This window comes from Callithrix jacchus, chromosome 5 (assembly GCF_049354715.1).
Source record: "Callithrix jacchus isolate 240 chromosome 5, calJac240_pri, whole genome shotgun sequence".
Lineage (NCBI taxonomy): Eukaryota > Metazoa > Chordata > Mammalia > Primates > Cebidae > Callithrix > Callithrix jacchus.
This window is the reverse complement of record NC_133506.1, coordinates 91,996,682-92,068,770: the sequence shown is the minus strand read 5'-3', so window position 1 is coordinate 92,068,770 and position 72,089 is coordinate 91,996,682. Positions and strand designations below refer to the sequence as shown.

General features: G+C 40.7%; 2 protein-coding genes and 1 pseudogene across 2 annotated transcripts; all 3 read left to right on the top strand.

The window, feature by feature from the left end:
• Positions 1 to 1,660: 1,660 nt before the first annotated feature.
• Positions 1,661 to 11,940, top strand: LOC118153505 (uncharacterized; annotated as a pseudogene).
• Positions 11,941 to 39,325: 27,385 nt separating this feature from the next.
• On the top strand, positions 39,326 to 40,341 carry LOC103787297 (uncharacterized). Its single transcript, XM_008990355.4, has one exon. The coding sequence runs from the start codon at positions 39,379 to 39,381 to the stop codon at positions 39,874 to 39,876; it is 498 nt and encodes a 165-aa protein (XP_008988603.1). The 5' UTR covers positions 39,326 to 39,378; the 3' UTR covers positions 39,877 to 40,341.
• An 11,235-nt stretch (positions 40,342 to 51,576) lies between these two features.
• On the top strand, positions 51,577 to 52,876 carry LOC118153766 (uncharacterized). Its single transcript, XM_035300560.3, has one exon. It carries the CDS (start codon positions 51,630 to 51,632, stop codon positions 52,152 to 52,154), a length of 525 nt encoding a protein of 174 aa, XP_035156451.2. The 5' UTR covers positions 51,577 to 51,629; the 3' UTR covers positions 52,155 to 52,876.
• Positions 52,877 to 72,089: the final 19,213 nt, after the last annotated feature.

Here is a 72,089-nt window from a genome sequence, read left to right as displayed (position 1 = left end):
CAAGTTAGAGCAAACATTTTAGTGCTGAGAAAATGACTTGCCATACAACTGCCAATTAACAGAAGGTCCAATGACCAGGTCCTTTGATCTTTTACTTTTTTAAACTTTTTTTTACATATGTATACGACAGTGATGATTGAGTGCAGGGAAGACATTCTAAGTCACTTCTCAAGCAAGCACGTTTCTATCTATGAAGCAAATACTCTCCCCCCTCTACTACCATTAGAGACACCTTTAAGAACTCTAGGAATGCTTTTACAGTGTTGGTGGGAGTGTGAATTAGTTCAACCACTGTTGAAGACTGTGTGGCTATTCCTCAAAGATCTAGAACTAGAAATACCATTTGACCCAGCAGTCCCTTTACTGGGTATATACCAGAAGGATTATAAACCACTCTACTATAAAGACATGCGTGTTGCAGCACTATTTACAATAGCAAAGACTTGGAACCAACTAAAATGTCCATCAATGATAGATTGGACAGGGAAAATGTGGCACATACACAGGAATACTGTAATTACTGTAAATGTGGCACATATACGTGGAATACTATGCAGCCATAAAAAAGAATGTGATCATGTTCTTTGCAGGAACATGGATGAAGCTGGAAGTCATCATTCTCAGCAAACTAACACAGGAACAGAAAACCAAACATGGCATCTTCTCATTCATAAGTGGGAGTTGAACAGTGAGAACACATGGACACAGGAAGGGGAACATCACACACCAGGGCCTGTCGGGGGTTGGGGACAAGGAGAGGTAGACCATTAGGACTAATAGGAAATGCATGCGGGGCTTAAAACCTAGATGATGGGTTGATAGGTACAGCAAACCACCATGGCACATGTATACCTGTGTAACAAACCTGCACATTCTGCACATGTATCCCAGAACTTCAAGTAAAATAAAAAATAAAAATAAAAAAAATTTTTTTAAAGAGTTCTAGTCCATGAAAAGAGCTTTACATCTCTGGATTCTGATCCACCACTGAAGAATCTGTCACCAACAACTAGTGTGAGCACCACGGGTGTTCCTGGCCCTACCCTCACCAAGAGGAACCCCCTCTTTGCTGTCATGGTTGAGCATGTGGGTATCATTTCATTCCTCTTAACAGAAATTAGGATTAAGAATTACCTTTGTAAAGCACTCAAGATTGGACCATGCTTCCTGGATTCCCAAACTTTGGGCCAATTTTGTTTCCTAACATGAACTTTGTTAAGGGAAGATGAATTTGTACAGAATCCTAAGAATTAAGGTTACCATGCAATGGACTTATGTCCTTTGATCTAATCATAATCTCTGGGCCATAAAAGGAAACAAAATAACTTCCTGTGTTGTGTGAGATAAAGAAGATAAAGACAATTATGCGAAAGGAAGACAAAATAAGAGTTTTCAGAAAAAAGGGAGAAATGGTAGAAAGAAGAAAATGAGAAGAAATTATGCACTATTTAAAGTCAAGAGGGGCATTAGGCTGGTTCCCAAATGGAGGAACCTGGGAATTCTGATGAGAAGCTGAGTAAGAAAGAGAATAGCCAGGGGATGCAGCAGTACAAGGGCGAATTCAGCTTTGGGATGACACTTAAAGGTTTTGACTGTGGCCACCTTCTTTAGAGGACATAAAAGTGCTTTCGGTGAGTTAACCACTAGATGTGACAGACGTATGACCTTCCTAGAGGATGTATCTGGAATTCTCTGCCAGGTTATTAAACTTTCCAATGGGGGAATGAATGGGTGAGTTGCTGACACTTACTGGGACCCTGCTATACACTAAGTATTGAGGTAGTTGCTTCATCCACACTCTCTCTCATTCCCATGCAATCCCAAAAGGTAGGTGTTAGTGGCTCCACATTCAAGCTAAGGAAATCAGTGTTGAGGGAGTTAAAGCAATGTGCATGTGTTGCACAAATAATACAACATTTTTCTGCTTTCCAAAACAAAGCTGTTTGGGGGAAGTACTGGTGAAAGGAGAGATATAGATCAAAGGAGACAAGACTTTTACACATATATTATCACATACTTTTCTTTCCTTTTAAAAACACATACTGAAGTAAAATCATGCTAACATCTGAAGTCCTCTCAGAATGGAGTACAGATATTATGAATCCAGATTCATCAGGAAGTCAGGATTTTTTTTTATTTAAGAAGTTTATGGTGGGAATGTAAACTAATACGAGCACTGTGGAAAACAGTGTGGAGATTCCTTAAAGAACTAAAAGTAGATCTACCACTTGATCTAGCAATCCTAATACTGGTTATCTACCTAGAGGAAAAGAACTCATTATACGAAGAAGATACTTGCACATGCATGTTTATAGTTGCACAATTCACAATTGCAAAAATATGGAACCAGTCCAGATGCCATCAAAGGGTGGATAAAGAAACAGTTGTATGTACGATGAAATATTACTCAGCCATTAAAATGAATGAATTCATGGCACTCACAGCAATCTGGATGAAATGGGAGACTATTATTCTAAGTGAAGTAACTCAGGAATGGAAAAACAAACCTAAAATCTTGTAAGTGGGAACTAAGCTATGAGGATGCAAAGGCATAAGAATGATACAATGGTCTTTGGGGACTCAGGGGAAAAGATGGGAGGGGGTGAGGGATAAAAGACTATAAATTGGGTTCAGTATATACTACTTGGGTGATGGGTGCACCAAAATCTCACAGATCACCACTAAAGAATGTACTCATGTAACCAAATACCATCTGTTCCCCCAAAAACTTATGGAAATACATTTTTAAAAAAAAGAAGCTGCTCAGCTCTATCTGACGCATGATCTCATGGTAACAGTGGAAGTGGTCAGATGTTTGACCAATCTCCAAAACCCATGTTCTTCTAACTTTTAAAGGTAAAATGCTTCTTAAAACTATTTCAGCTGGGTGCGGTGGCTCATGCCTATAATCCCAGCACTTTGGGAGGTCAAGGTGGATGGATCACCTGAGATCAGGAATTCAAGACCAGTTTGGCCAACATGGTGAACACTCCCACCCCATCTCTACTAAAAACACAAAAGAATTAGCCAGGAGTGGTGGCATGCACCTGCAATCCCAGGTACTCGGGAGGCTGAGGTAGGGGAATCACTTGAACCAGGGAGGTGGAGGTTGCAGTGAGCTGAGATTGTGCCACTGCACTCCAGTCTGGGCGACAGAGCAAGATTCATCTCAAAAAAAAAAAAAAAAACATTTCTTATTTTCTTAAATTGAATTTATAATTAAAACTTTTATTTTAAAAGAATAGAGATTTGCATGCAGTTGTAAGATGTGATACAAGAAATCCATGTACGCTTTGCCCAGTTTTCCCCAATAGTAATATCCTCCAAAACTGTAGAAAAACATTGTCTCCAGATATGATACTGATATTGACATAGCCAATGTACAACACATTGTCACCACGACAATCTCTTTCAATTGTTCTTTTATAGCCACATTCACCTCCCTCCCACACCCACTCCCTTCTTAACACCTGGCAACCAAGGATGTTATGTAAAAGGAATCATACAGTACTTAACATTTTGAGACGGGTTTTATCAACACAGCATAAGTCCCTGAAAATTTAAACAGATTATTGAACAGTTTTTCCTTTTTGTTGCTGAGAAGTATTCTCTGAGATGTATCTACCACAGTTTGACCACGTGTTGAAGGACTTCTGGGTCGCTTCCTGTTTCAAACCATCACAAACAACCATAAACATTCATGTACAAAGTTTGTGTGAACAAGTACAGTTACTGAGTTGTATGGTAATTGCACGTTTAATTATTTTTTTTTACAGAGTCTCACTCTGTCACCTAGGCTGGAGTGCAGTGGCATGATCTGGGCTCACTGCAACCTCCACCTCCCGGGTTCCAAAGATTCTCCCACTTCAGCCTCCCAAGTAGCTGGGATTGTGGGCATGGTGGTGCATCCCTGGCCTCAAGTGATCTGCCTGCCTGATTTCCAAAGTGCTGGGATTACAGGCGTGAGCCACTGTGCCTGGCCAGCATGTTGAATTTTTAAGCAACAGCATCAACTGTTTTCCAGAGTGTTTACACCATTTTGCATGTATAAGTGTTTTTGTTTCTTTGCACACTCACCAGCATTTTATTTCAGCCGTTCTGATAGATGTGCTAGCTCATTGTGGTTTTAGTTTGCATTTCCCTAAGGGCTAATGACGTGGAACATCTTTTCACATGCTTATTCGTCATCTGTATATCTTCTTCCATGAAATCTTTCTTCATGTCTTTTGTTCATGCTGTAATTTCGCTGTTTGTTTTCTAGCTGTTCAGTTTTTGAAGTTATATATTCTAGATACCAGTCCTTTGTCAAATATGTGATTTGCAAATATGTATCATGTATAGTTTGCAGCTTGTCTTTTGCAGAACAGAGGATGTCTTTCACCGAGGCTGGAGTGCAGTGGCACAATCTCTGCTCACTGCAACCTCCGCCTGCCAATTTCAAGTGATTCTCCTGCCTCAGCCTCCCTAGTAGCTGGGATTACAGGCACCCCACACACACACGCACACACACCATGCCTGGCTAATATTTTTTAATTTTACTTTTAGTAGAGATGGGGTTTCGCCATGTTGGCCTCAAACTCCTGACCTCGTGATCTGCCCACCTTGGCTTCCCAAAGTGCTAGGATTACAGGCATGAGCCACAACATTTAGCCAGAACATAATTTTTAAAAATCAATTTATTAATTTTTCTTTAATGGATTATGTTTTTGGTGCTACCTAAGAACTCTTTGATCTTACATGCTAAAGATTTTCTCCTATTTTTTTCTAAAAGTTTTATCATTTTACATTTTATATTTAAGTTTGTAATTCATTTTGAGTTAATTTTTATGGTTTTTCCCCCTCTAGATGTCTAATTGCTCTAGAATAATTTGTTTAAAGAGATAACTTTCCTCCATTGAATTGATGTACATTTATCAAAAATTGGTTAGGGATACAGTCAACCCTTAAACAATGCCAGGGTTAGGAGCAGCAAATCTCCACACAGCTAGAAATATGCATATAACTTTTGTCTCCCCTAAAACTTAACTACTTATACCCTACTGTTGACTGCAAGATTTACCAATAAAATGTCAATTAACACATATTTTGTATGTTATATGTATTATATATCATATTTTTATAATAAAGTAAGCTGAAGAAAAGAAAATGCTATTAAGAAAATTATAAGAAGGAGAAAATATATTTACTGTTTATTAAGTGGAAGTGGATCACCATGAAAGTGTTCATTCTGGTTGTCTTCATGTCAGGTAGGCTGAGGAGGAGGAGGAACAGGAGGGGTTGGCCTTGCTGTCTCATCAGTGGCAGAAGCAGAAAATCCACATATAAGTGGAACTGTGCAGTTCGAACCCATCAACTGTATTTGTTTAGGTCTATTTCTAGGTTCTTTTTTTTAATCCATTCATTCAGCTGTCCATTCCTCCCCCAGTACCATACAGCCTTGATTACTGTAGCTACATCATAAATCTCGAAATTAAATAGACGTTTTATTTTAATTTCTGTGTCTGTGCGTTCATTGCCAATATATAGAATACAACTGATTGTGTATGTTTATCTTGTAGCTTCCAATCTTTCTAAACTCATTCATTAGTTCTCAGAGTTTGTTTGCTTATTTGTTTATTTGTATTCATAGATTCCTTGAGATTTTCTATGTAGACAACCATGCTATCTACAAACAGAGACAGTTTTATTTCTTCCTTTCCTTTATTTTTTTTTCTTGCCTTATTGTGCTGGTTAAAACTTTGAGCACTGTGTAGAGTAAGCAGTGAGATTTAATATTCCCAATTCAGGGGAAAGTATTCAATCTTTGACTGTTATTTATACTTTCAAAGAACCATTTATACTTTGTTTCACTATTTCACTTTGCTTTCTTTGTTATTATTCTGTTTTTAATTTCATCGATTTCTGCTTTTATATTTATTATTTCCTTCCTTTGCTTGCTTTTAGTTTATTTTGCTCTTCTTTTTCTAGATTCTTAAGGTGGGAGCTTAGATAATTATTTAAGACTTTTTCTCTTTTCTAATGTATGCATTTAATGCTGTGACCTTCCCTCTCATCACAGCTTTAATTGTGTCTTACAAGTTTTGATGTGTTGTATTTTCATTTGCAATCATTTCAATTTTTTTTTAATTTCCCCTAAGTCTTCCTTTTTGACCTAGGAATTATTCAAAAGTATGCTGTTTAGTTTCCAAGTGTTTGAAGATTCCCCAGTTATCTTCCTGTCATTAATTTCTAGTTTAAGTTTATCATAGTTGGAGAACATACTCTATGATTTCAACTCTTATAAATTTGTTGAGATTGTTTTTGGGCCCAAGATACAGTCTATCTTGAAATATATTCCATGGGCACTTGAAATGAATGTGCATTTTACTATTGTTGGATGGACTGTTCTATAAACATTAATCAGATCCTCTTGGTTAACGGTGTTTTTGAGTTCTGTATCTTTGTGGATTTTCTACCCATTTGCTCTATCAGTTGTTGAGAGAAGGGAATTAAAGTTTCCAAATTTAATTGTGGGTTTGCCTATTTCCCTTTTAATTCCTTAGGTTTGCTTTACATGCTTTGCAGCTCTATTGTTGAGACACAAACATTTAGGATTGCTATGTCTTTTTAGTGGGTTAATCTATTTTATCATTTAATAGTATCTCTCTCTAACTCTGAAAATTTTCTTTGCCCTGATATCAGTTTCATCTGATATTACTACAGCCACTCTGCTTTCCTTTGATTAATATTTGCATAATATATCTTTTTCCATCTTTTTAATTTCAACCTGCCTATATCATTATGTTTAAAATGAGTTTCTTTTAGACAGCATATAGTTGGGACATATTTTTTAACATACTCTGCCAATCTTTCTTTAACTTGGTTTATTTAAACCATTGACATTTAATGTAATTATTCATATTAGAGCACGTCTGCCATTTGTATCTTTGTTTTATGTTTGCTCTCTGTTTTTTGTTACTCTATTTTTATTGACTTCTGTATGCTTACTGAACATTTTTAGAACTCTATTTTGATTTATCTATAGTGTTTTTTAGGGTATCTCTTTGCTTAGCTTTTTAATTTGTTTCTGTACATGCTATTTTATATGTATATACAACCTGTCATTATTTACTAGTGTCATTTTTTTTTTACCAGTTCTAGTGAGGTATAGAAAGTTTAACTTCATTTATGTCCCTTTACTTTACTCTGTTTATGTCTTAAATATTTCTTCTATATTTATTTAGACCACTCAGTGTTATAATTTTCACTTTAGCTGTCAAAGTGAAAATAATTTAGAAAACACAAGAGGAGAAGGAAAGCTTACTATATTTACAAATATTTTTACTCGCTGTGATTTTTATTCCTTTCTGATGTTCCAAGGTCCCTTATTTTATCATTTCCTTTCTGTTTATAGAATTTCCTTTAGCTATACTTTAGAACAACTCTGCTGGCAACAAATTCTCTTTGTTTTCTTTTTCCTGAGAATGTTTCATTCCTGAAGTATATTTTCACTGGGTAAAAGATTCTGTGCTTATATTTCTTTTCTTTTAGCACTTAAAAAATCATGAGAAATCCACTGCAATTTTAATTGTTTCCCCCTAAAGGTATGGTGTTTCTTTCTCTGAGTGCATTTACAACTTTATCTTTACTTTTCATAAGTTAACTACTATGTGTGTTTGCACAAAATTCTTTGAGCTTATCCTATTTGGGATTTTCTTACCTTGTTGAATTTGTAGGTTTATGTCTCTTGGGGAGACATAAATTGGGGAGATTTCCAACTGTGTTGCTTTTGAATACTTTTTCAGACCTGCCCTTTTCCATCTTTCCTTCTAGGATTCTGGGGAGATGAATATTACATCTTTTGTTTTAGTCCCACAGGTCCCTTAAGCTCTGTTAAATTTTTAATTTTTCTTTGGTATATTTTCTCTGTTGTTTGGGTTGGACATTTTCTAATGTTCTATTTTCTAGTTCACTGATACTCTTCTTTTTATCCCCATTCTGCTGTTGCGCCATCAACTGAGATTTTTATTTTGGTTATTGCATTTTTTTAGTTCCAAAATTTACATATAGATATTCAATATAGTTATTTATTATATCTTTTATTTCTTTTTGATACTTTCTACTCTTTCATTTGTTTAAAGTATATTTTAAACATACACTTTATGGTTTGTTCATTGACCTTTTGTTTTTTTTTAGACAAAGTCTTTCTCTGTCACCAGCCTGGAGTGCAGTAGCGTGATCTCGGCTCACTGCAACCTCCACCTCCCGGGTTCAAGTGATTCTCTTGCCTCAGCCTCCAGAGTTGCTGGGATTACAGGCATGTGCCACCAAGCTAATTTTTGTATTTTTAGTAGAGATTGGGTTTCACCATGTTGGCCAGGATAGTCTTTATCTCTTGACCTCATGATCCACCCATCTCAGCCTCCCAAAGTGCTGGGATTACAGGTGTGAGCCACCATGTCTGGCCTCATTGATGTATTTTTATCATGATTGCTTTAAAATCTTTGTCAGATAATTGTAACATATCTGGCATCTCAACACTGGCATTTATTGATTGTCTTTTTCATCAAGTTACATATCTCCTGGTTTTTATATGTTAAGTGATTTTTTATTAATACCTGGCCTTGTTTGTATTATGTTATGAAACTCTGGATTTTATGCAATCCTTCATTTTTTCTGGCTACATTGTTCTAGCAAGAGAATGGGGAATAGGGGCTGCATCATTACTGTCACATGAAAGTAGATCAGTTCCCCTATTCACCCTGTGCTGGCAACCAAGGTGGGGAAGCACCTCATTACTGCTGAGCAGAGATGAGAGCTCTGGCCCTCCACATGTTCTCCACTGACGCTCTATGTCTATGTCTGTTGGGGTTGGGGTTTAATTACTGGCTGGCAGAGATTAAAGTTTCACAGCCCTACTTGGCCTTCTCTTTCACTATCCCAGTGGGAGTGTTAGGGAAACTCATTACAGCTTCTCAGGGACGGAAGTCTAGACCCCACCTGGCTTTTACTGGGGTGATTGGCAGTGAAGCCATAGTTGCTTCTGGAGCAGAGCAATTAGCATCTAAATTTTTTCTTCTTGCTAAGCCACCTCTTTTCTGACCCTTTAGGTAGAAAGAGGTGTTTATTGGAACTGTGTGTGTGTGTGTGTGTGTGTGTGCATCCATTAGAGTTTCAGAGTTGCAGGTTTCTCAGGCTCCAAGTCCAGAGTACTTGCAGCAAAAAGAAAACCCAGACTTATTGTTCCTTAAGTCTTGAGCCTTCTAGCCTGGCTGCTTTCTTCACTCCACCTTTCGGAGTTCTCTTGTGTATGCTTTATATATAATATCCAGAATTTGTAGTTGTGCTTTGGAGGAAGAATGTGGAAAAGTATGTCTACTCCAACTTCTCAGTCAGCAAATCTTCAACTGGGTTTTAACGGATCATAATAAATACATTTTGAGGAAGCTGTTGCCAATATAGACAAATACAGAGGAAAAAACACAACATGAGTAAGAACCAATCAGAGACAATATCCTGCACCGGTGTTAAGATTTTGGTTTTAATCATTGGGCTGTGACCAAAGAAGCACACACTGAAGTACATAGGGATAAAGTGGAAATGAGTGATAAAAGGAAATTCTAACTGCAACTTACTCTTAAAAACCAACAGTAGTAACACATATATGCATAGAAACCATGTTAAAGAAGCATGGTAAAATGTTAACATTTGAGGAATCCAGTGAAGGCATATGGGAATCCTTTGTATTATGTTTACAACTTTCTAAGAGTATGAAATTATTTCAAAAATGAAAAATTAATAAAAATAAACATGTATAATGGGGAAGGAGACACAACCAAGCATAGTATTAGATACGAAAGTAATAACAGAGCATATAGTCATTGAAGTACACAATACATGAGATAAACTACAGAAGATATACTGACGTGGAAGACAAAATGGAAGAGTCTACAATGTAAAGGAAAAAAAGTGTCACTGCATTATAATGAAAATATTACATATCAAGACTTGTGGGGTGCTATAAAAATGGTCTGTGATAAAATGTATACACTTTAAGTAGCCTTTAATATTTAAATATTAAACAAGAATAAAACCTAACAATAAATGAACTAAGTGTACATCTTAGTGAATAAGAAAAAGAAAAACAGCCAAAAAGCATAAGATGGAAATTGATGAGCTAGTTAACAAAGATATCACAGGGAATATGAACAAAGCCAAAATTTGTTTCTTTTTCTAAAAAAAAATACTAATAAGTGGTAAGCCACTGACAAGATTGATCAGGATATATAAAGAAGACACAAATAAATAATATTCTGGATGAAAATGAGAACATATCCAGCAATAAAGCTGAGAATGTTCCATAGTCAAAGCTGGTAAAAAGTATCTACATGGAGAAGATGAACGTGGATTCTGATCACTTATCATGTGTGAAAAAAATCAATTCCACGTGTATTAATAGCTTGAAGCAAAAAAAAATCTTAAAACCCTAACTAGATAATGTATACGAATATTTTTTATTTTTAGGTAGATAAATACCTCCTGCCTGAGACAAAAATAGTATTATTTTAAAAGAAATAATTGATAATTTTACCTGGATTAAGCTTTAGAAAATTTAACCATCCAAAATCACATTTCAGAGTGAGAGAAGCAATTGTGATAAACTCTTCAATGCCTTTCTCTCTCTTCTTGCTCCCTATATGGACTCTATTTCTTCTGGCATTGCAATTTTGAAAATATACAAACCCATGTGTTTCTTTTCTTTACCCCATGTATCTTCCTTCAAGAACCATAACCCAAAGCTGATTGTTATCCAATATCTGCAAACAGTTGTTTCATATATTTACAAAGCTTTTATTATTGTTTATAGCAGGAAAATAAATCTTATGCTAGCTTCTACATTGCAGGTGGCATCAGAAGCCTCCCTAAACTTGGTTTTTAAGTCATCACCATGATTCAACATCACTCCTATTTCAGAGGTGCTTCCCAAGGTAAACAGCAATAAGGAAAAATAGATGGTGACTAACACTGGTCCTGACATCTCACCAAGCTACATAGAATCTGTTAGATGACTAAATACTGTACTCAGCTTTAAAAATGAGGATCGGTGCTTAATTGAGGGAGAGTGATTCATTTCTCAGTTCAGGAAAATAGTTCTGGTGGTTATTTTTCAATTAAAAAAGCAAACAAATAAATTACTCAAAGAAAATACACAGTGCTGAAGAGACAACTTCCTCTCTGGTACATTTCCCAATGGACTAGAGAAATTCACATAAATTATATCAAAGAAAAATTCTGCTCATTGGTCCAAACTTTGGGGTACCATGTCTAAAAGGTTCCAATTGAATAGAATTATCAAGCTCTAGGAAACTCACCTCTGAACAGGAACCCACTCTCCACCCCTGACACTGTGACCCACTGCTGCTCCCCTTGCTGCCAGCCTAAGACTTGCTGCAGGACCACCTGCTGCCAACCCACCTGCTGCATGTCCAGCTGCTGCCAGTCTTGCTGCCATCCCAGTTGCTGCAACACATCCTGCTGTCAACCTAGCTGCTGTACACCTGTCTACTGCTGGATAACCTGCTACCACCCCACCTGTGTCTGCCCGCCTGGTTGCCTAAACCAGTGCTGTGGATCCAGCTGCTGCCAGCCCTCCTGCTGCCACCCAGCCTGCTGTGTGACCACCTGTGGCAGGACCACCTGCTGTCAACCAGCCTGTGTGATCAGCTGCTGCAGCACACCCTGCTGCCAGCTCACCTACTGCAGCTCCAGCTGTTATGGCCAAACTGGCAGTGGGTCCAGCTGCTGCCAACCCAGCTCCTGAGCACCCATGTACTGCAGGAGAACCTGCTACCACCCCATGCGTGTCTTCCTGCCTGGTTGCCTAAACCAGAGCTGTGAATCCATCCTTGCTGCCGCCCAGCCTGCTGTGTGTCTAGGGACTGCCAGCCCTATAGTTATTGATCAACTTACCACCACAGATCACTACCTGCATAATACAAACTTCCATCATCAGAATAGGCAGATATCCATTTCTTTCTTTCTTTTTTCTTTTCTTTTCTCTTTTTTTTTTTTTTTTTTTTTTTTGAGATGGAGTTTCACTCTTGTTGCCCAGGCTGGAGTGCAATGGCATGATCTCGGCTCACCGCAACCTCCACCTCCTGGGTAGAAGTGATTCTCCTGCCTCAGCATCCTGAGTAACTGGGATTATAGGCATGTGCCACCATGCCCGGCTAATTTTGTATTTTTAGTAGAGACAGGGTTTCTCCATATTTGTCAGGCTGGTCTCAAACTCCCAACCTCAGGTGATCCACCCACCTTGGCCTCCCAAAGTGCTAGGATTACAGGCGTAAGCCACCATGCAGGGCCCAGATATCCATTTCTATGGCAAACCCACTCCACTTCCTCTGCTGATAACATATATGCTGTCACTAAACTGTCAGTCATCTTCTTGTTAACAGATTTATGAGGTTGCTTAATGAATGCAATCTTTTTCACTCCAATATTCTCTTCACTGAGCCAGCTGCTAGTCAGTTTCATCTGTTCTTGACCTGGATTTATGGTCTGAGCCTTGACAAAATGATCTTTGTTTTTTAACCCTAAGAAAATTTCTAAAAAGAAAAAGAAAACTCTCATAGCTGTCTTATTAGATCTTTTTTTTTTCTTTTTGAAACAGAGTTTCACTCTTATTGCCCAGGGTGGAGTGCAATGGCACAATCTTGGCTCACTGCAACCTCCGCCTCCCAGGTTCAAGTGATTCTCCTGCCTCAGCCTCCTGAGTAGCTGGGATTACAGGTGCCTGCCGCCACACCTGGCTAATTTTTTGTATTTTTAGTAGAGATGGGGTTTTACCATGTTGGCCAGGCAGGTCTCAAACTCTCGATCGCAGGTGATCTGCCCACCTTGGCCTCCCAAAGTGCTGGGATTATAGGCATAAGCCACCACACCCAGCCCTTATTAGATCTTTACAATGATAAATATCATTTTATTTCAATATAATATGAATTTTTGTGACTCTTCCATGACAACCGTATTCTCCTAGCTGAAAGGAGCATTGCTTATGTCCTAGTAAAGTCTTTACTACAGTGCCCCCTGTACTATGTTTTGTGTTGTTTCTATGATTGTTTTGCAACTCACATACACTATCTCATCTAAGTCACATGACAGCCTCAAACTTGGACAGAGTCAAGATGAGTAAAATGACCTGCATCATGTCACGTAGCTAAGGACAGACAGAATCGGGTCTAGGCCCAGGATTTCTGATTTCAGCTGTGGCGCTGTCAAATTCACAAATTACTATAAAGAAGAATTTATGCTAAGGACTTAGCACCAGGAATAGGTGTGGTTTACGTTGTTCTCTGACAATAGACACACCAATTCCATGCATTTGCAGATCGTTTTCTACTAACAAAGCTCTTCCCAAATTCATTCTGGTTTGAGAGGCTCATCTAGAAATATCTGTTTGTTGAAGTCATGGAATTGGCATTCTGTATGTCCTCATTCTTCTGGTCACCTAAATAAATGGTAATAGGAGATTAAGTCATGCCCCATAAAACTTAGGCCACACTTCATTTGCACCCAAACATTGAGAGATAATTTGTTTCCAGGTGAAAGGGATGAAGCTTCCAGAGGAAAGAGCAGGCAGCAATCTTTGCTGTTCTGCAGCCTCCACTGGTGATACCCAGGAAAACAAGGGTCTGGAGTGGACCTCCAGCAAACTCCAGCAGACCTGCAGCAGAGGGGCCTGACTGTTAGAAGGAAAACTAACAAACAGAAAGCAACAGCATCAACATCCACCAAAAGGATGCTCACACAAAAACCCCATCCGAAGATCATCAGCATCAAAGACCAAAGGTAGATAAATCCACAAAGATAAGGAAAAGCCAGCGCAAAAAGACTGAAAATTCCAAAAATCAGAATTTCTCTTCTCTTCCAAAGTATCACAACTCCTTGCCAGCAAGGGAACAAATCTGGATAGATAATGAGTTTGATGAATTGACAGAAGTAGGCTTCAGAAGATGGGTAATTCCAAACTCCTCCAAGCTAAGGAGCATTTTCTAACCTAATTCAACGAAGCTAAAAATCTTGGTAAAAGGTTACAGGAAATGCTGGCCGGAATAACCAGTTTGGAGAAAAACATAAATGACCTGATGGAGCTGAAAAACACAGCACGAGAACTTTGTGAAGCATACACAACCATCAATAGTCAAATCGATCAAGCAAAAGAAAGGATATCAGAGATTCAAGATAAACTTAATAAAATAAAGTGTGAAGACAAGATTAGAGAAAAAAGAATGAAAAGAAATAAACAAAGCCTCCAGGAAATATGGGACTATGTGAAAAGACCAAACCTATGTTTGATTGGTGTACCTGAAAGTGATGGGGAGAATGGAACTAAGTTGGAAAACACACTTCAGGATATTATCCAGAACTTCTCCAACTTACCAAGATAGGCCAACGTTTAAATTCAGGAAGTACAGAGAACACCACAAAGATACACCGCAAGAAGAGCAACCACAAGACACATAATTGTCAGATTCACTGAGGATGAAATGAAGGAAAAAATGCTAAGGGCAGACAGAGTGAAAGGTCAGGTTATCCACAAAGGAAAGCCCATGAGACTAACAGCAGATCTCTCTGCAGATACCCCACAAGCCAGAAGAGAGTGGGAGCCAATATTCAGCATTCTTAAAGAAAAGAATTTTCAACCCGGAATTTCATATACAATCAAACTAAGCTTCATAAGTGAAGGAGAAATAAAATCCTTTACAGACAAGCAAATGCTGAGAGATTTTGTCACCACCAGGTATGCCTTACAAAAGCTCCTGAAGAAGGCACTAAGTGTGGAAAGGAGAAACCAGTACCAGCCACTGCAAAAACACCAAAATGTAAAGACCATCAACACTATAAAGAAACTACATCAACTAATTGGCAAAATAACCAGCTAACATCATAATGGTAGGATCAAATTCACACATAACAATATTGACCTTAAATGTAAGTGGGCTACATGCCTCAATCAAAAGACACAGACTGGCAAATTGCATAAAGAGTCAAGACCCATGGGTGTGCTGTAGTCAGAAAGACCCATCTCACATGAAAAGACACACATATGCTGAAAATAAAGGGAGGGAGGGATATTTACCAAGCAAATGGAAAGAAAAAAAAACAGGAAAAAAAAGTCTAGTCTCTGATAAAACAGACTTTAAACCAACAAAGATCAAAAAAGACAAAGAAGGGCATTACATAATGGTAAAGGGATCAATGCAACAAGAAGAGCTAGCTATCCTAAATATATATTCACCCAATACAGGAGCACCCAGATTCATAAAGCAATTTCTTAGAGACCAGCAAAAAGACTTAGACTCCCATACAATAATAGTGAGAGAGTGGTCGGGCATGGTGGCATATGCCTGTAATCCAAGCGCTTTACGAAGCTGAGGCAGGTGGATCACAAGGTCAGGAGTTTGAGACCAGCCTGGCCAATATGTTGAAACCCTTTCTCTACTAAAAGATACAAAAATTAGCCAGGTGTCGTGGTGTGTGCCTATAGTCCCAGCTACTGGAGAGTCAGAGGGAGGAGAATCACTTGAACCCTGGAAGTGGAGGTTGCAGTGAGCTGAGATTATGCCACTGCACTCCAGCCTGGGCAACAAAGTAAGACTCCATCTCAAAAAAATGAAAAAGAAAAGAGAGAGAGAGAGGGAGAGAGAGAAATGGTGAGGGACTTGAACACCCAACTGTCAATATCAGACAGATCAATGAGACTGAAAAAAAATTTTTTTTTGATTTTTTATTGCATTTTAGGTTTCGGGATACATAAGCAGAGCATGCAAGACAGTTGCGTAGGTACACACATGGCAGTGTGTTTTGCTTCCTTTCTCCCCTTCACCCACATTTGGCATTTCTCCCCAGGTTATCCCTCCCCACCTTCCCCTCCCACTGGCCCTCCCCTTTTCCCCCCAGTAGACCCCAGTGTTTAGTACTCCCCTCCCTGTGTCCATGTGTTCTCATTTTTCATCACCCGCCTATGAGTGAGAATATGCGTTGTTTCATTTTCTGTTCTTGTGTCAGTTTGCTGAGGATGATGTTCTGCAGATTCATCAGTTTTGGGATCTCTCAAAGAACTTACAATTATTATTTGACCCAGCAATCCAATTATTGGGTATATATTTTTCTACCATAATACCATATATTATGGTATTATGATACCACATATATACCAAAGGAGTATAAATTGTTCTACCATAAAGACATATGCCTGCGTATGTCCATTGCAGCACTACTCACAATAGCAAAGACATAGAATCAACTAAAATGTGCATTAAAAGTAGACTGGATAAAGAAAATGTGATACATATACAGCATAGAATACTATACAGACATTAAAAAAGAACAAGATCATGTCCTTTGCAGCAACACAGATGGAGCTGGAGGCGATTATCCCAAGGGAACTAACACAGGAATGTAAAACCAAAAACCACATGTTCTCACTTAAGAGTGGGAGCCAAACATTGAATAATATGAACACAAAGAGGGGAAAACAGACACTAGGACTTATTTGTGGGTGGAGGGTGGGAGGAGACTGAGAATCAACTGGCTCTTGGGTATTTTTAATTATTTATTTATATATATATGTTTTTATTGCATTTTAGGTTTTGGGGTACATGTGAAGAACATGCAAGATAGTTGCATAGGTACACACGTGGCAGTGTGATTGGCTGCCTTCCTCCCCTTCACCTAGGCTCTTGGGTATTATGCTTATTATCTAGGTGACAAAATAATCTGTACACCAAACCCTGCAACACACAATTTAACTATAAAATAAACCTGCACACATACCCCTGAACCTTAAAAAGAGTTAAAAATTTCTTTAATGCAGGTGAATTGAATGATTGGCTGGTATAGGCTGAGACAAAATAAAATCCCTGCATTCAGGGCAGCTGCTAAATGCAGCCCCTACTGCTGTACCATGTAGCTGTTCCTCATTGACCTGTGGGAAACTGATTTGGGAAGACCTTTGTGAACTGAAATGTTGTCTCTTGCCAAATATTAGAGGTTGTTTTTTTCCCTTGTGAGGTAAACTCAAGTGGCTAACTTGCTACTGCAAGTCCTTTCTACTTTATTGAGAGTTAAATGTAAGTGCTTTGGACAGAAAGAAAAGACGCAACCTTGGTTCCAAGTCTGTCCACTATTAGCTACGTAACATCACACATTAAATTTTTCGCAGTTGGAAAATGGAGGCAATACAACATGACTGTCTATTTTGAGAATCAAATTGGGTAATACATATAGTGTGTGATGTGTGTGTAAATCCCATATCAGGAATGCTTTGAAAGAATCCAAGACACCATATGAGATGAAGAATGGTTCTGAATTCATTTATTGAGGAGTATATAGGTAAGAATCCCTGTTTTTAGGGAGATAACCCAAAGTGATCACTAAAAGAAGAAAGGAGGATACACGAATCATGAGTACATTGAAAAGAAAACATAATCGTGAAGATTCTTGATCAGTTGCAGAAACTTAAGTTTTTTAGGGGAAGAGAATGAAGCTCTTGACTTTAGAGTCAAAGCTGAGACCATGATTCTAAATTGGGAACACATAAAGCTGGCACATGATCCACAAGGTGTAAGGAAAAAGAGAATCAAGATGAAGTACTCTGACCTCCCACAAGCTGATTGACAAGATTTTAAACATGTAGAGAATTCATAAAAATGTGGACGAGAGCATGGTTTCTGGCAGCAAAGTAAATTGGTCCCCCAAAAGATAAGTTGGTTGAGCAGAAAGCTGTTGTGTGAGGATAGTGGTTCTCTTGGGAGTTAATCAGCAGCAAGAAGGCTGGCAGCAGCTGGATCCACAGCTCTGGTTTAGGCAACCAGGAAGGCAGACACACGTGGGGTAGTAGCAGGTTCTCGTGCAGTACACAGGTGCACAGGAGCTGGTCTGGCCACAGCTGGAGCCACAGCTGGTTTGGCCACAGCAGCTGGACCCACAGCAGGTGGGCTGGCAGCAGCTGGTCACACAGGTGGGCTGGCAGCAGGTGGTCCTGCAGCAGGTGTTTTGACAGCAAGTTGGGCGGCAGCAAGGCTGGCAGCAGCTGGACACACAGCAGGAGGGCTGGCAGCAGGGTGTGCTGCAGCAGCTGGTCACACAGGTGGGCTTCCAGCAGGTGGTCCTGCAGCAGGTGGTCCGGCAGCACGTAGGCTGGCAGCAAGGGGAGCAGCAGTGGGTCATGATGTCAGGGATGGAGGGTGGGCTCCTGTTCAGAGGTGAGTTTCCCAGAATCTGGTGACTCCTTCCAATCTGGACCTTTTATACATGTGGCCTCCAAAGTTTCCACCAATCAGCAGGACTTTTCCTTGTTGCTGTTTACATTGTTTTCCACAGTCTGTTTGGGATTGTCAAAGGGGAAGTTGTTTCTGAACTCTTATGAATCTTTTGAAACTAAAGATTTAATCTGTTTCTTAATTGTGAATTATTCATGGAGATGTTGTTTCAGATAAAAGGAATGAGGTCTCATCATCAGCATCATTCTTGCTCTGACCATCTTCTGGTCATGTGATCATTCCTAGTGACCAGGGAGGCTCATGAAGTTCTCTTGCCCAGCCTCACGTTTGGCTGTGTGTAGGCTGGGCAGTGTCTTTGGGGAGAAGCATGATCCCGATATATTTACAGTGACAAAATGAGTCCATGCCTGGGCCCAAGACTATTCACCAACAAAATTCTAATTCAAGACTAACATGCATCTCTCTGCAACCTATACCACCTGTGTCTTTTGATTCTGTGAACGTCACTTGGGAAGAGGGTGCCTGGCACAGTGTGTTCCATGCACGTGGCAGAGCTGATCAAGCGTAGGTGGATGCAAAGAGAAATCCACTGGGATTTTGGCAGTATTAAGCCATCTATGCCCTGGGGTGACCATTCATTCTGACTTGTCTGGGAGTGTGGGGATTACCAGAATGAGAATGTAGCACTTTCTATGACATAACCGCTTTAGTTTCAGGCCAACCAGCATGAGCTGTGGTTCTGGCCCTAACCCTGGTTACTAGCACAGGTAGTGTCATTTCTTCTCTCTCTCTATTTCCTTTGAATGGAGGAATTAGATGAGTTGAGATGATACCTGATTCATCTTGGAGTTCTGACATGTTTAAAACATTTTTTAGATATACCATTCACTTCAGAAGAATGCAAATTATTAATTTCTAACTTGACATAACATTATGTTGTAAACACACCTATGTCCCCATTACGAGGTTAGGAAATAGAAATTAATCCCCTTCTCTCCCAATTATATTCTCTTACTCATTCCCAAAAACAGCTAATCACTCTATCAAGTTGTAATCCATTAGGTAAATTTTAGCTTTTTAAAATTTTCATGTGAATAAAAATGATGGGATTTGCTTCTCTATTTCTTTGGCATAATCAAAAGTAATCGTTATTGCTTAGTCATTTTGGACTCTTCGTGTCAGCAGACCAGCAGACAGAGAAAGGAGTTACTATTTGGTGAGGAGTAAGTATCCTCCAGCCACCTATTGCAGGAGAATATAGCTCAGGAGATTTACTGAATGTATTAATTTACTAGCACTGCCATAAACAAATTACTGCAAACCAAGTGACTTAAATTTGTTTTGTCACAGTTCCAAAGGCTACTAGTCTAAAATTAAGGTGCTGGCAATGTTGTTTCCTTTCTTTTTTTTAAAAAAATTATACTTTAAGTTGTGGGGTAAAACTGCAGAATGTGCAGGTTTGTTACTTAGATATACACATATCATGGTGGTTTGCTGCACCCATTAACTCATTATCTACATTAGGTATTTCTCCTAATGCTATCTCTTTCCTACCCCTCCTACCCCCTGACAGGCCCTGGTGTGTGATGTTCCCCTCCCTGTGTCCATCTGTTCTCATTGTTCAACTCCCACTAATGAGTGAGAACTGGCAGTATTTGGTTTTCTGTTCTTGTGTTATTTTGCTAAGAATGATGGTTTCCAGCTTTATTCATGTCCCTGCAAAATACATGAAGTCATCTTTTTTATGGCTACATAATATTCCATGATGTGTGTGTGTCAGGGAATGCTGTTTTCATCTGAGGTCCATGAGGAAAATTCCAGCTCTCTCTCCTTGACTTGTAGTTGTCTATCATTTCCATGTGTGATTGACGTAATTTTTCTACTATCTGCAGACTGTCTCTGAATTTCCCCCTTTTATATAGACATCAGTCATATTTAATCACAGGCCCAATTGTTTCCAACATGACCTTGTCTTATTATATAATATTTAAAATGATTCCATTTGAATATGAATTTTGGGGGACACAAATTAACCCATAACACTGGAGAATCTCATAGTGTGTCCATACCCAGTAACAACCACAAATGAGTAAAAACGGGAATCACAGTGGACAATGGTATAGTAACTAGAGGCTCAGACGCTTCAGGAAGGAAGTTCTGAGGTATTCCATCAGGCAGTTATCTAGACCAACAGGAGTGCTGGCCAGGGGTGAAGAGAGAATAGAACTGGTGGTAATTAATGGAGTTCATGAATCTCAGGTGCAAATAGCAGCAGTAAGTGTAGCTTATTTCATTGACCTTCATTTTATATCTTCCTCTCCTTTCTTTTCCTTTTCTTCTTCCTTCCTTTTTTCCTTCTGATATATTTACTTTTTCTTTCCTTCCTCCCTCCCTTCCTTCCTCCTTCCTTTCTTCTTCCTCGCTTTTCCTCTCTCTCTTTCTTGCTTGCTTTCTCTCTCTTTCTTTCTTCCTTTTTTCTCTCTCTTTCTTTTTTCTTTTCTCTTTCCTTCTCCTCTCATCTTCTGTCCCTTCTCTTTCTCCTCTTCCTCTCCTCCTCATTTTCCTTCCTCTAGAGCTTGTGGCTGTCCATGACATTTAAGTAGCAAAGATTTGACTTGAGTGGAGCTAATTGTAGACTGTAGAAAAGTTTTCATGACTGCGCCCATATAACTTGGATCTTAGTGTGCTTGGACTAATTTCCAGAATCTGCATCTCTGTGCCTAAGGACTCTTGTATTGCAGCTATAGAAAGTCATGTCACCTGTGCATGACACACAGAGGAAAACACTCAACCAATGATTCTGGAGTGCTGATTTATGAAGACTCCAGCTTCCTCATTCCTGAAGTAGGATAATTCTAGCTGTGTCGTTTTCATCATTTCTGACAGTTTTCCCTTTAGTTTAAGCTTCAGTTGGTCACTCTGATATTGGCTTAATAGTGTACCATTTTCTGTATCACTTCCCCAATCCCCACCAGTGTAATCTGCACTTCCCAACTGCTTTCACTAGGATCCTTTCCTCAGTGTCTCTTCTGAGAGAAACTAAACTATGACATTGTATTAACTCTCTTAGTCTCAGTTGTCTCATCTCTACGATGAGAACATTAATACCTATTTTGAAAGTTTGCTAAAGAGTTAATGTTCACAAAGCATTTAGCCAATACCCACCATAGAGTAGGCAACCCAGAACATGCTGGTGTTTTTTGTTCAGAAAGTTCCTAATTTTAACCTTGAAGATAAGAATGTTTTTATAATAATTAATGGATCAACTAGATACTTTTTTCCTAGCTGTACTGAGGAATAATTGACAAATAAAAATTATTCATATTTCAGGTATACAAGGTGATCTCTGATATATATATATATATATATTCATTGTGAATAACATCTTTATCAGCTCGTGTAGTCACCATTTCTTTTTTATTTTTATGGTGTGAACATTTAAGATCTACCTTCTCAGCAAATTTCAAGTATATGATAAAGTATTTTTAGCTGTAGTCACATTACCGTACAGTAGACATGCTGAGCTTATTCATCTTGCATAGCTAATGTTAGTCAAAGAGAATGTCCTAGTTCTCATCTCCTTTACTTCATCACTGAACGATGATCACCGTAAGCGGTCCTTGTCTCTTAGCCAAGTCTTCAGAGCATTCTAGATTCACAGTCTCAGAAGTCGGCATCTGCCATGGAAATCTACATTGATGGCTCATCAGAGGTATTTCTACCGCTCCCATGCTGGTAGGAGGTCCCAAGAAGGTGACCCAGGTCTCCAATTTTTCTATTTCTCTCAGGGCCACGATTAATCAATCCTTCCATAAGTGAATGCTTCGCCTCCATCAGCTCAGGACCAAAAGCACTAACCTCTGTCTATTATGGCTTCTACGTATGCACAAGTTCTACTTTTCTCCTTTCTTACATTCTTCTGATTTCCCTGGAAACACAAGATTTTAGTTTCTTTAGATGCTTCATGTTGGCCTCATGAAATGGAGAAGTTTGTTTTATTCCCTTCCTTGGCTCAGAGATTATGGATTGTGCCAAGTCTTACATGCCCATTGCATAGTTTCTCAATTCCCAGCTTTGTTCTTGATTTTCCTCATAACATTTCAATTAGGAGACAGATAGTCTTCATGTGGCATAATGTGTGGTCTGTATTTTACAAGGAATAACTTAGTTTTCTTTACTTTGTCAATAGATATTCAGGAGATGAGGGCCATATAAGAATTCTATTTACATGATACCAAGAATAAGTCCCTTCAATTGAGACTCTCTCTCATGAGGACACAATCAATTCTCAAGCATTTTTTGATGCAGATGAATTGAATGAATGGCTCGTCAGAGGCTGAGATAAAAAGAGATCCTGCATTCAGGGCAGCTATTAAATGCAGTCCCCGCTGCCATATCATGCAGCAGTTGCTCACTGAAGTGTGGGAAATGAATTTGGGAATATTTTTGTGAACAAAAATGTTATCTGCAAATATGAAGGATTATTCCTCTTATTGTTAAACAAACTCAAGCGCATGTCTTGCTAGTGCTGACTTTCAAGGTCATTTCTACCTTATTGAGAGTTAAATGTAATTGTCCTTGGGCAGAAGGAAAGGACCTCATTTTGGATCAGACTCTGTCCTTCTGGTTTTTTTTTTTTTTTTCTTTTTGAGATGGAGTCTTGCCTCCCAGGCTGGAATGAAGTGGCACAATCTTGGCTCCCTGCAACCTCTCCCTCCTGAGTTCAAGCAATACTCTGCGTAAGCCTCCTGAGTAGCTGGGATTCCAGGCACCCACCGCCATGCCTAGCTGATTTTTTTTTGTTTTTAGTAGAGATGGAGTTTCACCATCTTGGCCAGGCTGGTCTTGAATTCCTGACCTCTTGATCCACCCTCCTTGGTCTCCTAAAGTGCTGAGATTACAGTGGTGAGCCACCATGCCAAGCTGAGTCTGTCCATTATTGCCACATAACATCACACATTAAATTGTTCTCAGCTGAAAAATGAAGGTAATAATCCATGACCATCTGTTCTGAGGATCAAATTAAATAATACATATGGTATGTTATATGTGTGTAAATCCCATATCAAGAATGCTTTAAAATAAAACAAAACACCATGTGAGATGAGGATGGTTCAGAGTTTATTCAGAAACATGTAGGCAAGAATGTCTGCTACCAGGAACATGACCCAAAGTCATCATGAAAAGAAGAAAGACACAAGAACAATGAGGAGGATATTGAAGACAAAATTATGACTACAAAGATTATGGATTAGTTGCAGAAACCTAAATTTCTGAGAAGCAGAGAATGAAGCTCTTGACTTTAGAGTCAAAGCTGAGACCATGACTCCAAACTGAAGACACAGGAACCTGGCACATGTTCCACACGGTGTAAGGAAAGAATCAGGATGAAGTACTCTGCCCTCCCTCAAGCTGATTCACAAGATTTTAAACATGGAGAGAATTCATAAAAACGTGGGTGAGAGTATGGTGGTGGTCAGCAGCAAAGTAAATTACTTCCCCAAAAGATAAGTCAGTTGAGCAGAAGGCTGTTGTGTGAGGATGGTGGTCCTCTTGGGAGTTGATCAGCAGCAAGAAGGCTGGCAGCAGCTGGACACACAGGTGGGCTGGCAGCAGGTGGTCCTGCAGCAGGTGGTCTCACAGCAGGCTGGGCGGCAGCAGGGCTGGCAGCAGCTGGATCCACAGCTCTGGTTTAGGCAACCAGGCAGGCAGACACACATGGGGTGGTAGCAGGTTCTCGTACAGTACACAGGTGCACAGGAGCTGGTCTGGCCACAGCAGCTGGACCCGCAGCAGGTGGGCTGGCAGCAGGGTGTGCTGCAGCAGGAAGGCTGGCAGCAGCTGGTCACACAGGTGGGCTGGCAGCAGGTGGTCCCGCAGCAGGTGTTTTGACAGCAAGTTGGGCGGCAGCAAGGCTGGCAGCAGCTGGACACACAGCAGGAGGGCTGGCAGCAGGGTGTGCTGCAGCAGCTGGTCACACAGGTGGGCTTCCAGCAGGTGGTCCTGCAGCAGGTGGTCCGGCAGCACGTAGGCTGGCAGCAAGGGGAGCAGCAGTGAGTCATGGTGTCAGAAGTGGACGGTGGGCTCCTGTTCAGAGGTGAGTTTCCCAGAATCTGGTGACTCCTTCCAATCTGGACCTTTTATACATGTGGCCTCCAAAGTTTCCACCAATCAGCAGGACTTTTCCTTGTTGCTGTTTACATTGTTTTCTACAGTCAGTTTGGGATTGTCAAAGGGGAAGTTGCTTCTGAAACCTGATGAATTTTTTAAAAGTAAGGGTTTAATCTGTTTCTTAATTGAGAATTAGTCATAGAGACTTTGTTTCAGATAAAAAAAAGGAAGGCAGTCTTATCATCAGCTTAATTCCGGCTCTGACCTTCATCTGGTCATGTGAGTGAGTTCCTGTGGCTGGGAGGCTCAGGAAGTTCTCTCTGCCCAGCCTCATGTTTGACTGCATGCAGACTGGGAGGTGTCTGTGGGCAGGGGCATGATGCTGATATGTTCACAATGATGAATCGAATCCATGCCTGGCCCCAAGCCTATTCACCCACAAAAGTCTGATTCAAGAGTAACAGGCATCTCTCTCTTTCTCTTCAACCTATGTCTTCCACCTGTGTCTTCCAGTTCTATCAAACTCACTTGGGAAAAGGGTGTTTGGCACAATGTGTTCCAAGATGCAGAGCCAGACCAAAGCAGGTGGGTAGACAAAGGAGTCCACTGAGATTCAGAAAGCATCAAATGGTCTCTGTGTTGGAGTGACCATTTATCCTGGTTTGCCTGGGACTGACAGGTTACCAGCATGAGAATGTGGAACTCTCTGTGGCATAAGTGCTCTAGATCTGGGCAAATCAAGCTGGTCCTAGCCTAAACCTGGTTACCAGTACAATTAGTGGCATTTCTTTTCTCTTTTTGTTTTCAGTGAGGGAATTAGATGCATTGAGAATCATTTTATTTATCTTTGAGGGCTAACATGCTAAATACCTATTTTAGGGATATCATCATTCTTTTTTTTTTAAATTTTTTATTGGATTTTAGGTTTTGGGGTACATGAGCAGAGCATGTAAGACAGTTGCGTAGGAACACACATGGCAGCGTGCTTTTCTTTCCTTCTCCCCTTCACCCACATTTGGCATTTCTCCCCAGGCTATCCCTCCCCACCTCCCCCTCCCACTGGCCCTCCCCTTTTCCCCCCAATAGACCCCAGTGTTTAGTACTCCCCTTTCTGTGTCCATGTGTTCTCATTTTTCATCACCCACCTATGAGTGAGAATATGCGGTGTTTCATTTTCTGTTCTTGTGTCAGTTCGCTGAGGAGGATGTTCTCCAGATTCATCCATGTCCCTACAAACGACACGAACTCATCATTTCTGATTGCTGCATAATATTCCATGGTGTATATGTGCCACATTTTTCCAATCCAGTCTATTATCAATGGGCATTTTGGTTGATTCCAGGTCTTTGCTATTGTAAACAGTGCTGCAATGAACATTCGTGTACATGTGTCCTTATAGTAGAACGATTTATAGTCTTTTGGATATATACCCAGTAATGGGATTGCTGGGTCAAATGGAATTTCTATTTCTAAGGCCTTGAGGAATCGCCACACTGTCTTCCACAATGGTTGAACTAATTTACACTCCCACCAACAGTGTAAAAGTGTTCCTTTTTCTCCACATCCTCTCCAGCATCTGTTGTCTCCAGATTTTTTAATGAGAGCCATTCTAACTGGCGTGAGATGGTATCTCAATGTGGTTTTGATTTGCATCTCTCTGATGACCAGTGACGATGAGCATTTTTTCATATGATTGTTGGCCTCATATATGTCTTCTTTCGTAAAGTGTCTGTTCATATCCTTTGCCCACTTTTGAATGGGCTTGTTTGTTTCTTTTTCTGTAAATCCGTTTGAGTTGTTTGCAAATTCTGGATATCAGCCCTTTGTCGGATGGGTAAACTGCAAAAATTTTTTCCCATTCTGTTGGTTGCCGATCCACTCTAGTGACTGTTTCTTTTGCCGTGCAGAAGCTGTGGAGTTTCATTAGGTCCCATTTGTCTATTTTGGCTTTTGTTGCCAATGCTTTTGGTGTTTTGTTCATGAAGTCCTTGCCTACTCCTATGTCCTGGATAGTTTTGCCTAGGTTTCCTTCTAGGGTTTTTATGGTGCCAGGTCTTATGTTTAAGTCTTTAATGCATCTGGAGTTAATTTTAGTGTAAGGTGTCAGGAAGGGGTCCAGTTTCTGCTTTCTGCACATGGCTAGCCAGTTTTCCCAACACCATTTGTTAAACAGGGAATCCTTTCCCCCTTGCTTGTTTTTGTCAGGTTTATCAAAGATTGTATAGTTGTAGATACGTTGTGTTGCCTCCGGTGCCTCTGTTTTGTTCCATTGGTCTATATCTCTGTTTTGGTACCAGTACCATGCTGTTTTGATTACTGTAGCCTTGTAGTATAGTTTGAAATCCGGTAGTGTGATGCCCCTCGCTGTGTTCTTTTTGCTTAGAATTGACTTGGCTATGCGGGCTCTCTTTTGGTTCCATATGAAATTCATGGTGGTTTTTTCCAGTTCTGTGAAGAAAGTCAATGGTAGCTTGATGGGGATGGCGTTGATTCTGTAAATTACTTTGGGCAGTATAGCCATCTTCACGATATTAATTCTTCCTAACCATGAACATGGAATGTTTCTCCATCTGTTTGTGTCCTCTCTGATTTCGTTGAGCAGTGGTTTGTAGTTCTCCTTGAAGAGGTCCGTTACGTTCCTTGTGAGTTGTATTCCAAGGTATTTTATTCTTTTTGTAGCAATTGTGAATGGCAGTTCGTTCTTGATTTGGCTTTCTTTAAGTCTGTTATTGGTGTAGACGAATGCTTGTGATTTTTGCACATTGATTTTATATCCTGAGACTTTGCTGAAGTTGCTTATCAGTTTCAGCAGTTTTTGGGCTGAGGCGATGGGGTCTTCTAGGTATACTATCATGTCGTCTGCAAATAGAGACAATTTGGCTTCCACCTTTCCTATTTGAATACCCTTTATTTCTTTTTCTTGCCTGATTGCTCTGGCTAGAACTTCCAGAACTATATTGAATAGGAGTGGTGAAAGAGGGCATCCTTGTCTGGTGCCAGATTTCAAAGGGAATGCTTCCAGTTTTTGCCCGTTCAGTATGATATTGGCTGTTGGTTTGTCATAAATAGCTTTTATTACTTTGAGATACGTTCCATGGATACCGAGTTTATTGAGGGTTTTTAGCATAAAGGGCTGTTGAATTTTGTCAAATGCCTTCTCTGCGTCAATTGAGATAATCATGTGGTTTTTGTTTTTGGTTCTGTTTATGTGGTGAATTAGGTTTACAGACTTGCGTATGTTGAACCAGCCTTGCATCCCCGGGATGAATCCTACTTGATCATGGTGAATAAGTTTTTTGATTTGCTGTTGCATTCGGCTTGCCAATATTTTATTGAAGATTTTTGCATCTATGTTCATCATGGATATTGGCCTGAAGTTTTCTTTTCTCGTTGGGTCTCTGCCGGGTTTTGGTATCAGGATGATGTTGGTCTCGTAAAATGATTTGGGAAGTACTCCCTCTTTTTGGACTGTTTGAAATAGTTTTAGAAGGAATGGTACCAGCTCCTCTTTGTGTGTCTGGTAGAATTCGGCTGTGAACCCGTCTGAACCTGGGCTTTTTTTGTGTGGTAGGCTCTTAATTGCTGCCTCGACTTCTGCCCTTGTTATTGGTCTATTCATAGTTTCAGCTTCCTCCTGGTTTAGGCTTGGGAGGACACAGGAGTCCAGGAATTTATCCATTTCTTCCAGGTTTACTAGTTTATGTGCATAGAGTTGTTTGTAATATTCTCTGATGATGGTTTGAATTTCTGTGGAATCTGTGGTGATTTCCCCTTTATCATTTTTTATTGCATCTATTTGGTTGTTCTCTCTTTTATTTTTAATCAATCTGGCTAGTGGTCTGTCTATTTTGTTGATCTTTTCAAAAAACCAGCTCTTGGATTTATTGATTTTTTGAAGGGTTTTTCGTGTCTCAATCTCCTTCAGTTCAGCTCTGATCTTAGTTATTTCTTGTCTTCTGCTGGGTTTTGAGTTTTTTTGATCTTGCTCCTCTAGCTCTTTCAATTTTGATGAGAGGGTGTCAATTTTGGATCTCTCCATTCTCCTCATATGGGCACTTATTGATATATACTTTCCTCTAGAGACTGCTTTAAATGTGTCCCAGAGGTTCTGGCACGTTTTGTCTTCGTTCTCATTGGTTTCGAAGAACTTCTTTATTTCTGACTTCATTTCTTTGTTTACCCAGTCAACATTCAAGAGCCAGTTGTTCAGTTTCCATGAAGCTGTGCGGTTCTGGGTCGGTTTCTGTATTCTGAGTTCTAACTTGATTGCACTATGGTCTGAGAGGCTGTTTGTTATGATTTCAGTTGTTTTGCATGTGTTGAGCAGTGCTTTACTTCCAATTATGTGGTCAATTTTTGAGTAGGTGTGATGTGCTGAGAAGAATGTATATTCTGTGGATTTGGGGTGGAGAGTTCTGTAAATGTCTATCAGGTTTGCTTGCTCCAGGTCTGAGTTCAAGCCCTGGATATCCTTGTTGATTTTCTGTCCGGTTGATCTGTCTAATATTGACAGTGGAGTGTTAAAGTCTCCCACTATTATTGTGTGGGAGTCTACGTCTCTTTGTAAGTCATTAAGAACTTGCCTTATGTATCTGGGTGCTCCTGCATTGGGTCCATATATGTTTAGGATCGTTAGCTCTTCTTGTTTTATCGATCCTTTTACCATTATGTAATGGCCTTCTTTGTCTCTTTTGATCTTTGTTGCTTTAAAGTCTATTTTATCAGAGATGAGAATTGCAACTCCTGCTTTTTTTTGCTCTCCATTTGCTTGGTAAATCTTCCTCCATCCCTGTATTTTGAGCCTTTGTGTATCCTTGCATGTGAGATGGGTTTCCTGGATACAGCACACTGATGGGTTTTGGATTTTTATTTAATTTGCCAGTCTGTGTCTTTTGATTGGTGCATTTAGTCCATTTACATTTAGGGTTAATATTGTTATGTGTGAATTGGATACTGCCAATTTGATGCTAAGTGGCTGTTTTGCCTGTAAGTTGTTGTAGATTCTTCATTATGTTGATGCTCTTTAACTTTTAGTGTGATTTTGGAATGGCTGGTACTGGTTGTTCCTTTCTATGTGTAGTGCCTCTTTCAGAAGCTCTTGTAAAGCAGGCCTGGTGGTGACAAAATCTCTGAGTACTTGCTTGTTCACAAAGGATTTTATTTTTCCTTCACTTCTGAAGCTCAGTTTGGCTGGATATGAAATTCTGGGTTGAAAGTTCTTTTCTTTAAGAATGTTGAATATTGGCCCCCACTCTCTTCTGGGTTGTAGTGTTTCTGCCGAGAGATCTGCTGTGAGTCTGATGGGCTTCCCTTTGTGGGTAACTCAATCTTTCTCTCTGGCTGTTCTTAGTATTTTCTCCTTTATTTCAACCTTGTTGAATCTGACGATTATGTGCCTTGGGGTTGCTCTTCTTGCAGGATATCTTTGTGGTGTTCTCTGTATTTCCTGCATTTGAGTGTTGGCCTGTCTTGCTAGGTGGGGGAAGTTTTCCTGGATGATGTCCTGAAGAGTATTTTCCAGCTTGGATTCATTCTCTTCGTCCCCTTCTGGTACACCTATCAAACGTAGGTTAGGTCTTTTCACATAGTCCCACATTTCTTGGAGACTTTGTTCATTCCTTTTTGTGCTTTTTTTTCTAATCTTTGTTTCTTGCTTAATTTCATTGAGTTGGTCTTTGACTTCAGATGTTCTTTCTTCTGCTTGGTCAATTCGGCTATTGAAACTTGTGCATGCTTCGCGAAGTTCTCGTATTGTGTTTTTCAGCTCCTCTAATTCATTCATATTCCTCTCTAAGTTATCCATTCTTGTTATCATTTCCTCATATCTTTTTTAAAGTTCTTTAGTTTCTTTGCATTGATTTAATATATGTTCTTATAGCTCACAAAAGTTTCTCATTATCCACCTTCTGTAGTCTAATTCCGTCATTTCGTCACAGTCATTCTCTGTCCAGCTTTGCTCCCTTGCTGGTGAGGAGTTTTGGTCCTTTCTAGGAGGCGAGGTGTTCTGGTTTCGGGTGTTTTCCTCCTTTTTTCACTGGTTTCTTCCCATCTTTGTGGGTTCATCCACTTGTCATCTGCGTAGTTGCTGACTTTTCGATTGGGTCTCTGAGTGGACACCCAGATTGTTGATGATGAAGTATTTCTGTTACTTGGTTTTCCTTCTACCAGCCTAGCCCCTTTGCTGTACGACTGCTGAGGTCCACTCCAGGCCCTGCTTGTCTGGGATGCACCTCTAGCAGCTGTGGCACAGTGAGGGATGCTACCCGTTTCTTTTTCTGCTATCTTTGTCCCAGGATGATGCCTGCCAAATGTCAGTCTTTTGGATATAGAGGGGTCAGGGAGCTGCTTGAGGAGACAGTCTGTACTTTTTTGGAGCTCAATTGCTGAGCTGTGAGCTCTGTTGTTCATTCAGGGCTGTTAGGCTGCTATGTTTGATTCTGCTGCAACAGAGCTCATTAAAAAAAACCCTTTTTTTCTCAAATGCTCTGTGTTGGGGGGTTCGGGCTTTATTTTTCGATGTCCGATGAGGTGTCCTGCCCAGCTAGAAGGCAGACTAGCCACTGTTTGGCTGTCGAGGCTCCGTCCTGCTGTTGTGTGATTTGCCCTGTTCCTGCAGGCTCTGCTGTGGTCTCCGCCACACCCTGTGGCGGAGTCTCTTCATTGTAGCGTGTTGCCTCAGCAACGGCAGGCTGCATCAGCAGTGGGCGTGTATCTCAGTTGGGGCGGGTTGCCTCGGTAGTGGTGGACGCCCCTCCCCCACAGAGCGTCTCGGACCATCTGCTCGGGATAGTTTGAAATCGCGGTTTTGTTCGTCCCACTGGGTATCCCAAATGATCTGTCCCTGCAATCCCCTGGGCTGGCCTAGTGTCCAAGTCTCGTTCAGTCTCAAGTCCAACCCTCTCAAGTCTCAGGTTGCCGGTTCATCAGGGCTCCCGGACAAGCGCGCCCTGTGGGGATTGCTGGGTAGGGCCGGCCGCCGCTGCCCCGGCTGCCGGCTTCGCCAGGCAGACCTACTGCCTGGCGTCCCGTGTCTTTTTTATACTTGGGAGTTTCCCCGTTCTGTGGGCAACAAAGATCAATCTGAAAATGCAGCTCTGACTCGCCATTTGCGGATTCAACGAGAGCTCCAATCCTGGGTTGTTCTCACAATGCCATCTTGAGTCCTCCCCAATCATCATTCTTTTATAAAGAATGGAGATTATTACTACTCAAGTTGGTATAATATCACAAAATGAATACATCCACGTCAATTTAACCAGGTTAGGAAATAAAAATTAAGCACACTCCTTTCAAATGATTTCTTCTGACTAATCCTCAAAGGCAGCTAATCACTCCAAAGACTTGTAACCTGTAGGTCAGGTATTTTTTTTTAACTTTAATGTAAATGAAGAAAGTGTAGAATTAGGTTCTCTATCTTTGTGTAAATATTGTGATACTCATCAAAATAATTATTTGTAGTTGATTCCTTCTCATGGTTGTATCATCTTCCACTGAATATAACACAATTTGTTTGTTGATTGCCTCCTAGATAAATAGGTAACTTGTTTGCAGATTGGGACTCATACAAATAATGCTTCTCTGGAGGATTTTGTACAACATCTTTGGGAAACATATACAAACCTTTCTGTTGGGTACACAAGCAGAAATAGTGTTTATAGAAATGCTTGGTGAAATTTTTATTCTGTGCTCCATTATGCCTTTTCCATCTTTTAGTACATTTATACATTTTAGTTCTTATAGTTTTATGTATAGTATAATTTAAATTTAAATTTTTGCTGTTTCTGAAATATAGAAAGACGCTTATTTTTATGTTGATCTTTATTAAAACTGTCTTGTTAATTCTACTAGTTTTTTAGTGTGACAGGATATTTTACATGTGCAGTCGTGACTCATAAAAAATAGTAAATTTTCTTTATTTCATAAGAGTTGTTTTAATCTTGCTTCTTTTTTTTTTTTTTTTTTTTTTTGCTCTTGTCCAGGAGTAAACCCTCCAGGACAAGGTCCTGCATCCTAGGGATGAAGCTGACTTGATTGTGGTGGATAAGCTTTTAAAATGTGCTGCTGGATTCGGTTGCCAGTATTTTATTGAGGATTTTCATATCAATGTTCTTTAGGGATATTGGCCTGAAATTATCTCTTTTTTTTTGTTGTGCCTCTGCCAGGTTTTGATATCAGGATGATGTTGGCCTCATAAAATGAGTTAGGGAGGAGTCCCTCTTTTTGTATTGTTTGGAATAGTTTTAGAATTCGGCTGTGAATTCCACTGGTCCTGGGCTTTTTTTGGTTGATAGGCTATTAATTATTACCTCAATTTCAGAACTTGTTATTGGTCTATTCAGAGATTCAACTTCTTCCTGTTTAGTCTTGGGAGGGTATATATGTCCGGGAATTTATCCATTTCTTCTAGATTTTCTAGCTTATTTGCTAGAGGTGTTTAGAGTATTCTCTGATGGCAGTTTGTATTTCTGTGGGATCAGGGCTGATATCCCCTTTTTCATTTTTATTGTATCTATTTGATTTTTCACTCTTTTCTTCTTTATTAGTCTTGCTAGCAATCTATCTATTTTGTAAATCTTTTTTAAAAACCAGCTCCTGAATTCATTGATTTTTTAAAGTATTTTTGTATCTCTATTTCTTTCAGTTCTGCTTTGATCTTAGTTATTTCCTGTCTTCTGCTAGCTTTTGAATTTGTTTGCTCTTGCTTCTCTCATTCTTTTAATTGTGATGTTCGGGTGTTGATTTTTAGATCTTTCTCGCTTTCTCATGTGGCATTGAGTGCTATAAATTTCCCTCTACACACTGCTTTAGGTGTGTCCCAGAGATTCTGGTATGTTGTGTTTTTGTTTCCATTGGTTTCAAAGAACTTATTTATTTCTGCCGTAATTCCTTATTTACCCAGTTGTCATTCAGAAGGAGGTTGTTCAGTTTTCATGTAGTTATGTGGTTTTGGTGAGTTTTTTTTGTTGTCGTTTTTTTTTTTTTTTTTTTTTTTTTTTTTTGAGAGGGTGTTTTTCTCTTGCTCTGTCGCCCAGGCTGGAGTGCAGTAGGACAATCTTGGCTCACTGCAACCTCCACTTCCTGGGTTCAAGTGATTCTCCTGCCTCAGCCTCCTGAGTAGCTGGCATTACAGACATGTGCCACTATGCTTAGCTAATTTTTTGTTATTTTTAGAAAAGACAGGGTTTCCCCATTTTAGCCAAAATGATCTCAATCTTCTGACTTCATGATCCACCTGCCTCAGCCTCCCAAAGTGCTGGGATTATAGGCATGAACCAATGTGCCCGGCTTCGAGTGAGTTTCTTAATTCTGAGTTCTAATTTGATTGCACTGTGATGTCAGAGACAGTATTTACTTATTTATTTATTTATTTATTTATTTAAATTGCATTTTAGGTTTTGGGGTACATGTGAAAAACATGCAAGATTGTTACACAGGTACATACATGGCAGTGTGATTTGCTGCCTTCCTCCCCTTCACCTATATCTGGCATTTTCCCCCATTTTATCTCTCCCCAATTTCCCTCTGTCCCTCCACTATTTCCCCCGACAGACCCCAGTGTGTGATGCTCCCCTCCCTGTGTTTTTGTGTTCTCATTGTTCAACACCCACCTGTGAGTGAGAACATGCAGTGTTTGATTTTCTGTTCTTGTGTCAGTTTGCTGAGAATGATGGTTTCCAGGTTCGTTCATGTCCCTACAAAGGACACGAATGTGAGAGAATTTTTATTATAATTTCCATTCTTTTGCATTTGCTGAGGAGTGTTTCACTTCTAATTATTTGGTCAATTTTAGAGTAGGTACTATGCGGTGCTAAGAAGAATGTATATTCGTTGATTTGGGGTGGAGAGTCCTGTAGGAGTCTATCAGGTCCACTTGGTCTAGAGCTGAGTTCAAGTCCTGAATATCCTTGTTAATTTTCAAACTAAATGCTAAAGAGCATCAACATAATGAAGAATCTACAACAACTAATGGGAAACAGCCACTTAACATCAAAATGGCAGCATCCAATTCACACATAACAATATTAACCCTAAATGTAAATGGACTAAATGCACCAATCAAAAGACACAGACTGGCAAATTAAATAAAAATCCAAAACCCATCAGTGTGCTGTATCCAGGAAACCCATCTCACATGCAAGGATACACAAAGGCTCAAAATACAGGGATGGAGGAAGATTTACCAAGCAAATGGAGAGCAAAAAAAAGCAGGAGTTGCAATTCTCATCTCTGATAAAATAGACTTTAAAGCAACAAAGATCAAAAGAGACAAAGAAGGCCATTACATAATGGTAAAAGGATCGATAAAACAAGAAGAGCTAATGATCCTAAACATATATGGACCCAATGCAGGAGCACCCAGATACATAAGGCAAGTTCTTAATGACTTACAAAGAGACGTAGACTCCCACACAATAATAGTGGGAGACTTTAACACTCCACTGTCAATATTAGACAGATCAACCGGACAGAAAATCAACAAGGATATCCAGGGCTTGAACTCAGACCTGGAGCAAGCAAACCTGATAGACATTTACAGAACTCTCCACCCCAAATCCACAGAATATACATTCTTCTCAGCACATCACACCTACTCAAAAATTGACCACATAATTGGAAGTAAAGCACTGCTCAACACATGCAAAACAACTGAAATCATAACAAACAGCCTCTCAGACCATAGTGCAATCAAGTTAGAACTCAGAATACAGAAACCGACCCAGAACCGCACAGCTTCATGGAAACTGAACAACTGGCTCTTGAATGTTGACTGGGTAAACAAAGAAATGAAGTCAGAAATAAAGAAGTTCTTCGAAACCAATGAGAACGAAGACAAAACGTGCCAGAACCTCTGGGACACATTTAAAGCAGTCTCTAGAGGAAAGTATATATCAATAAGTGCCCATATGAGGAGAATGGAGAGATCCAAAATTGACACCCTCTCATCAAAATTGAAAGAGCTAGAGGAGCAAGATCAAAAAAACTCAAAACCCAGCAGAAGACAAGAAATAACTAAGATCAGAGCTGAACTGAAGGAGATTGAGACACGAAAAACCCTTCAAAAAATCAATAAATCCAAGAGCTGGTTTTTTGAAAAGATCAACAAAATAGACAGACCACTAGCCAGATTGATTAAAAATAAAAGAGAGAACAACCAAATAGATGCAATAAAAAATGATAAAGGGGAAATCACCACAGATTCCACAGAAATTCAAACCATCATCAGAGAATATTACAAACAACTCTATGCACATAAACTAGTAAACCTGGAAGAAATGGATAAATTCCTGGACTCCTGTGTCCTCCCAAGCCTAAACCAGGAGGAAGCTGAAACTATGAATAGACCAATAACAAGGGCAGAAGTCGAGGCAGCAATTAAGAGCCTACCACACAAAAAAAGCCCAGGTTCAGACGGGTTCACAGCCGAATTCTACCAGACACACAAAGAGGAGCTGGTACCATTCCTTCTAAAACTATTTCAAACAGTCCAAAAAGAGGGAGTACTTCCCAAATCATTTTACGAGACCAACATCATCCTGATACCAAAACCCGGCAGAGACCCAACAAGAAAAGAAAACTTCAGGCCAATATCCATGATGAACATAGATGCAAAAATCTTCAATAAAATATTGGCAAGCCGAATGCAACAGCAAATCAAAAAACTTATTCACCATGATCAAGTAGGATTCATCCCGGGGATGCAAGGCTGGTTCAACATACGCAAGTCTGTAAACCTAATTCACCACATAAACAGAACCAAAAACAAAAACCACATGATTATCTCAATTGACGCAGAGAAGGCATTTGACAAAATTCAACAGCCCTTTATGCTAAAAACCCTCAATAAACTCGGTATCCATGGAACGTATCTCAAAGTAATAAAAGCTATTTATGACAAACCAACAGCCAATATCATACTGAACGGGCAAAAACTGGAAGCATTCCCTTTGAAATCTGGCACCAGACAAGGATGCCCTCTTTCACCACTCCTATTCAATATAGTTCTGGAAGTTCTAGCCAGAGCAATCAGGCAAGAAAAAGAAATAAAGGGTATTCAAATAGGAAAGGTGGAAGCCAAATTGTCTCTATTTGCAGACGACATGATAGTATACCTAGAAGACCCCATCGCCTCAGCCCAAAAACTGCTGAAACTGATAAGCAACTTCAGCAAAGTCTCAGGATATAAAATCAATGTGCAAAAATCACAAGCATTCGTCTACACCAATAACAGACTTAAAGAAAGCCAAATCAAGAACGAACTGCCATTCACAATTGCTACAAAAAGAATAAAATACCTTGGAATACAACTCACAAGGAACGTAACGGACCTCTTCAAGGAGAACTACAAACCACTGCTCAACGAAATCAGAGAGGACACAAACAGATGGAGAAACATTCCATGTTCATGGTTAGGAAGAATTAATATCGTGAAGATGGCTATACTGCCCAAAGTAATTTACAGAATCAACGCCATCCCCATCAAGCTACCATTGACTTTCTTCACAGAACTGGAAAAAACCACCATGAATTTCATATGGAACCAAAAGAGAGCCCGCATAGCCAAGTCAATTCTAAGCAAAAAGAACACAGCGAGGGGCATCACACTACCGGATTTCAAACTATACTACAAGGCTACAGTAATCAAAACAGCATGGTACTGGTACCAAAACAGAGATATAGACCAATGGAACAAAACAGAGGCACCGGAGGCAACACAACGTATCTACAACTATACAATCTTTGATAAACCTGACAAAAACAAGCAAGGGGGAAAGGATTCCCTGTTTAACAAATGGTGTTGGGAAAACTGGCTAGCCATGTGCAGAAAGCAGAAACTGGACCCCTTCCTGACACCTTACACTAAAATTAACTCCAGATGCATTAAAGACTTAAACATAAGACCTGGCACCATAAAAACCCTAGAAGGAAACCTAGGCAAAACTATCCAGGACATAGGAGTAGGCAAGGACTTCATGAACAAAACACCAAAAGCATTGGCAACAAAAGCCAAAATAGACAAATGGGACCTAATGAAACTCCACAGCTTCTGCACGGCAAAAGAAACAGTCACTAGAGTGGATCGGCAACCAACAGAATGGGAAAAAATTTTTGCAGTTTACCCATCCGACAAAGGGCTGATATCCAGAATTTGCAAACAACTCAAACGGATTTACAGAAAAAGAAACAAACAAGCCCATTCAAAAGTGGGCAAAGGATATGAACAGACACTTTACGAAAGAAGACATATATGAGGCCAACAATCATATGAAAAAATGCTCATCGTCACTGGTCATCAGAGAGATGCAAATCAAAACCACATTGAGATACCATCTCACGCCAGTTAGAATGGCTCTCATTAAAAAATCTGGAGACAACAGATGCTGGAGAGGATGTGGAGAAAAAGGAACACTTTTACACTGTTGGTGGGAGTGTAAATTAGTTCAACCATTGTGGAAGACAGTGTGGCGATTCCTCAAGGCCTTAGAAATAGAAATTCCATTTGACCCAGCAATCCCATTACTGGGTATATATCCAAAAGACTATAAATCGTTCTACTATAAGGACACATGTACACGAATGTTCATTGCAGCACTGTTTACAATAGCAAAGACCTGGAATCAACCAAAATGCCCATTGATAATAGACTGGATTGGAAAAATGTGGCACATATACACCATGGAATATTATGCAGCAATCAGAAATGATGAGTTCGTGTCGTTTGTAGGGACATGGATGAATCTGGAGAACATCCTCCTCAGCGAACTGACACAAGAACAGAAAATGAAACACCGCATATTCTCACTCATAGGTGGGTGATGAAAAATGAGAACACATGGACACAGAAAGGGGAGTACTAAACACTGGGGTCTATTGGGGGGAAAAGGGGAGGGCCAGTGGGAGGGGGAGGTGGGGAGGGATAGCCTGGGGAGAAATGCCAAATGTGGGTGAAGGGGAGAAGGAAAGAAAAGCACGCTGCCATGTGTGTTCCTACGCAACTGTCTTACATGCTCTGCTCATGTACCCCAAAACCTAAAATCCAATAAAAAATTTTAAAAAAAAAGAATGATGATATCCCTAAAATAGGTATTTAGCATGTTAGCCCTCAAAGATAAATAAAATGATTCTCAATGCATCTAATTCCCTCACTGAAAACAAAAAGAGAAAAGAAATGCCACTAATTGTACTGGTAACCAGGTTTAGGCTAGGACCAGCTTGATTTGCCCAGATCTAGAGCACTTATGCCACAGAGAGTTCCACATTCTCATGCTGGTAACCTGTCAGTCCCAGGCAAACCAGGATAAATGGTCACTCCAACACAGAGACCATTTGATGCTTTCTGAATCTCAGTGGACTCCTTTGTCTACCCACCTGCTTTGGTCTGGCTCTGCATCTTGGAACACATTGTGCCAAACACCCTTTTCCCAAGTGAGTTTGATAGAACTGGAAGACACAGGTGGAAGACATAGGTTGAAGAGAAAGAGAGAGATGCCTGTTACTCTTGAATCAGACTTTTGTGGGTGAATAGGCTTGGGGCCAGGCATGGATTCGATTCATCATTGTGAACATATCAGCATCATGCCCCTGCCCACAGACACCTCCCAGTCTGCATGCAGTCAAACATGAGGCTGGGCAGAGAGAACTTCCTGAGCCTCCCAGCCACAGGAACTCACTCACATGACCAGATGAAGGTCAGAGCCGGAATTAAGCTGATGATAAGACTGCCTTCCTTTTTTTTATCTGAAACAAAGTCTCTATGACTAATTCTCAATTAAGAAACAGATTAAACCCTTACTTTTAAAAAATTCATCAGGTTTCAGAAGCAACTTCCCCTTTGACAATCCCAAACTGACTGTAGAAAACAATGTAAACAGCAACAAGGAAAAGTCCTGCTGATTGGTGGAAACTTTGGAGGCCACATGTATAAAAGGTCCAGATTGGAAGGAGTCACCAGATTCTGGGAAACTCACCTCTGAACAGGAGCCCACCGTCCACTTCTGACACCATGACTCACTGCTGCTCCCCTTGCTGCCAGCCTACGTGCTGCCGGACCACCTGCTGCAGGACCACCTGCTGGAAGCCCACCTGTGTGACCAGCTGCTGCAGCACACCCTGCTGCCAGCCCTCCTGCTGTGTGTCCAGCTGCTGCCAGCCTTGCTGCCGCCCAACTTGCTGTCAAAACACCTGCTGCGGGACCACCTGCTGCCAGCCCACCTGTGTGACCAGCTGCTGCCAGCCTTCCTGCTGCAGCACACCCTGCTGCCAGCCCACCTGCTGCGGGTCCAGCTGCTGTGGCCAGACCAGCTCCTGTGCACCTGTGTACTGTACGAGAACCTGCTACCACCCCATGTGTGTCTGCCTGCCTGGTTGCCTAAACCAGAGCTGTGGATCCAGCTGCTGCCAGCCCTGCTGCCGCCCAGCCTGCTGTGAGACCACCTGCTGCAGGACCACCTGCTGCCAGCCCACCTGTGTGTCCAGCTGCTGCCAGCCTTCTTGCTGCTGATCAACTCCCAAGAGGACCACCATCCTCACACAACAGCCTTCTGCTCAACTGACTTATCTTTTGGGGAAGTAATTTACTTTGCTGCTGACCACCACCATACTCTCACCCACGTTTTTATGAATTCTCTCCATGTTTAAAATCTTGTGAATCAGCTTGAGGGAGGGCAGAGTACTTCATCCTGATTCTTTCCTTACACCGTGTGGAACATGTGCCAGGTTCCTGTGTCTTCAGTTTGGAGTCATGGTCTCAGCTTTGACTCTAAAGTCAAGAGCTTCATTCTCTGCTTCTCAGAAATTTAGGTTTCTGCAACTAATCCATAATCTTTGTAGTCATAATTTTGTCTTCAATATCCTCCTCATTGTTCTTGTGTCTTTCTTCTTTTCATGATGACTTTGGGTCATGTTCCTGGTAGCAGACATTCTTGCCTACATGTTTCTGAATAAACTCTGAACCATCCTCATCTCACATGGTGTTTTGTTTTATTTTAAAGCATTCTTGATATGGGATTTACACACATATAACATACCATATGTATTATTTAATTTGATCCTCAGAACAGATGGTCATGGATTATTACCTTCATTTTTCAGCTGAGAACAATTTAATGTGTGATGTTATGTGGCAATAATGGACAGACTCAGCTTGGCATGGTGGCTCACCACTGTAATCTCAGCACTTTAGGAGACCAAGGAGGGTGGATCAAGAGGTCAGGAATTCAAGACCAGCCTGGCCAAGATGGTGAAACTCCATCTCTACTAAAAACAAAAAAAAATCAGCTAGGCATGGCGGTGGGTGCCTGGAATCCCAGCTACTCAGGAGGCTTACGCAGAGTATTGCTTGAACTCAGGAGGGAGAGGTTGCAGGGAGCCAAGATTGTGCCACTTCATTCCAGCCTGGGAGGCAAGACTCCATCTCAAAAAGAAAAAAAAAAAAAAAACCAGAAGGACAGAGTCTGATCCAAAATGAGGTCCTTTCCTTCTGCCCAAGGACAATTACATTTAACTCTCAATAAGGTAGAAATGACCTTGAAAGTCAGCACTAGCAAGACATGCGCTTGAGTTTGTTTAACAATAAGAGGAATAATCCTTCATATTTGCAGATAACATTTTTGTTCACAAAAATATTCCCAAATTCATTTCCCACACTTCAGTGAGCAACTGCTGCATGATATGGCAGCGGGGACTGCATTTAATAGCTGCCCTGAATGCAGGATCTCTTTTTATCTCAGCCTCTGACGAGCCATTCATTCAATTCATCTGCATCAAAAAATGCTTGAGAATTGATTGTGTCCTCATGAGAGAGAGTCTCAATTGAAGGGACTTATTCTTGGTATCATGTAAATAGAATTCTTATATGGCCCTCATCTCCTGAATATCTATTGACAAAGTAAAGAAAACTAAGTTATTCCTTGTAAAATACAGACCACACATTATGCCACATGAAGACTATCTGTCTCCTAATTGAAATGTTATGAGGAAAATCAAGAACAAAGCTGGGAATTGAGAAACTATGCAATGGGCATGTAAGACTTGGCACAATCCATAATCTCTGAGCCAAGGAAGGGAATAAAACAAACTTCTCCATTTCATGAGGCCAACATGAAGCATCTAAAGAAACTAAAATCTTGTGTTTCCAGGGAAATCAGAAGAATGTAAGAAAGGAGAAAAGTAGAACTTGTGCATACGTAGAAGCCATGATAGACAGAGGTTAGTGCTTTTGGTCCTGAGCTGATGGAGGCGAAGCATTCACTTATGGAAGGATTGATTAATCGTGGCCCTGAGAGAAATAGAAAAATTGGAGACCTGGGTCACCTTCTTGGGACCTCCTACCAGCATGGGAGCGGTAGAAATACCTCTGATGAGCCATCAATGTAGATTTCCATGGCAGATGCCGACTTCTGAGACTGTGAATCTAGAATGCTCTGAAGACTTGGCTAAGAGACAAGGACCGCTTACGGTGATCATCGTTCAGTGATGAAGTAAAGGAGATGAGAACTAGGACATTCTCTTTGACTAACATTAGCTATGCAAGATGAATAAGCTCAGCATGTCTACTGTACGGTAATGTGACTACAGCTAAAAATACTTTATCATATACTTGAAATTTGCTGAGAAGGTAGATCTTAAATGTTCACACCATAAAAATAAAAAAGAAATGGTGACTACACGAGCTGATAAAGATGTTATTCACAATGAATATATATATATATATATATATCAGAGATCACCTTGTATACCTGAAATATGAATAATTTTTATTTGTCAATTATTCCTCAGTACAGCTAGGAAAAAAGTATCTAGTTGATCCATTAATTATTATAAAAACATTCTTATCTTCAAGGTTAAAATTAGGAACTTTCTGAACAAAAAACACCAGCATGTTCTGGGTTGCCTACTCTATGGTGGGTATTGGCTAAATGCTTTGTGAACATTAACTCTTTAGCAAACTTTCAAAATAGGTATTAATGTTCTCATCGTAGAGATGAGACAACTGAGACTAAGAGAGTTAATACAATGTCATAGTTTAGTTTCTCTCAGAAGAGACACTGAGGAAAGGATCCTAGTGAAAGCAGTTGGGAAGTGCAGATTACACTGGTGGGGATTGGGGAAGTGATACAGAAAATGGTACACTATTAAGCCAATATCAGAGTGACCAACTGAAGCTTAAACTAAAGGGAAAACTGTCAGAAATGATGAAAACGACACAGCTAGAATTATCCTACTTCAGGAATGAGGAAGCTGGAGTCTTCATAAATCAGCACTCCAGAATCATTGGTTGAGTGTTTTCCTCTGTGTGTCATGCACAGGTGACATGACTTTCTATAGCTGCAATACAAGAGTCCTTAGGCACAGAGATGCAGATTCTGGAAATTAGTCCAAGCACACTAAGATCCAAGTTATATGGGCGCAGTCATGAAAACTTTTCTACAGTCTACAATTAGCTCCACTCAAGTCAAATCTTTGCTACTTAAATGTCATGGACAGCCACAAGCTCTAGAGGAAGGAAAATGAGGAGGAGAGGAAGAGGAGAAAGAGAAGGGACAGAAGATGAGAGGAGAAGGAAAGAGAAAAGAAAAAAGAAAGAGAGAGAAAAAAGGAAGAAAGAAAGAGAGAGAAAGCAAGCAAGAAAGAGAGAGAGGAAAAGCGAGGAAGAAGAAAGGAAGGAGGAAGGAAGGGAGGGAGGAAGGAAAGAAAAAGTAAATATATCAGAAGGAAAAAAGGAAGGAAGAAGAAAAGGAAAAGAAAGGAGAGGAAGATATAAAATGAAGGTCAATGAAATAAGCTACACTTACTGCTGCTATTTGCACCTGAGATTCATGAACTCCATTAATTACCACCAGTTCTATTCTCTCTTCACCCCTGGCCAGCACTCCTGTTGGTCTAGATAACTGCCTGATGGAATACCTCAGAACTTCCTTCCTGAAGCGTCTGAGCCTCTAGTTACTATACCATTGTCCACTGTGATTCCCGTTTTTACTCATTTGTGGTTGTTACTGGGTATGGACACACTATGAGATTCTCCAGTGTTATGGGTTAATTTGTGTCCCCCAAAATTCATATTCAAATGGAATCATTTTAAATATTATATAATAAGACAAGGTCATGTTGGAAACAATTGGGCCTGTGATTAAATATGACTGATGTCTATATAAAAGGGGGAAATTCAGAGACAGTCTGCAGATAGTAGAAAAATTACGTCAATCACACATGGAAATGATAGACAACTACAAGTCAAGGAGAGAGAGCTGGAATTTTCCTCATGGACCTCAGATGAAAACAGCATTCCCTGACACACACACATCATGGAATATTATGTAGCCATAAAAAAGATGACTTCATGTATTTTGCAGGGACATGAATAAAGCTGGAAACCATCATTCTTAGCAAAATAACACAAGAACAGAAAACCAAATACTGCCAGTTCTCACTCATTAGTGGGAGTTGAACAATGAGAACAGATGGACACAGGGAGGGGAACATCACACACCAGGGCCTGTCAGGGGGTAGGAGGGGTAGGAAAGAGATAGCATTAGGAGAAATACCTAATGTAGATAATGAGTTAATGGGTGCAGCAAACCACCATGATATGTGTATATCTAAGTAACAAACCTGCACATTCTGCAGTTTTACCCCACAACTTAAAGTATAATTTTTTTAAAAAAAAGAAAGGAAACAACATTGCCAGCACCTTAATTTTAGACTAGTAGCCTTTGGAACTGTGACAAAACAAATTTAAGTCACTTGGTTTGCAGTAATTTGTTTATGGCAGTGCTAGTAAATTAATACATTCAGTAAATCTCCTGAGCTATATTCTCCTGCAATAGGTGGCTGGAGGATACTTACTCCTCACCAAATAGTAACTCCTTTCTCTGTCTGCTGGTCTGCTGACACGAAGAGTCCAAAATGACTAAGCAATAACGATTACTTTTGATTATGCCAAAGAAATAGAGAAGCAAATCCCATCATTTTTATTCACATGAAAATTTTAAAAAGCTAAAATTTACCTAATGGATTACAACTTGATAGAGTGATTAGCTGTTTTTGGGAATGAGTAAGAGAATATAATTGGGAGAGAAGGGGATTAATTTCTATTTCCTAACCTCGTAATGGGGACATAGGTGTGTTTACAACATAATGTTATGTCAAGTTAGAAATTAATAATTTGCATTCTTCTGAAGTGAATGGTATATCTAAAAAATGTTTTAAACATGTCAGAACTCCAAGATGAATCAGGTATCATCTCAACTCATCTAATTCCTCCATTCAAAGGAAATAGAGAGAGAGAAGAAATGACACTACCTGTGCTAGTAACCAGGGTTAGGGCCAGAACCACAGCTCATGCTGGTTGGCCTGAAACTAAAGCGGTTATGTCATAGAAAGTGCTACATTCTCATTCTGGTAATCCCCACACTCCCAGACAAGTCAGAATGAATGGTCACCCCAGGGCATAGATGGCTTAATACTGCCAAAATCCCAGTGGATTTCTCTTTGCATCCACCTACGCTTGATCAGCTCTGCCACGTGCATGGAACACACTGTGCCAGGCACCCTCTTCCCAAGTGACGTTCACAGAATCAAAAGACACAGGTGGTATAGGTTGCAGAGAGATGCATGTTAGTCTTGAATTAGAATTTTGTTGGTGAATAGTCTTGGGCCCAGGCATGGACTCATTTTGTCACTGTAAATATATCGGGATCATGCTTCTCCCCAAAGACACTGCCCAGCCTACACACAGCCAAACGTGAGGCTGGGCAAGAGAACTTCATGAGCCTCCCTGGTCACTAGGAATGATCACATGACCAGAAGATGGTCAGAGCAAGAATGATGCTGATGATGAGACCTCATTCCTTTTATCTGAAACAACATCTCCATGAATAATTCACAATTAAGAAACAGATTAAATCTTTAGTTTCAAAAGATTCATAAGAGTTCAGAAACAACTTCCCCTTTGACAATCCCAAACAGACTGTGGAAAACAATGTAAACAGCAACAAGGAAAAGTCCTGCTGATTGGTGGAAACTTTGGAGGCCACATGTATAAAAGGTCCAGATTGGAAGGAGTCACCAGATTCTGGGAAACTCACCTCTGAACAGGAGCCCACCCTCCATCCCTGACATCATGACCCACTGCTGCTCCCCTTGCTGCCAGCCTACGTGCTGCCGGACCACCTGCTGCAGGACCACCTGCTGGAAGCCCACCTGTGTGACCAGCTGCTGCAGCACACCCTGCTGCCAGCCCTCCTGCTGTGTGTCCAGCTGCTGCCAGCCTTGCTGCCGCCCAACTTGCTGTCAAAACACCTGCTGCAGGACCACCTGCTGCCAGCCCACCTGTGTGACCAGCTGCTGCCAGCCCACCTGCTGCGGGTCCAGCTGCTGTGGCCAAACCAGCTGTGGCTCCAGCTGTGGCCAGACCAGCTCCTGTGCACCTGTGTACTGCACGAGAACCTGCTACTACCCCACGTGTGTCTGCCTTCCTGGTTGCCTAAACCAGAGCTGTGGATCCAGCTGCTGCCAGCCTTCTTGCTGCTGATTAACTCCCAAGAGAACCACTATCCTCACACAACAGCTTTCTGCTCAACCAACTTATCTTTTGGGGGACCAATTTACTTTGCTGCCAGAAACCATGCTCTCGTCCACATTTTTATGAATTCTCTACATGTTTAAAATCTTGTCAATCAGCTTGTGGGAGGTCAGAGTACTTCATCTTGATTCTCTTTTTCCTTACACCTTGTGGATCATGTGCCAGCTTTATGTGTTCCCAATTTAGAATCATGGTCTCAGCTTTGACTCTAAAGTCAAGAGCTTCATTCTCTTCCCCTAAAAAACTTAAGTTTCTGCAACTGATCAAGAATCTTCACGATTATGTTTTCTTTTCAATGTACTCATGATTCGTGTATCCTCCTTTCTTCTTTTAGTGATCACTTTGGGTTATCTCCCTAAAAACAGGGATTCTTACCTATATACTCCTCAATAAATGAATTCAGAACCATTCTTCATCTCATATGGTGTCTTGGATTCTTTCAAAGCATTCCTGATATGGGATTTACACACACATCACACACTATATGTATTACCCAATTTGATTCTCAAAATAGACAGTCATGTTGTATTGCCTCCATTTTCCAACTGCGAAAAATTTAATGTGTGATGTTACGTAGCTAATAGTGGACAGACTTGGAACCAAGGTTGCGTCTTTTCTTTCTGTCCAAAGCACTTACATTTAACTCTCAATAAAGTAGAAAGGACTTGCAGTAGCAAGTTAGCCACTTGAGTTTACCTCACAAGGGAAAAAAACAACCTCTAATATTTGGCAAGAGACAACATTTCAGTTCACAAAGGTCTTCCCAAATCAGTTTCCCACAGGTCAATGAGGAACAGCTACATGGTACAGCAGTAGGGGCTGCATTTAGCAGCTGCCCTGAATGCAGGGATTTTATTTTGTCTCAGCCTATACCAGCCAATCATTCAATTCACCTGCATTAAAGAAATTTTTAACTCTTTTTAAGGTTCAGGGGTATGTGTGCAGGTTTATTTTATAGTTAAATTGTGTGTTGCAGGGTTTGGTGTACAGATTATTTTGTCACCTAGATAATAAGCATAATACCCAAGAGCCTAGGTGAAGGGGAGGAAGGCAGCCAATCACACTGCCACGTGTGTACCTATGCAACTATCTTGCATGTTCTTCACATGTACCCCAAAACCTAAAATGCAATAAAAACATATATATATAAATAAATAATTAAAAATACCCAAGAGCCAGTTGATTCTCAGTCTCCTCCCACCCTCCACCCACAAATAAGTCCTAGCGTCTGTTTTCCCCTCTTTGTGTTCATATTATTCAATGTTTGGCTCCCACTCTTAAGTGAGAACATGTGGTTTTTGGTTTTACATTCCTGTGTTAGTTCCCTTGGGATAATCGCCTCCAGCTCCATCTGTGTTGCTGCAAAGGACATGATCTTGTTCTTTTTTAATGTCTGTATAGTATTCTATGCTGTATATGTATCACATTTTCTTTATCCAGTCTACTTTTAATGCACATTTTAGTTGATTCTATGTCTTTGCTATTGTGAGTAGTGCTGCAATGGACATACGCAGGCATATGTCTTTATGGTAGAACAATTTATACTCCTTTGGTATATATGTGGTATCATAATACCATAATATATGGTATTATGGTAGAAAAATATATACCCAATAATTGGATTGCTGGGTCAAATAATAATTGTAAGTTCTTTGAGAGATCCCAAAACTGTTTTCCACAATGATTAAACTAATGTGCAGTCTCCCCAACAGTGTATAAGTGTTTTTTTTTTTTCTACAAAACATTGGCAGCATCTTTTATTTTTGGACTTTAGTAATAGCCATTCCAACTCGTGTCAGAGGGTATCTCATTGTGGATTTAACATGAATTTCTCTAATGATCAGTGATGTTGATTATTTGTTCATATGCTTTTTGGCCACTTGAATGTCTTCTTTTGAAAAGTGTTCATGTCCTTTGACCACTTTCTAATAAGATTGTAGATAGATTCTGGATATTAGACCTTTGTTGGATGTATGGTTTACAAATATTCTCATCATCACTGATCATTAGAGAAATGTAAGCTAAAACCACAATGAGATACCATCTCATGCCAGTCAGAATGGTGATTATTAAAAAGTCAGGAAATGATAGATGCTGGTGAGGCTGTGGAGAAATATAAATGCTTTTATGCTGTTGGTGGTATTGTAAATTGGTTCAACCACTGTGGAAGACAGTGTGGAAATTCCTCAAGGATCTAAAACCAAAAATACCATTTGACTCAGCAATCCCACTACTAGGTAGATACCCAAAGGAATATAAATGATTCTACTATAAAAACACATGCACATATATGTTTACTGCAGCACTATTTACAATAGCAAAGACTTGGAACCAGCCCAAATGCTCATCAATGATAGACTGGATAAAGAAAATGTGGTACATATACACCATGGAATATTATGCAGCCACAAAGAAAAGAGATCCTGTCCTTTGCAGGGCCATGGATGAAGCTGGAAGCCATCATTCTCAGCAAGCTAACACAAGAACAGAAAAACCAAACACCGCATGTTCTCACTCATAAGTGGGAGCTGATCAATGAGAACACATGGATACAAGGAAGGGAGCATCACACACCAGGGCCTGTCAGAGGGTAGGGGGCAAAAGGAGGGAGAGCATTAGGACAAATATCTAACACATGCGGGGCTTAAGACCTAGAGGATGGGTTGATAGATGCAGCAAACAACCATGGCACTTGTATACCTATGTAACAAACATGTACATTCTGCATATGCATGCCACAACTTAAAAGAAAAAAAGTTAGTTTATCTAGTTATTTATTATAAACATATTCTTATCATCAACATTAAAATTAGTTTAGGAATTTTCTGGACAGAAACGAACTAATATGTTTTCAGTTGCCTATTATTTGATGGATATTGACTAAATCTTTTATGTACATTATCATTAATTCTTGAACAAACTTTCAAAATAGTCATTAGTGTTCCAAACATAGACATGAGGAAATCGAGGCTAAGAGAAGTAATGTAATGTCGTAGTTTTCTCAGAAGACAGTCTGAGAGAAAGGTTCCAAAGCGTGTATCAGGAAGTGCAGATCACACCGGGAGGGATTATGGAACTGATACAGAAAAGGGTAGGCTATGAAGCCACCATGACAGAGATCAACTGAAGCTTAAGCTAAAGGGAAATTTATCAGAAATGATGAAAAACACACAAATTAGAATTGTCCTACTTCAGGAATGAGAAAGCTGGAGTCTTCATAAATCCATTCTCAGAGTCATTAGTTGAATGCTTTTCTCCCTCTAGCATGTACAGGTGACGTGACTTTCTGTATTTGCAATACAATAGCCCTAAGGGACAGAGATGCAGATTCTGACAGATGGAAATTGGTCTGAGCACACTAGGTTTCATGATAAACAGGTGTGGTAATGAAGACCAGTCTGTGATCTATCATTTGCTCCACTCATATCCAATCTTTGCTTCTTAAATGTGGTGGACAATCATGAACCTTAGAAGAAAGAGGAAAAGGAGGAGGAAGAGGAGGAACAGAAGGTGAGAGAGGAGAAGAAAACTAAGAAAGAAATGAGAACAATAAAAAATAGAGAGGAAGAAAAAGAGCAAGAGAGAATAGGAAGGAAGGAAGGAAGGAAGGAAGGAAGGAAGGAAGGAAGGAAGGAAGGAAGGAAGGAAGGAAGGAACGAGAGAAAGAAAGAAAAGCAAAGAAAGGAAAAGAAGAGAAAAGATACTTCTGCTGTAATGGGTTCCTTCTGAGATTCATAATCTCCATCAGTTTCCACCAGTTCTGTATTCCCTTCACCCCTGGCCAGCACTCTGGTTGATCTAGATAATTGCCTGAAGGAGTAGCTCTGAACTTCCTGACTAATGGATCTGACTCTCTAGTTACTATACCATTGTCCAACTGTGGTTGCTTTTGTTACTCATTTGTGTGTATCACTGTGCATGGACACACTATAAGATACTCCAGGGTTATGGGTTCAGTTATGTCCCCAAGAATTTATATTCAAATAGGGTCATTTAAATGCAATATGTTAAGATGAGGTAATATTGGAATAAATTGTGCCTCTGATTCAATATGACTGATGTCTGAATGAAAAGGGGGAATTAAAACAGGATGCATAGAGAGGGAAGATGATGTAAGAGACACATGGAGAAGATAGACATCCACAGGTCAAGGAGAGTGACCTGGAACAGGCACTTCCTTCACAGCCTTCAGAGGAAAACAGCATTGCCAACACCTTAATTTTAGCCTTCAGAACTGTAACATACATTTAAGCCATTTGTCATAGTTTTTCATGGCAGTGTAATAAATTAATATATCCAGTAAATCTCTTGAGTTCCAGATACATTCTCCCTATGCTATATGGCTTTGTGAAAATTATCCTCACGAAATAGTAACTCCTTTATCTATCTGCTGCTGTGCTGACATGAAGGGTCCAAATGACCAGGTTATAATTGCTGCTTTCAATTATGCCAAAAACACAATGAAGCAAATTCTATGATTTTTATTTACATACAAGTCAAAGAAAAAGCCAAAACTGACCTTCAGGATTATAACTTAATAGAGTGACTAGCTACCTTTGAAGACAAATAAGAAGATATATTGGAGGGAACTGAATTGATTTCTATTTTGTAAACTGGTAATGGAGACCTAGCTGTATTTACAATATAATATTATATCAAGATACTAATTAATAATTTGCATTCTTCTGAAACAAATGGTATAACTTAAAAAGTTTTAAACATGGAAGACCTCAAAGAGAAATCAGCTATCACCTGAACTCATCTAATTTCCTCATTGAAAACAGAGAGAGAGAGAGAGAGAGAGAGCGAGAGAGAGAGAGAGATCAAGAGAGAGGTGCCAATAACTATGTCAATAACCTGGGTTAGGACTAGAGCCACAGCTCAGACTGCTTTTCCTAGACCTAGAGCAGTTATGTCACAGTAATTCCCACTCTCACATTCACATGCTGGTAAGCCCCTCAGTCCCAGACAAATCAGGATGAATGCTCACCCCAGCATGTGGATTGCTTGAGGCTTCGTGAATTCCAGTGAACTCCTCCTCTTTCTACCTGTCAGCTTGGGTTCCACTCTGCCACCTGGAGCACATTGTGCTGAACGCCCTCTTTCCAAGAGGCTTCATAGAACTGGAAGAAACAGGTAAAGTAAGCTGTACAGAGAGAGATGCCTGTTAGTATTGAATCAGATTGGTGGGTGAACAGTCTTGGTCCCAAGCATGGATTCAATTCATCACTGTGAGTATATTAGCATCATGCTTCTCCTCACAGGTGCTTTCCAGTCTACATACAGCCAAAAGATGAGGCTGGGCAGAGAGAACTTCCTGAGCCTCCCTGGTCACCAGGAACTATCACATGACAAGATGATGGTCAGAGCAGGAAGCATGCTGATGATGAGACTGCCTTCCTTTTACTTGAAACAACATTTCTATGAGTAACTCACAATTAAGAAACAGATTAAACCCTTACTTTCAAAAGATTCATAAGATTTCAAAAACAACTTCCCCTTAGACAATCCCAATCGGACTGTGGAAAACAATGTAAACAGCAACAAGGAAAAGTCCTGCTGATTGGTGGAAACTTTGGAGGCCACATGTATAAAAGGCCCAGATTGGAAGGAGTTCTCAGATTTTGGGAAACTCACCTCTGAACAGGAGCCCACACTCCCCACCTGACACCATGACCCACTGCTGCTCCCCTTGCTGCCAGCCTACGTGCTGCCGGACCACCTGCTGCAGGACCACCTGCTGGAAGCCCACCTGTGTGACCAGCTGCTGCAGCACACCCTGCTGCCAGCCCTCCTGCTGTGTGTCCAGCTGCTGCCAGCCTTGCTGCCGCCCAACTTGCTGTCAAAACACCTGCTGCGGGACCACCTGCTGCCAGCCCACCTGTGTGACCAGCTGCTGCCAGCCTTCCTGCTGCAGCACACCCTGCTGCCAGCCCACCTGCTGCGGGTCCAGCTGCTGTGGCCAAACCAGCTGTGGGTCCCGCTGTGGCCAGACCAGCTCCTGTGCACCTGTGTACTGCACGAGAACCTGCTACCACCCCACTTGTGTCTCTCTGCCTGGTTGCCTGAACCAGAGCTGTGGATCCAGCTGTTGCCAGCCCTGCTGCCGCCCAGCCTGCTGTGAGACCACCTGCTGCAGGACCACCTGCTGCCAGCCCACCTGTGTGTCCAGCTGCTGCCGGCCTTGCTGCTGCTGATCAGCACTGCCAAGGACCATCATCCTCACACAACCTTCTGGCTATTTTTTCTGAGACAGAGTCTCACTCTGTCACCCAGGCTGGAGTGCAGTAGCATGATTTTGGCTCACTGTAACCTCTGCCTCCCCAGTTCAACAAATTCTCCTGCCTCAGCCTCCCAGCTAGCTGGGATTACAGGCCTGGCTAATTTTTTGTATTTTTAGTAGAGACACAGTTTCACCATGTTGATCAGGCTGGTCTCAAACACTTGACTTCAAATGATTCACCTGCCTCAGCCCCCCAAAATATTGGGATTACAGGCATGAGCCACCTTGCCCAGCCCCCACTGACTTATCTTTCAGGGGACAAATTTACTTTCAAACACAGAATGCTCTCACCAATTTCTTTTATAATGTTTCTGCATGTTAAAATTCTTGTGAATAAGCTTGAGGGAGGACAGAGGACTTCATCTTGATTCTCTTTTTCCTTACGCTTTGTGGATCATGTGCCAGCTTCCTGTGTCCTCAGTTTGGTCTCAGCTTTGACACTAAAGTCAAGAGCTTTATTCTCTGCTTCTCAGAAATTTAGATTTCTGCAACTGATCCATAATATTCACAATCATATTCTCATTTTCAATTTCCTCCTTATGGTTTTTTACCCTTCTTTCTTCTTTTTACCATAACTCTGGGTTATGTCCCTTGTAGCACAGATTCCCACATATATGTTTCTAAATAAATTCTGAACCATCCTCCATCTTGTATGGTGTTTTGTTTTATTCTACAGAATTCGTGATAAGGGAGTTATACACATATTGCAGGCTATATGTATTATCCAATTTGATTCTGAAAGCAGATGCTCATGTGTTATTGCCTCAATTTTTCAGCTGAGAACAATTTATTGTGTGATTTGATGTAGATAATAAAGGACAGACTCGGGTCCAAGGTGAGATCTTCTCTTTATGCCCAAGAACACTCCTATTTAACTCTCAGTACAGTAGAAATGATATTGGGATCCAGTAAGAGCAAGACATGCACTGAGTTTATTGAACATGGGTGGTATAATCTCACATATTTGCAGATAATATTTCTGTTCACAAGGGTCTTCCCAAATTAGTTTTCCACACCTCAGTGAGGAATAACTACATCGTATGAAAACAGGGACTGCATATAATAACTCCGCTGAATGTGGCTCTCTTTTCCTTTCTGCCTCTGACCAACTATTTATTCAATTAATCTGCATCAAACATTTGTGAGAATGCATTGTATCCCCATGAAAGAGTCTCATTTGGGGATTTATATCATATAAATGATTTTCTTACATGGCTTCCTTCTCCTGAATACCTGTTGACAAAGCAAAATGAAATTAAGTTATTTCCTCTAAAATATGAACAATACATTAAGCCGCATTAAGTGAAATTGTCTCTCACATCAAATTGTTATTAGGAAAATTATGTAAAACACATTTGGGGATTGAGGGACTATCCAGTGGGCATGTATGGCTTTGCACAAACCATAATCTCTCTGCCGACTAAAGGTAGAAAACGACCTTCTGTGTTTTGTGAGGCAAATAGGAAGCATCTGAAGAAACCAATTCTTCTGATTTTCAGGGAAATCAGTAGAATTTAAGAAGGAGGGAAAGTGGAAGAACTTCCTCATTCGTGGAAGACATGATAGACGGAAGACTGGTACTTTTGTTCCTGAATTAATGACACAACCGAAGTATTCAGTCATGGAATGATTGATTGATACTGGCCCTGAGAAATTAGAAATGTTAGCGACCTGGGCCATCATCTTGGGACCTCCTCCTGGCATGGGACGGGAAAAAATATCTCTGATGGGCTAACAAGGTAGGTTTCCAAGACAGATGCCAACTTCTGAGGCGGTGTATCTAGAATCCTCTGAAGACTAAACTAACAGATAAAAGTAACTGACTGTGATAGTCATTGTGTGATGGGGTAAAGAAGATGAAGAACTATCACATTCTTTTTTGTTTTTTAATTTTTTATTGCATTTTAGGTTTTGGGGTACATGTGCAGAACATGCAAGACAGTTGCATAGGTACACACATGGCAGTGTGTTTTGCTTTCTTTCTCCCCTTCACCCACATTTGGCATTTCTCCCCAGGCTATCCCCCCCAGCTCCCCCTCCCACTGGCCCTCCCCTTTGCTCCCCAATAGACCCCAGTGTTTAGTATTCCCCTCCCTGTGTCCACGTGTTCTCATTTTTCATCACCTCCCTATGAGTAAGAATATGAAGTATTTCATTTTCTGTTCTTGTGTCAGTTTGCTGAGAATGATGTTCTCCAGATTCATCCATGTCCCTACAAATGACACAAACTCATCATTTCTGATTGCTGCATAATATTCCATGGTGTATATGTGCCACATTTTCCCAGTCCAGTCTATCATCAATGGGCATTTGGGTTGGATCCAGGTCTTTGATATTGTAAACAGTGCTGCAATGAACATTCATGTGCATGTGTCCTTATAGTACAACGATTTATAGTCCTTTGGATATATACCCAGTAATGGGATTGCTGGGTCAAATGGAATTGCTATTTCTAAGGCCTTGAGAAATCGCCACACTGTCTTCCACAATGGTTGAACTAATTTACACTCCCACCAACAGTGTAAACGTGTTCCTTTTTCTCCACATCCTCTCCAGCATCTGTTGTCTCCAGATTTTTTTATTTTTTTTTTTTATTTTTTTTTTTGTTTTATTTTTATTTTATTTTATTTTTTTTTAATTTTTTATTGGATTATAGGTTTTGGGGTACATGAGCAGAGCATGCAAGACAGTTGCGTAGGTACACACATGGCAGTGTGCTTTGCTTTTCTTCTCCCCTTCACCCACATTTGGCATTTCTCCCCAGGCTATCCCTCCCCACCTCCCCCTCCCACTGGCCCTCCCCTTTTCCCCCCAATAGACCCCAGTGTTTAGTACTCCCCTTTCTGTGTCCATGTGTTCTCATTTTTCATCACCCACCTATGAGTGAGAATATGCGGTGTTTCATTTTCTGTTCTTGTGTCAGTTTGCTGAGGATGATGTTTTCCAGATTCATCCATGTCCCTACAAACGACACGAACTCATCATTTCTGATTGCTGCATAATATTCCATGGTGTATATGTGCCACATTTTTCCAATCCAGTCTATTATCAATGGGCATTTGGGTTGATTCCAGGTCTTTGCTATTGTAAACAGTGCTGCAATGAACATTCGTGTACATGTGTCCTTATAGTAGAACGATTTATAGTCTTTTGGATATATACCCAGTAATGGGATTGCTGGGTCAAATGGAATTTCTATTTCTAAGGCCTTGAGGAATCGCCACACTGTCTTCCACAATGGTTGGACTAATTTACACTCCCACCAACAGTGTAAAAGTGTTCCTTTTTCTCCACATCCTCTCCAGCATCTGTTGTCTCCAGATTTTTTAATGATCGCCATTCTAACTGGCGTGAGATGGTATCTCAATGTGGTTTTGATTTGCATCTCTCTGATGACCAGTGACGATGAGCATTTTTTCATATGATTGTTGGCCTCATATATGTCTTCTTTCGTAAAGTATCTGTTCATATCCTTTGCCCACTTTTGAATGGGCTTGTTTGTTTTTTTCCTGTAAATCTGCTTGAGTTGTTTGTAAATTCTGGATATCAGCCCTTTGTCAGATGGGTAAACTGCAAAAATTTTTTCCCATTCTGTTGGTTGCCGATCCACTCTAGTGACTGTTTCTTTTGCCGTGCAGAAGCTGTGGAGTTTCATTAGGTCCCATTTGTCTATTTTGGCTTTTGTTGCCAATGCTCTTGGTGTTTTGTTCATGAAGTCCTTGCCTACTCCTAAGTCCTGGATAGTTTTGCCTAGATTTCCTTCTAGGGTTTTTATGGTGCCAGGTCTTATGTTTAAGTCTTTAATCCATCTGGAGTTAATTTTGGTGTAAGGTGTCAGGAAGGGGTCCAGTTTCTGCTTTCTGCACATGGCTAGCCAGTTTTCCCAACACCATTTGTTAAACAGGGAATCCTTGCCCCATTGCTTGTTTTTGTCAGGTTTATCAAAGATTGTATAGTTGTATGTATGTTGTGTTGCCTCCGGTGCCTCTGTTTTGTTCCATTGGTCTATATCTCTGTTTTGGTACCAGTACCATGCTGTTTTGATTACTGTAGCCTTGTAGTATAGTTTGAAATCCGGTAGTGTGATGCCCCCCGCTGTGTTCTTTTTGCTTAGAATTGACTTGGCTATGCGGGCTCTCTTTTGGTTCCATATGAAGTTCATGGTGGTTTTTTCCAGTTCTGTGAAGAAAGTCGATGGTAGCTTGATGGGGATATCATTGATTCTGTAAATTACTTTGGGCAGTATAGCCATTTTCACGATATTAATTCTTCCTAACCATGAACATGAAATGTTTCTCCATCTGTTTGTGTCCTCTCTGATTTCGTTGAGCAGTGGTTTGTAGTTCTCCTTGAAGAGGTCCGTTACGTTCCTTGTGAGTTGTATTCCAAGGTATTTTATTCTTTTTGTAGCAATTGCGAATGGCAGTTCGCTCTTGATTTGGCTTTCTTTAAGTCTGTTATTGGTGTAGACGAATGCTTGTGATTTTTGCACATTGATTTTATATCCTGAGACTTTGCTGAAGTTGTTTATCAGTTTCAGGAGTTTTTGGGCTGAGGCGATGGGGTCTTCTAGGTATACTATCATGTCGTCTGCAAATAGAGACAATTTGGCTTCCACCTTTCCTATTTGAATACCCTTTATTTCTTTTTCTTGCCTGATTGCTCTGGCTAGAACTTCCAGTACTATATTGAATAGGAGTGGTGAAAGAGGGCATCCTTGTCTAGTACCAGATTTCAAAGGGAATGCTTCCAGTTTTTGCCCATTCAGTATGATATTGGCTGTTGGTTTGTCATAAATAGCTTTTATTACTTTGAGATACGTTCCATCGATACCGAGTTTATTGAGGGTTTTTAGCATAAAGGGCTGTTGAATTTTGTCAAATGCCTTCTCTGCGTCAATTGAGATAATCATGTGGTTTTTGTTTTTGGTTCTGTTTATGTGGTGAATTACGTTGATAGACTTGCGTATGTTGAACCAGCCTTGCATCCCTGGGATGAATCCTACTTGATCATGATGAATAAGTTTTTTGATTTGCTGTTGCAATCGGCTTGCCAATATTTTATTGAAGATTTTTGCATCTATGTTCATCATGGATATTGGCCTGAAGTTTTCTTTTCTCGTTGGGTCTCTGCCGGGTTTTGGTATCAGGATGATGTTGGTCTCATAAAATGATTTGGGAAGGATTCCCTCTTTTTGGATTGTTTGAAATAGTTTTAGAAGGAATGGTACCAGCTCCTCCTTGTGTGTCTGGTAGAATTCGGCTGTGAACCCATCTGGACCTGGGCTTTTTTTGTGAGGTAGGCTCTTAATTGCTGCCTCAACTTCAGACCTTGTTATTGGTCTATTCATAGTTTCAGCTTCCTCCTGGTTTAGGCTTGGGAGGACACAGGAGTCCAGGAATTTATCCATTTCTTCCAGGTTTACTAGTTTATGCGCATAGAGTTGTTTGTAATATTCTCTGATGATGGTTTGAATTTCTGTGGAATCTGTGGTGATTTCCCCTTTATCATTTTTTATTGCATCTATTTGGTTGTTCTCTCTTTTATTTTTAATCAATCTGGCTAGTGGTCTGTCTATTTTGTTGATCTTTTCAAAAAACCAGCTCTTGGATTTATTGATTTTTTGAAGGGTTTTTCGTGTCTCAATCTCCTTCAGTTCAGCTCTGATCTTAGTAATTTCTTGTCTTCTGCTGGGTTTTGAGTTTTTTTGATCTTGCTCCTCTAGCTCTTTCAATTTTGACGATAGGGTGTCAATTTTGGATCTCTCCATTCTCCTCATATGGGCACTTATTGCTATATACTTTCCTCTAGAGACTGCTTTAAATGTGTCCCAGAGGTTCTGGCACGTTGTGTCTTCATTCTCATTGGTTTCGAAGAACTTCTTTATTTCTGCCTTCATTTCGTTGTTTACCCAGTCAACATTCAAGAGCCAGTTGTTCAGTTTCCATGAAGCTGTGTGGTTCTGGGTCTGTTTCTGAATTCTGAGTTCTAACTTGATTGCACTATGGTCTGAGAGGCTGTTTGTTATGATTTCAGTTGTTTTGCATTTGTTGAGCAGTGCTTTACTTCCAATGATGTGGTCAATTTTAGAGTAGGTGTGATGTGGTGCTGAGAAGAATGTGTATTCTGTGGATTTGGGGTGGAGAGTTCTGTAAATGTCCACCAGGTTTGCTTGCTCCAGGTCTGAGTTCAAGCCCTGGGTATCCTTGTTGATTTTCTGTCTGGTTGATCTGTCTAGTATTGACAGTGGAGTGTTAACGTCTCCCACTATTATTGTGTGGGAGTCTAAGTCCTTCTGTAAGTCATTAAGAACTTGCCTTATGTATCTGGGTGCTCCTGTGTTGGGTCCATATATGTTTAGGATCGTTAGCTCTTCTTGTTGTATCGATCCTTTTACCATTATGTAATGGCCTTCTTTGTCTCTTTTGATCTTTGCTGCTTTAAAGTCTATTTTATCAGAGATGAGAATTGCAACTCCTGCTTTTTTTTGCTTTCCATTAGCTTGGTAAATCTTCCTCCATCCCTTTATTTTGAGCCTTTGTGTATCCTTGCATGTGAGATGGGTTTTCTGGATACAGCACACTGATGGGTTTTGGCTTTTTATCCAATTTGCCAGTCTGTGTCTTTTGATTGGTGCATTTAGTCCATTTACATTTAGGGTTAATATTGTTATGTGTGAATTTGATACTGCCATTTTGATTCTAAGTGGCTGTTTTGCCTGTTAGTTGTTGTAGATTCTTCATTATGTTGAAGCTCTTTAGCATTCAGTGTGATTTTGGAATGGCTGGTACTGATTGATCCTTTCTATGTGTAGTGCCTCTTTTAGGAGCTCTTGTAAAGCAGGCCTGGTGGTGACAAAATCTCTGAGTACTTGCTTGTTCGCAAAGGATTTTATTCTTCCTTCACTTCTGAAGCTCAGTTTGGCTGGATATAAAATTCTGGGTTGAAAGTTCTTTTCTTTAAGAATGTTGAATATTGGCCCCCACTCTCTTCTGGCTTGTAGTGTTTCTGCCGAGAGATCTGCTGTGAGTCTGATGGGCTTCCCTTTGTGGGTGACCCGACCTTTCTCTCTGGCTGCCCTTAGTATTCTCTCCTTTATTTCAACCCTGTTGAATCTGACGATTATGTGCCTTGGGGTTGCTCTTCTTGCGGAATATCTTTGTGGTGTTCTCTGTATTTCCTGCAATTGAGTGTTGGCTTGTCTTGCTAGGTGGGGGAAATTTTCCTGGATGATGTCCTGAAGAGTATTTTCCAGCTGGGATTCATTCTCTTCGTCCCCTTCTGGTACACCTATCAAACGTAGGTTAGGTCTTTTCACACAGTCCCACATTTCTTGGAGACTTTGTTCATTCCTTTTTGCGCTTTTTTCTCTGATCTTGGTTTCTCGTTTTATTTCATTGAGTTGGTCTTCGACTTCAGATATTCTTTCTTCTGCTTGGTCAATTCGGCTGTTGAAACTTGCGTTTGCTTCGCGAAGTTCTCGTATTGTGTTTTTCAGCTCCTTTAATTCATTCATATTCCTCTCTAAGGTATCCATTCTTGTTATCATTTCCTTGAATCTTTTTTCAAATCTTTTTTCAAGGTTCTTAGTTTCTTTGCATTGATTTAATACATGATCTTTTAGCTCACAAAAGTTTCTCATTATCCATCTTCTGAAGTCTAATTCCGTCATTTCGTCACAGTCATTCTCCGTCCAGCTTTGTTCCCTTGCTGGTGAGGAGTTTTGGTCCTTTCTAGGAGGCGATGTGTTCTGGTTTCGGGTGTTTTCCTCCTTTTTGCGCTGGTTTCTTCCCATCTTTGTGGATTTGTCCGCTGGTCGTCTGCGTAGTTGCTGACTTTTCGTTTGGGTCTCTGAGTGGACACCCAGAATGTTGATGATGAAGTATTTCTGTTGCTTGGTTTTCCTTCTACCAGTCTAGCCCCTTCGCTGTATGACTGTTGAGGTCCGCTCCAGACCCTGCTTGTCTGGGGTGCACCTCTAGTAGCCGTGGCACAGCGAGGGATGCTACCAGTTTCTTTTTCTGCTCTCTTTGTCCCAGGATGATGCCTGCCTAATGACAGTCTTTTGGATATAGAGGGGTCAGGGAGCTGCTTGAGGAGACAGTTTGTACTTTATAGGGGTTTAATTGCTGAGCTGTGCACTCTGTTGTTCATTCAGGGCTGTTAGGCTGCTATGTTTGATTCTGCTGCAACACAGCTCATTAAACAACCCTTTTTTTTTTCTCAAATGCTCTGTGTTGAGGGGTTTGGGCTTTATTTTTGGATGTCCGATCAGGTGTCCTGCCCAGCTCAAAGGCAGACTAGCCACTGTTTGGCTGCCGAGGCTCCGCCCTGCTGCTGTGTGATTCGCGCTGTTCCTGCAGGCTCTGCTGTGGTCTCCGCCACGCCCTGCGGCGGAGTCTCTTCGTTGTAGCGTGTTGCCTCAGCAACGGCAGGCTGCGTCAGCAGTGGGCATGTATCTCAGTAGGGACGGGTTGCCTCGGCAACGGCTGGCTGCGTCAGCAGTGGGCATGTATCTCAGTTGGGGCGGGTTGCCTCGGCAACGGCTGGCTGCGTCAGCAGTGGGCGTGTATATCAGTTGGGGCAGGTTGCCTCCGTAGTGGTGGACGCCCCTCCCCCACAGAGCGTCTCGGACCGTCTGCCCGGGATAGTTTGAAATCGCGGTTTTGTTCGTCCCACTGGGTATCCCAAGCGATCTGTCCCTGCAATCCCCTGGGCTGGGCTACTGTGCAAGTCTTGTTCAGTCTCAAGTCCAGCCCTCTCAAGTCTCAGGTTGCCGGTTCAACAAGGCACCCGGACAAGCGCGCCCTGTGGGGATTGCTGGGTAGGGCCGGCCGCCGCCGCTCCGGCTGCCGGCTTCGCCAGGCAGACCTACTGCCTGGCGTCCCGTGTCTTTTTATACTTGGGAGTTTCCCCGCTCTGTGGGCAACAAAGATCAGTCTGGAAATGCAGCACTGACTCACCGTTTGCGAATTCAACGCGGGCTCCAATCCTGGGTTGTTCTCACAGCGCCATCTTGAGTCCTCCCCGTCTCCAGATTTTTTAATGATCGCCATTCTAACTGGCGTGAGATGGTATCCCAATGTGGTTTTCATTTGCATCTCTCTGATGACCAGTGATAATGAGCACTTTTTCATATGATTGTTGGCCTCATATATGTCTTCTTTCTTAAAGTATCTGTTCATATCCTTTGCCCAGTTTTGAATGGGCTTGTTTGTTTGTTACCTGTAAATCTGTTTGAGTTCTTTGTAAATTCTGGATATCAGCCCTTTGTTGGATGGGTAAACTGCGAAAATTTTTTCCCATTCTGTTGGTTGCCAGTTCACTCTAGAGACTGTTTCTTTTGCTGTGCAGAAGCTGTGGAGTTTGATTAGGTCCCATTTGTCTATTTTGGCTTTTGTTGCCAATGCTTTTGGTGTTTTGTTCATGAAGTCCTTGCCTACTCCTATGTCCTGGACGGTTTTGCCTAGATTTCCTTCTAGGGTTTTTATCGTGCTAGGTCTTATGTTTAAGTCTTTAATCCATCTGGAGTTAATTTTGGTGTAAGGTGTCAGGAAGGGGTCCAGTTTCTGCTTTCTGCACATGGCTAGCCAGTTTTCCCAGCACCATTTGTTGAACAGGGAATCCTTTCCCCATTGCTTGTTTTTGTCAGGTTTATCAAAGATTGTATAGTTGTAGATATGTTGTGTTGCCTCCGATGCCTCTTTTCTGTTCCATTGGTCTATATGTCTGTTTTTGTACCAGTACCATGATGTTTTGATTACTGTAGCCTTGTAGGATAGTTTGAAATTCGGTAGTGTGATGCCCCCCGCTCTGTTCTTTTTGCTTAGAATTGACTTGGCTCTCTTTTGGTTCCATATGAAGTTTATGGTGGTTTTTTCCAGTTCTGTGAAGAAAGTCAATGGTAGCTTGATAAGGATAGCGTTGATTCTGTAAATTACTTTGGGCAATATAGCCATTTTCACGATATTAATTCTTCCTAACCATGAACTTGGAATGTTTCTCCATCTGTTTGTGTCCTCCCTGATTTTGTTGAGCAGTGGTTTGTAGTTCTCCTTGACGAGGTCCCTTACGTTCCTTGTGAGTTGTATTCCTAGGTACTTTACTTTTTTTGTAGCAATTGTGAATGGCAGTTCTTTCCTGATTTGGCTTTCTTTAAGTCTATTATTGGTGTAGAGGAATGCTTGTGATTTTTCCACATTGATTTTATATCCTGAGACTTTGCTGAAGTTGCTTATCAGTTTCAGGAGTTTTTGGGCTGAGACTCAGAACCACACAGCTTTATGGAAACTGAACAACTGGCTCTTGAATGTTGACTGGATAGACAATGAAATGAAGGCAGAAATAAAGAAGTTCTTTGAAACCAATGAAAATGAGGACAGAACACACCAGAATCTCTGGGACCCATTTAAAGCAGTCTCTAGAGGAAAATATATAGCAGTAAGTGCCCACATGAGAAGAAAGGAGAGATCCAAAATTGACACCCTATCATCAAAATTGAAAGAGCTAGAGGAGCAAGGTCAAAAAAACTCAAAACCTAGCAGAAGACAAGAAATAACTAAGATCAGAGCAGAACTGAAGGAGATAGACACACGAAAAACCCTTCAAAAAATCAATAAATCCAAGAGCTGGTTTTTCAAAAAGATCAATGAAATAGACAGACCACTAGCCAGATTAATAAAAAAGATAAGAGAGAATAACCAAATAGATGCAATAAAAAACAATAAAGAGGAAATTACCACAGATCCCAGAGAAATTTAAACCATCATCAGAGAATATTACAAAAAACTCTATGCACATAAACTAGTAAACCTGGAAGAAACGGATAAATTTCTGGACACTTGTGTCCTCCCAAGCCTAAACAAGGAAGAAGTCAAAACCATGAATAGACCAATAGCAAGATATGAAGTCGAGGCAGCAATTAAGAGCTACCATGCAAAAAAAAAAAAGCCTGGGTCCAGATGGGTTCACAGCCGAGTTCTACCAGACACACAAAGGGGAGCTTGTACCATTCCTTCTGAAACTATTCCAAATGATCCAAAAATAGGAAATCCTTCCCAAATCATTCTATGAGAACAACATCATCCTGATACCAAAACCCAGCAGAGACTCAACAAGAAAAAAAAACTTCAGGCCAATATCCATGATGATGGTAGATGCAAAAATCTTCAATAAAATACTGGCAGACCGGGCGCGGTGCCTCATGCCTGTAATCACAGCACTTTGGGAGGCCGAGGTGGGTGGATCAAGAAGTCAAGAGACCGAGACCATCCTGATCAACATGGTGAAACCCCATCTGTACTAAGATTACAAAAAATTAGCTGGGCATTGTGGCGCATGCCTGTAATCCCAGCTACTTAGGAGGCTGAGGCAGGAGAATTGCCTGAACCCAGGAGGCAGAGGTTGTAGTGAGCTGAGATGTTGCCACTGCACTCCAGCCTGGGTAACAAGAGCGAAACACCATCTCAAAAGAAAAAAAAATACTGGCAAGCCGATTGCAAGAGCACATCTAAAAGCTTATCCACCATGATCAAATAGGATTCATCCTGTGGATGCAAGGCTGGTTCAACATATGCAAGTCTATAAACGCAATTCACCAAATCAACAGAACTAAAAACAAAAACCACATGATTATCTCAATTGATGCAGAGAAGGCCTTTGACAAAGTTCAACAGCCCTTTATGCTAAAACCCTCAATAAACTCGGTATTGTCGGAAAGCATCTCAAAATAATAAAAGGTATTTATGATAAACCAACAGCCAATATCATACTGAATGGGAAAAAACTGGAAGCATGCCCTTTGAAAACTGGAACTAGACAAAGATGCCCTCTCTCACCACTGCTATTCAGTACAGTGCCAGAAGTTCTAGCCAGAGCAACCAGGCAAGAAAAAGAAATAAAAGGCATTCGAATAGGAAAGGAGGAAGCCAAATTGTCTCTATTTGCAGATGACATAATAGTATATCTAGAAGACCCCATCGTCTCAGCCCAAAATCTCCTGAAACTGATAAGCAACTTCAGCAAAATCTCAGGATATAAAATCAATGTGCAAAACTCACAAGTATTCCTATACACCAATAACAGACTTAAAGAGAGCCAAATCAAGAATGAACTGCCATTCACAATTGCTACAAAAAGAATAAAATGCCTAGGAATACAACTAACAAGGAGCGTAAAGGACCTCTTCAAGGAGAACTACAAACCACTGCTCAACGAAATCAGAGAGGACACAAACAGATGGAGAAACATTCCATGTTCATGGTTAGGAAGAATCAGTATCGTGAAAATGGCCATACTGCCCAAAGTAATGTACAGATTCAACGCTATCTCCATCAAGCTAACAATGACTTTCTTCACAGAACTGGAAAAAAACCACCTTGAACTTCATATGGAACCAAAAGAGGACCCGAATAGCCAAGTCAATTCTAGGCAAAAAGAACACAGTGGGAGGCATCACACTACCAAACTTCAAACTATACTACAAGGCTACAGTAATCAAAACAGCATGGTACTGGTACCTAAACAAAGATATAGACCAACGGAACAAAACAGAGGCATCGGAGGCAACACAACATATCTACAACCATACAATCTTTGATAAACCTGACAAAAACAAGCAATGGGGAAAGGATTCCCTGTTTAATAAATGCTGTTGGGAAAACTGGCTAGCCATGTGAAGAAAGCAGAGACTGAACCCCTTCCTGACACCTTACACTAAAATTAACTCCAGATGGATTAAAGACTTAAACACAAGACTTGGCACCATAAAAACCCTAGAAGAAAATCTAGGCAAAACCATTCAGGACATAGGACTAGGCAAGGACTTCATGAACAAAACACCAAAAGCATTGGCAACAAAAGCCAAAATAAACAAGTGGGACCTAATCAAACTCCACAGCTTCTGCCTGGCAAAAGAAACAGTCATTAGAGTGAATCAGCAACCAACAGAATGGAAAAAAATTTTTACAGTTTACCCATCCAACAAAGGGCTGATATCCAGAATTTACAAAGAACTCAAACAGATGTACAAGTAAAAAACAAACAAGCCCATTCAAAAGTGGGCAAAGGATATGAACAGACACTTTACAAAAGAAGACATACATGAGGCCAACAAACATATGAAAAAATGCTCATCATCACTGGTCATTAGAGAAATGCAAATCAAAACTACATTGAGATACCATCTCACACCAGTCAGAATGGCGATCATTAAAAAATCTGGAGACAGCAGATGCTGGAGAGGATGTGGAGAAATAGGAACCCTTTTACACTGTTGGTGGAAGTGTAAATTAGTTCAACCATTGTGGAAGACAGTGTGGCGATTCCTCAAGGACCTAGAAACAGAAATTCCATTTGATCCAGCAATCACATTACTGGGTATATATCCAAAGGACTATAAATCATTCTACTATAAGGACACATGCACACGAATGTTCATTGCAGTACTGCTTACAATAGCAAAGACCTGGAATCAACCCAACTGCCCATTGATGATAGACTGGACTAGGAAAATGTGGCACATATACACCATGGAATATTGTGCAGCAATCAAAAACAATGAGTTTGTGTTTTTGTTCGGGACATGGATGAACCTGGAGAACATCATTCTCAGCAAACTGATACAAGAACAGAAAATGAAATACCACATGTTCTCACTCATAGGTGTATGTTGACCAATGAGAACACATGGGCACAGGGAGGGAAGCACTACACACTGAGGTCTGTTGGGGGAAACAGGGGAGGGACAGCGAGGGGTGGGGAGTTGGGGAGAGACAGCATGGGGAGAAATGCCAGATATAGGTGAAGGGGAGGAAGGCAGCAAATCACACTGCCACGTGTGTAGCTATGCAACTATCTTGCATGTTCTTCACATGTACCCCAAAACCTCAAATGCAATAAAAAAGCAGGTGTCCAAAAAAATTAATTAATTAATTTTAAAAAATAAAAAAATTATAAAAAAGACACATTCCAAATCGGTGTTAATGTTCCCATTGTAGAGATGAGAAAATTGAGGCTGCGAGAGGAAATGTAACATCAGAGTTTGGTTTTTCCATAACAAACTCTGAGAAAAATATTCCAGTGAAAGTAGTTTATTGAAAAGTGCCAATCACAAAAGTAGTTTCTGGAGAATGATACAGAAAAGGGTACACTAATAAACTAATATCGTGGTGGCAACTAAAGCTTCAAACAAACAAAGAAAAATGTCAGAAATGATGAAAAAAACAAATTAGAATGACCCGCTTCAGGAAGGACAAAGTTAGTATTCATAAATCAACTCTCCAGAACCATTGGTTGAATGATTTCTCTGTGTGACATGCACAGGTGACTTGACTTTCTTCAGTTGCAATACAAGAGCCCTTAGGCACAGAGATGCAGATTCTGGTGAATGTATATTGGTCTGAGTATGCTAAGATCCAAGATACAGGGTGGAATAATGAAATCTTAGCTACAATCTACCATTTGCTCCACACAGACCCAATCTTTGTTTCTTAAATATAGTAAGCAGACACAAACTCTAAAAGAAGGCAGATGAGGAGGAGAGGAAGAGGAGAAAGAGGAAGAACAGAAGATGAAAGGAAGAAGAGAGACAGAAAAATGAAAGAGGGAAGGAAGAAGGAAGGAGGGAGGGAGGGAGGGAGGGAAAGAAGGAAGGAAAGAAAGGGGAAAATGAGGAAGGGAAGGAAGGGAGGGAGAGAAGGAGAGAGAGAAGAAAGGAAGAAAAGAAGGAAGGAAGGAAGGGAGGAAGGAGAAACTAAGAAGCTACTAAATAAAAGGAGGAGGAGAGATATATAAAATGAAGGCCAGTGGAACAAGCAACAGTTGCTGCTACTACAGGAAGGTGCACCTGAGACTCATCATCTCCACAAATTACCACAAATTCCATATTTCTTTCTCCACTGTCCAGCACTTCTGTTGCTCTAGATACGTTCCTGAAGGAGTAAACCACAGCTCCCTGTCTGAAAGGTGTCAGCTGCTAGTGACTGTACCATTCTCTGCTGTGATTGCTCTTTTCACTCATTGGTGGTTATCAGTGGGAATGGACAGACCATGAGAGTCTTCAGTGTTATGGGTTGACTTGTGTCTCCACAAATTCATACTCAAATAGAGTCAATGAAAATGTAATTAGTTAAGATCAGGTCATATTGGAATCAGTTAGGCCTCTGATTCAATAAGACTGATGCCTGTGTAGAATGGGGACTATCAGAGGCAGTGTGCTTCTAGAAGGAAGCTAACATGAGACACATTGAGAAGACACACATCTACAAGTCAAGGAGGAGACCTGGAACCAATACTTTCCTTACACTCTCCAAGCAAAAACAACCTTGTCCATACATAAAATTCAGACTGCTAGACTTCAGAACTATGAGAAAATAAATTTAAGTCACTTGGTTTGTAGTAGTGTATCATGGCAGTGCTAGTAAATTCATATGTTCAATAAATCTCTGAGCCACAGATAGATTCTCCTACATTCTCTGACTTCAAGATAGTAGCTCCTCGCCAAATAGGAACTCTGTTCTTTGCCTTCTAATATTCTGACATGAAGAGTGTAAAATGACTAGGCAATAACTATCACTTTTGACTATGCAAAAGAAATAGAGAATGAAATATTATCATTTTAGTTCACACAGAAGTAAAAAAAGAAAAAGCCAGATTGAACTACAGTGTTACAACTTGATAGAGGGATTATCTGTTTTGGGTAATGAGTAAGAGAATATAATCTGGAAGAGGGACTCAAGATGACACGGTGAGAACAACCCAGGATTGAAGCTCTCAGTGAATGCATGGAGGGTGAGTCAGGGCCGCATTTCCAGATGGATCTTTGTTGCCACAGAACGGGAAAATTCCCAGGTATAAAAGAGATGCGGGATGCCAGGCAGAGGTTTTGGCTGGTGCAGCCGGCACCCAGCGGCTGGCGCTGTAGCACAGCGGTGCTCCACAGAGCTCCACATGAAGCACACCGGTTCGGGTGCCCTGTTGAACCGGCAATCTGAGACTTGAGAGGGCTGAACTTGAGACTGAATGGGACTTGGACAGTGAGCGAGGCCAGAAGATTCCAGGGAAACAGCGTTTGGGGTAGCGCAGTGCGACAAACAAAATGGCAATTCCAAATGCTCCTGGTGCGAGCATAGCTGAACCCAGGAAGGTGCAGCTCCATGGGGGAGGGGCTTCTGCCATTACCGAGGCAATCCGCCCCTACTGAAGTACACGCCCATTGCTGACGCAGCCTGCCATTGCCGAGGCAACCCGCCAAAACAGAGAGACTCTGCCACAGGTCGTAGCCCGTGGCAGCAGGGCAGAGACTACAGCAGCACAGCAGAGCCTGCAGACACAGGGCAAACCTCACACCAGCAGGGCAGAGCCTCGGCAGGCAAATAGTGACTAGACTGCCTCCTAGCTGGGCAGGACAGTGCAATGGACACTCACAAATAACGCCCCAACCCCCCGAGACAGAGCATCTGAGAAAAAAAGGGTTTTTTTATGAGTTCTGCTGCAGCAGAATTAAACGTAGCAGCCTAACAGCCCTGAATAAACAACAGAGCTCACAGCTCAGCACTTGAGCTCCTATAAAGTACAGATTGTCTCCTTAAGCAGCTCCCTGACCCCTCTATATCCAAAAGACTGACATTTGGCAGGCATCATTATGGGACAAAGATAGCAGAAAAAGAAACTGGTAGCATCCCTCACTGTTCCGCAGCTGCTAGAGGTGCACCCCAGACAAGCAGAGCCTGGAGTGGATCTCAGCAGTAATACAGTGGAGGGGCTAGACTGGTAGAAGAAAAACCAAGTAACAGAAATATTTCATCATCAACAGTCTGGGCGTCCACTCAGAGACCCAATCGAAAAGTCAGCAACTACTCAGATGACAGGTGGATAAATCAACAAAGATGGGAAGAAACAAGCGCAAAAAGGAGGAAAACACCCGAAACCGGAACACCTCGCCTCCTACAAAGGGCCAAAACGTCTCACCAGCAAGGGAACAAAGCGGGATGGAGAATGACTGTGAGGAAATGACAAAATTAGACTTCAAAAGGTGGATAATGAGAAACTTTTGTGAGCTAAAAGAACATGTTTTAAATCAATGCAAAGAAACTAAGAACCTTGAAAAAAGATTTGAAAAAAGATTCGAGGAAATGATAACAAGAATGGATAACTTAGAGAGGAATATGAATGAATTAAAGGAGCTGAAAAACACAATACGAGAACTTCGCGAAGCATGCACAAGTGTCAAGAGCGGAACTGACCAAGCAGAAGAAAGAATATCAGAAGTCGAGGATCAACTCAATGAAATAAAACAAGAAACCAAGATCAGAGAAAAAAGCGCAGAAAGGAATGAACAAAGTCTCCAAGAAATGTGGGACTATGTGAAAAGACCTAAACTACGTTTGATAGGTGTACCAGAAGGGGACGAAGAGAATGAATCCAAGCTGGAAAATACTCTTCAGGACATTATCCGGGAAAATTTCCCCCACCTAGAAAGACAGGCCAACACTCAAATGCAGGAAACACAGAGAACACCACAAAGATATTCTGCAAGAAGAGCAACCCCAAGGCACATAATCGTCAGATTCAACAAGGTTGAAATAAAGGAGAAAATATTAAGGGCAGCCAGAGAGAAAGTTCGGGTCACCCACAAAGGGAAGCCTATCAGACTCACAGCAGATCTCTTGGCAGAAACTCTACAAGCCAAAAGAGAGTGGGGGCCAATATTCAACGTTCTTAGAGGAAAGAACTTTCAACCCAGAATTTCATATCCAGCCAAACTGAGCTTCATAAGTGAACGAAAAATAAAATCCTTTATGAACAAGCAAGTACTCAGAGATTTTGTCACCACCAGGCCTGCTTTACAAGAGCTCCTGAAAGAGGCACTACACATAGAAAAAAACAACCAGTACCAGCCATTCCAAAATCACACTAAATGCTAAAAAGCATCAACATAATTTATTCCACAGAAATTTAAACCATCATCAGAGAATATTACAAACAACTCTATGCACAAAAACTAGTAAACCTGGAAGAAATGGATAAATTCCTGTATTCCTGTGTCCTCCCAAGCCTAAACCAGAAGGAAGCTGAAACTATGAATAGACCAATAACAAGGTCAGAAGTCGAGGCAGCAATTAAGAGGCTACCACACACAAAAAAAGCCCAGGTCCAGATGGGTTCACAGCCGAATTCTACCAGACACACAAAGAGGAGCTGGTACCATTCCTTCTGAAACTATTCCAAATAGTCCAAAAAGAGGGAATCCTTCCCAAATCATTTTATGAGACCAACATTATCCTTATGCCAAAACCTGGCAGAGACCCAAAAAGAAAAGAAATCTTCAGGCCAATATCCATGATGAACATAGATGCAAAAATCTTCAGTAAAATATTGGCAAGTCGATTGCAACAGCAAATCAAAAAACTTATCGATCATGATCAAGTAGAATTTATCCCGGGGATGCAAGGCTGGTTCAACATACGCAAGTCTATCAACGTAATTCACCACATCAACAGAATCAAAAATAAAAACCACATGATTATCTCAATTGATGCAGAAAAGGCATGTGACAAAATTCAACAGGACTTTATGCTAAAAACCCTCAATAAACTCGGTATCGATGGAAGGTATCTCAAAGTAATAAAAGCTATTTACGACAAACCAACAGCCAATATCATACTGAATGGGCAAAAACTAAAAGCATCCCCTTTGAAATATGGCACTAGACAAGGATGCCCTCTTTCACCACTCCTATTCAATATAGTACTGAAAGTTCTAGCCAGAGCAATCAGGCAAGAAAAAGAAATAAAGGGTATTCAAATAGGAAAGGTGGAAGCCAAATTGTCTCTATTTGCAGACGACATGATAGTATACCTAGAAGACCGCATCGCCTCAGCCCAAAAACTGCTGAAACTGATAAGCAACTTCAGCAAAGTCTCAGGATATAAAATCAATGTGCAAAAATCACAAGCATTCCTCTAAACCAATAACAGACTTAAAGAGAGCCAAATCAAGAACGAACTGCCATTCACAATTGCTAAAATAAGAATAAAATACCTAGGAATACAACTCACAAGGAACGTAAGGGACCTCTTCAGGGAAAACTACAAACCACTGCTCAACAAAATAAGAGAGGACACAAACACATGAAAAACATTCCATGTTTATGGTTAGTAAGAATTAATATCGTGAAAATGGCTATACTGCCCAATGTAATTTACAGAATCAACGCTATCCCCATCAAGCTACCATTGACTTTCTTCACAGAACTGGAGAAAACCACCATGAACTTCATATGGAACCAAAAGAGAGCCCGCATAGCCAAGTCAATTCTAAGGAAAAAGAACACAGCGAGGGGCATCACACTACCGGATTTCAAACTATACTACAAGGCTACAGTAATCAAAACAGCATGATACAGGTACCAAAATAGAGATATAGACCAATGGAACAGAACAGAGTCATCGGAGGCAACACAACATATCTACAACCATACAATCTTTGATAAACCTGACAAAAACAAGCAATGGGAAAAGGATTTCCTGTTTAATAAATGGTGTTGGGAAAACTGGCTAGCCATGTGCAGAAAGCAGAAACTGGACCCCTTCCTGACACCTTATACTAAAATTAACTTCAGATGAATTAAAGACTTAAACATAAGACCTGGCACCATAAAAACCCTAAAAGAAAATCTAGGCAAAACCATCCAGGACATAGGAGTACACAAGGACTTCTTGAACAAAACACCAAACGCATTGGCAACAAAAGCCAAAATAGACAAATGGGACCTAATCAAACTCCACAGCTTCTGCACGGCAAAATAAACAGTCACTAGAGTGAATCGGCAACCAATAGAATGAGAAAA

Excerpts from the sequence above, each read along its gene's own strand:
- LOC118153766 (XM_035300560.3), top strand. The coding sequence starts at position 51,630 with ATGACCCACTGCTGCTCCCCTTGCTGCCAGCCTACGTGCTGCCGGACC.
- LOC103787297 (XM_008990355.4), top strand. The coding sequence starts at position 39,379 with ATGACTCACTGCTGCTCCCCTTGCTGCCAGCCTACGTGCTGCCGGACC.